The sequence below is a fragment of the Nyctibius grandis genome, chromosome 6 (assembly GCF_013368605.1).
Source record: "Nyctibius grandis isolate bNycGra1 chromosome 6, bNycGra1.pri, whole genome shotgun sequence".
NCBI classification, from domain to species: domain Eukaryota; kingdom Metazoa; phylum Chordata; class Aves; order Nyctibiiformes; family Nyctibiidae; genus Nyctibius; species Nyctibius grandis.
In genome coordinates this window covers 60,903,507-60,960,242 of record NC_090663.1, presented here as the reverse complement: position 1 = coordinate 60,960,242, position 56,736 = coordinate 60,903,507, and the positions used below count along the sequence as shown (strand labels likewise).

The 56,736-nt window shown below is 41.0% G+C and overlaps 1 protein-coding gene across 4 annotated transcripts; it reads right to left on the bottom strand.

Annotated features, from left to right (window-relative positions):
* Positions 1-355: 355 nt before the first annotated feature.
* Positions 356-55,813, bottom strand: NPNT (nephronectin). 4 transcript variants are annotated; one of them, XM_068403073.1, is made up of 13 exons: positions 55,664-55,813; positions 54,065-54,165; positions 37,308-37,400; positions 33,789-33,881; positions 28,647-28,766; positions 27,717-27,836; positions 22,745-22,879; positions 21,419-21,541; positions 19,132-19,617; positions 8,715-8,810; positions 8,220-8,318; positions 4,871-5,127; positions 356-2,265 (listed from the first exon to the last, which is right to left on the bottom strand). In XM_068403073.1, the coding sequence occupies exons 1-13, from the start codon at positions 55,732-55,734 to the stop codon at positions 2,170-2,172; spliced, it is 1,890 nt and encodes a 629-aa protein (XP_068259174.1). In that variant the 5' UTR covers positions 55,735-55,813; the 3' UTR covers positions 356-2,169. The 4 variants fall into 4 exon arrangements, with proteins under 4 accessions (XP_068259174.1, XP_068259176.1, XP_068259175.1 ...); XM_068403075.1 differs by having other exon boundaries at positions 19,132-19,458; XM_068403074.1 differs by lacking the exon at positions 33,789-33,881.
* Positions 55,814-56,736: the final 923 nt, after the last annotated feature.

Below are 56,736 nucleotides of genomic sequence, written 5' to 3'. Positions count from 1 at the left end.
AAAATGGACACTTTGTATTGCAGAAGCTCTTCAATTACTTGTGAAACTGTTCTTAAAGCCACGTTGAAAACTGTCATTCTTCCTTTTGAATAATACATACAATGCTCTTATAGTATAGTGAAATGTACTTTTAAATCTGGTAACAAGAGCTACTTCCATTTGGTTGAACTGTCATCTTTTGGTTCATTTCACTGCAATAAAAATGAGACTTTCGATCCAGAAATGAAAACAAGATTTCCAGTTAATAGCAAGTAACGGCCTCCTTTACTGATTACTTTAAAATAAGGACAAGGTATTTCAACTATTCACAAATATTTCTGACATATTACAAAGTAACGTAAGAGAAAAAGATCACGATCATATTTGAAGCAAAATAGTTTAAAAATGTTTACAAATGCATTGTTTTTTCCTTTTCAAAATATTCATTGATACAGTTTTGCAGGAGATTATCTGTTTGGCCAGATCAACTTCTGCCATACGCGCTGTGCTTTGTCCTAGGGCACGAATTAGAAAAATATTTTCCAAACAGTACTTTGTCGGAAACAGGGGTTTGGCATATGACCTCTAACGATCTTGCAATTTTGTCTCTGCAGATTTTGTGCAAGGCTTAACGTGAATTTTTTTAAATGATGGTTTTATAACATGATACGAAGCTGACTTTTATTATACATTGTATTTAAGTATTTAAAAGATCTGAGACCTGTTTCTTCTGTATATATAAATGTTTGAAACTTTAAGGCTGCGCCACTAGCAACATTTTATCAATCTTTTGTCATTTTCTTAAACATTACAATTACTTCGTCAAACTTAGACTCGCTAGCAGCAATGATGATGATGATGATGTTCCTCATTAAAAAAAATCCCAAACCAAACAGAAGAATTCCCTGGGAAACTGCACACCACATGCACGATACATAACTAAAAAATCAGTCCAAAGTTCTGATAAATATTTAGGTCCAGCTAGAGCTAACAGTTGTTCTAGTTCTAAAGAATAAAATTATTACTATATACAGAAGGGTTGGATGGGATATGGACATTTGACAGAGATCACTCAAGGCATTGCAGGGTCTGAATTGTTTGTACAGCATTAACGCAGCTGCCCTTTTTGCTTACGCACAGGCTTGTACCACTGTGGGAAGGGAACACTTGTGGTAGTGTCAACGGGCTCCATCGTAACAAGATGCAAGTCGTCTTCTCCAGGCTGCTCAGTCTTCAACTGCACCAGCAGTTTCTTGTGGGATTGAGAGCGCTTTAGGGCTTGCTCCTGAGCTAAATGCAAACTTGTACAGCGTTATCGGATGCCAGTTTACATCAGGGGAGGGTTTGGTCTTTTGCCTTCAGCATATTACAACATGAAAAACTGCACCAGCATTTTTCAATGAGCACCACTAACTGACTTTGGTAACGTATCTATTGGCACGACCAGCAATGTCAAAGAATATGCTGAACTCCTCTCTTGTAAGAGAGCAGCCACAGCTGCCAATTACCTTGCAACTAGAGTCTGTAAATATTAAAAACATAAATATGCTAATAACCATACACATATATACAAAATGCAGCAGTAGCAATATTACAGGGTGCAGTGCCTACTCTATGTAACTGCTTTTTGTTAATACAGATGCAACACCAAAATAAATGCTATTTAATATGAAGCAAACCCTTCTTCAAAGGTCAATGGCAGCAAGGCAAAGTTCAGGTCCAGGCTTCTGCTCATCTGAGGTGACTCTGAAGCTAGACCAATCCCACTGTCTATCAAATTTAATCAATGGAAGAGTAGCACTATGGGAAGATAATGAATATCAGTTAACACACAAACTTTCTGAGCTGGAGCTTTCTTTTGCCACAACTTGTAATTAATTCTCCCTTTTTCACAAGTGCTCTTTGTGTGAGCACTCACCAGGCTTAACAGGGGATAAAGTTATTACACACAAAATATTATTTAGGGGTAAGGATTAGTAGAAACAACCAGCATGGGATTGGAGTTCCTGAATCCTGGGAGGTGCTGTCCATGTTTTTAAGTGAAGTTTGCAGAGAGATTGCACTTAGCAGACCACTAAGAAGTTGTCACTCCCATTTTTTTCTTCTTTTTCACAAAGGTCTGTTTCAAAGCTTGGTAGGAACAGCATGAGAAGGGCTAGAGGAGATGAGTGTGCTAGTCCATTGTCTTTGCTAACGCTCTTCCGAGCAGCGTCCTCTCCTCACGATCACATCATCTAGTCCAATATCCCCAGTTCTTCCTTTCCCTTTCTCCCCTTTGAAAATAACCTGTGAAGAGAAACAGAACAATTTGAGGGCAAAAATAAAGTAAAAGGAAAGAGGCTTTGGTGGAGAGGGGTCTCAACAGCAAGAAAGCAAAAGCATAACAAAGCTCAGGCAATCATAACTGACTCACAAAAGCCTATTTATTCTGCTCAGAATTATGGCTGTTTTCTGATCCTCTCCCTTCTTCACTTTGGCAGGTTCTTTGTGAAGAAGGTGCAGTTCAGGACAGAGTTGCTCCAGTTGCACCATCTGCTGAGATGAGACGAACTTCCACATAAGAGAATCTCAGGTGCCTTCTACATATCATCTCTGCACTGTTTTCATTGTCCCTCGTGGCAAACACATAAAATCCTCTCTATTCTGAAAAATGTTGTCTAATAGAGGAGCTTTCCACTGCTAAAGCTCCTTGCAGCTGCCTTAGTTGTGGGAACTAGAAACACCCATCTTTTATTTAACAATAAATAAAAGTCCTGCCGACTCGTGGTAACCTACAGAAGCACTGGCTCCTCGCAAAATGGTGGCAGAACTTTGGGCATGGATTTAGGCAGATCATTAGCAGTCCAGATTTAGCCTGAGTAGGAGAAATTCAACAAATATAAAGCTTGACTAGAAGGACTGGAGCATAAATCAGAGAAGATACACAGACTGGGCAACTGACTTTAAGAAACACCTCCCATAAATCAGTATTGCTCACCTGTGCTACTGCTGTAGATTCGAAAGCCTGTACTGTTTAATATGGTCAGTGTTTTATTGACCACGGCTTAGAAACTATTCAACGCCTACAGCAACACGTTGTAGGAGTCTGCTGTTATCATTGAGCTGGAAAGAGTTCATACAGATTCATTCATAGATCAGAAATTCAGCTGTGTAGTTAAAAATAATTTGGATGCTTGCTGAAAGCATACTTTCAAATCAGGAGCAGGAATGGAGGTTACAGAAACTCTGTGTTGAATATACTGATTTTTTTTTTAGAAATAAAAGGATTTAGAAATTATTTTTCATTAAACTCTATGTTGAATAAATGAATTTTTTTTTAGAAATTAGTGATTTTGGGTGTGCTTTAGAAATAATTTACACAGAGCTAATTCATTAGAAAGTGTGATGAAGGATTCTGGTCTCCATTCATATTCTCCTCAGGTTTCCAGTAGGCCCCCCTAACATCACTGGTGTTTAGTTGCTTTTGGTTTTTAATTAGCTAGAAAATAACAATTCCAAATTTCTTCCTGATTTCTCTGTGGCAGAGGCCTTCCCTGCTTACCTCAAGTTTTCTCTCATTCCCTGATCCCTGGAACAAATGTCCCAGCAGTTCAGGCCAGCAGCCCAGGCTCCCCAGGCTGGCTGGAAAAGCTCCCGAACGCGACTGTTCCGTAAGGTGCCGTGAGGCAGCTCTGGTCTGCAGACCAGCAATCGGTTATGGTCAGCAAGCCATGCTGACAGCTGCTGCTGGGGTCATCAAGAGAGGCAGGGGATGGTGCAGAGGGGGACTGCTGGTCTTGTTTGCCATCTCTAAAACTCATTTGCTTTTCTGCCTGACAATATGTCAGTGATAAACACTTATTTACTGAACTGCTCTAAAAGGTGAGACAGACCTGAGGACTGCGAGAATTGTTAAACTTGGTGGAAAAGGATAAGAATGGGGCAAATATATTGTGCACCTGCTATAAAATTCCACATTCTCAGTCTGATATTAATTTAGAGCTAACAGAAGGTCAGGCGTCTTTGTTACTTTTGCTGAGGTAAAGTTTTCAGAAAATTAACTGCAGTAATTACAGCCTTAATATTAATTTTAGAACCACATACTGTGTGTTGTAACCTGTTCCCACCATGAACATTATGATGTGTGAGATTTTTTTAGACCACCTGATATAAGTCAGAGCAAAACAGGCCCTGAAGCACCCAAGCCCCTTCTTCAGATCTGAAATAGAAACTACCTGCAAAGCTAAGCAGAGGTTGAAGAAAAATGCTAAGCTTTTCATGTATCAGTTTATCACCCAATGATTCTAAGATTTCCAGGTATTAAAAGACTCTCCATGGCACTTCAGACAGCTGCTTTGGATTGCACTAAACCATTCTGTGTTACTGGCATAGTTAGGTCATCATTGACCTTCTTGTCCAGACCAGCTGCTGGTATGCTGAAGAGCATAAAACCATGTGAAATTGCACATGTAACCTCCCTGCATTATCAAAACTGACTTACTTTCACTATCTTTGCCCTGGTTTAGCCAGTTATTAACCCGCAGGGGATGATTCTTCCTGTTTCACGGCACTGTAGTATTTAAAGCATTGTTCATGAAGAATCTTGATACAGGCTTTTTGGAAATCCATGTACAGTACGCTGTACAGTGCTCTATGAGGTAGCTCAGTACAGGCTATTTTGTAGTTTCTTATGTGTCTATTGCTGCCAGTGAGGGGTTTTTGTCAAAAAACCTAATTTGACAAAATGCACAATCACTCTCTTATCCTTAATGTGATTCCATTGGCAGGATCACAGAAGTAAAACACAGGCTGAAACTGGACCCAGAAGACAAACACTCCAGTGCTACACCATCTAAGTGTCTTCAGCTTCTCGTGCGAAAAACCAGAAGGCAGCACACGCATCAGTACTTACACTCTTGATGCCTGGTCCTCGTAAACTTATGTGTGTCTGTCTCCAGCCATGGCCACCATTTCTTCCCCAAACAGCTGGTCCGTGAGCACCGTTTTTCCTTACAAAGACTTGGAGGGCACCAGAATGCAGTCCGGGCACCTTATGCTTAAACGACAGGCACAAGTCACCAGCGTGAGCCACGTGACCCAACGGCAGGATAAGATGTGCTGCTCTTCCTTCTTTGCCTTTGGGGTCAGAGATGGTAAGATACTGTCCCCCTGCAAGAGGAAAAGCAGTTAGCTGTTGTTTTTGGTTTTTTTTTAATTCTACTATGTTGCAGGACCAAATGCACAAGAGTCATTAAAAATCAAAAAAATAAAAAAGGGCTCCACAAGGTTCAGTGAGTCTTAAATAAGGCAGATAGTTGCTGGAACGTGAACCAGAACTGATGCATCTGCCTCCTGCAGGGTAAGACTTACAGTGCTGGTCTCCTGTTTACATTAGTACCAGGTTAGGTCTTGCCCATCTACTTTCTTTCTTACAAAGCAAATAATACCTCCTTTGAAAATGAAAATTTCATGTATTCCTTCACTTCTGACATCCCCTTGATGACTGGATGATTTTAAACCCACAGTGACCCTTTCACATAGGTGCTCAAAACTACAATAAGTGAGACTTCACATCTTGGAGAAAACCTCTATTTTCTTTGTACTTTTATTAAAACTTTTGCAAGGTGACTGATAACTTTAAAATTTGAAAGGAGCAAAGGGAGAAGGGTTCACTTTTAAAAAAAATAAAAATTAAAACAAAAATCTTACTCTGAACCTAAGAACCTTTTTTTTTAAATGAGATCAGATTTTTTAAATTTTTTTTTATCAAAAACTCCAAGTTTAATGAACTTAAGGTAAAGGTGGCATTTAGGCTCCTTAGTTGAAACCGATGATGTAGAAATATTGGGGATTTGTAATACTGTTGACATACACAGCCTTTACTTAATTATAGAATAGAAAAATATTTTTCATTTCAATTGTCGCCCTGCTACTACTCAACCAGAGCTTTATGTTCGGAAAGCTTCTTTGTGAAAGCCATAATGACTTCCCTCAAAAGCTGTCAGATTTAATGACAATGAACCAGAGCTTTTCACACCCTTAAAAGCAAAGCCAACCTTGTCTCCAATTCACTACTTCTACATAGGTCTTTAAGTTCTTTGGTCTCAATGAGATTTAACAAAGCAAAGTATTATGCTGCTGTCTGGGGCCCCAGACTGGCATTTGGGCATGAAGCGGGATCCATTTGTCCAAGGATCTGTTAAAGTTTTTTGGAGGTTTTTTTGGTTTTTTTTTTTTGTTTTTTTTTTTTTTATGCATTGTTTTTGCATCAAGGTCACTAACTGCTAAAATAAGCATAATAGAGCTTAAATAACTGCACCTGTTTGTTGTAGATACAATTACATCACTATAAAAGTACTGACTTGACTCATTAACTGCATCTGTTTCAGATAGTTAAAGTAACCGAATCCAATCAATAGGAAACAGATTTAGGTAAGCACAAAGCCAACGTATCTGTAGGCAAGCCCCTGCAGGAAAAGGTCACCTCAAATCAGCAATTTCTGCATGCAAGATAAGCTTATAAGGCTTCAGCATAGCACCTTTCATAATGCAGCTTCTGATAAACCAATAAATAGCAAACTTTGAAAGGTGAAAGCAAACACTCGGGAACAAGCTGTGAAAATAAATCCTTGCAGCAAGGTATTCCAGACAGGAGGGAGTGGGTGGGTGACTTCAAGGGACTAGTTTTAACAGGTTATGTCAACAGCAGCAGAACATACACAGGAAACAAAAAGCTGAGATTGTCCCTGACTGGGAAGCAACGCAGGAGAAAAAAAAAAGTCTAAAAAAGCCAGTTAAAAATCATAGTTCTGGAACTTAATAGGTATAAACAACAATTTTTGAGTACAGATAATGAATATGCTTTGAGTGACTGACTTTCTCAGAAACAAAGCGTTTTTACACCATTGTTTCCAAGAGATGTTTGAATGAGGTGTGATCTTTTTTTAACATGCCAGTCTGCAAGCAGGAGACAGCTACTTGTTTTTGCATCTGCAGGAGGAAGGAGCTCTGCCCTCTGAGTCATTCACGAGACTTTATGTGTTGTAAGGAGCTTATGAAATGCTAGAGCGTGCCTGTGGGTGGGGAGGGGGCCTACGCAGTAAGTGAAGACAGCACTTCCACTCAGCCAGCTCAACAGCCCGAAAAGGGTGCCAGGTCACCTGCTGCGGTGGCAAATGACGGTCTCATCAATGGCAGTGTAAGCACAGACATCTACGATGAGGTGGTGCATAAGGAAAATGGCTCTCCGTGCCCTTACTCTCCCTCAACTTAACCTATAATATTTTGCCGCCTGAGAGCACGTTTCCTTCCCAAGTCTGCCATCCCCTCACATAACACAAGCATTGTGCGCTTCAAAGGCTGCTCTGCTGGGTAGGAAGTAATCCCATCATTACGGGGAGCCAGAGATGTGTGTCTAATCCCCAGCGCTGTGGGGCAAGCGCCGCTGGGGGAAGGGTACGCAGGCAAGGCCAGCCAGCCTCTCACTGCCACACGGTAAATTCAGCGGGGGACAAAATACAACTACCCTCCAGCATGGCACGTGTGCAGTGCTGCGGGGACTGCACCCGGGGGGGGGTGCGAGTGGAAGGGGTCACTGCTTTGGCTGACCACCAGTGCCCACGCCAGTCTGCTCCTAGCCTGCAAGTGGCTAGTACACACTCCCCTGTAATACTCATTGCAAGGTCACTTTTTACCATCCCAAACATACCCAGTTTCAGAAGTCTCTGCATATGAGCACCTCACTTGTCTTCCTTCCAGCTACTTAAGAGTTTTCCTATCTAGAATTCCATAAAATCAAACTGAAAGGTTGAACTAGAACATTATATTTGGCAGCAGAACAAAGACTGTTATTTCCAGCACCTTCTATAATTTTGCTAGTAATATAGAAATAATTATGTTTGCGTGGTGGTTTGAAAAATAAGCTTTGTTTCAGCATAAATAAAAGTTGTTCTCTAGTCTGCATTTTTGTTCTCATTCTTTTAAGACAGATAATCTTTTACTGAATACATTTACTACTCCTTCAGAGATATTCCTATTGTAAAGATAGCAGCTGTGATAAAAGTGCAAATTCTCGATTGCTCTTTCATGTTGGGAATCCTCAGTTTTGATTTTTATACACAGAAGAGGTGTGGGTGTGAAATATATCCTGGAACTAAAGGGAACAGAAGCTGTGTAAATTCATCATAACGTGAGAACTGTCATCAGCCTCAAGCCTGGGTGGTTCTTCAGCTCCAGGATGCGATCGTACACGGGTATCTTACCTGACGCATCTCTCACTGGTTCCCAGTGCAGGTCATCATCTTTGTCCTTGATCCATCCGCACAGTCCGCTGTCAAAATTACAGCTGTGTACCAACACACCTAGGCAGAGCGTCAAAAAAAAACCCTCAAAAAACCCTATGTTATATGGATTGTTTTGATGGGGCAACTACAGCCATTTCCCTTGTGGCTGACACTAGCAAGTAAATATGAAAATTAAATGCAGCAGAAGGAGCACTAGAAAAATAATCTATAAAAATACTATAACAATAAAAAGGATGTTAGTGTTATTAACAACTCGCACTATGTTTGTGCGAAATCTGTTACCAAATAAAACTATACAGGTTCACTGAGCTGGTGAGTTTTTTTTTCTTTTTACAAAGCATAGTTTAAACAAGGGGCATAAGATGTAGGAGTCCTGTAAAAATGCATAAAAATAACTAAGAAATCTAAAAAAATCCTAAACCCTAGGCCCTGAACAGGAGACATGATCTTTACCTGGGTCATCGTTTGCTTCAAATTCATCGGCAGTAATCCCTCTTTCAATTTCAAGTATTTCAAACAGATTATTGCTCACTCCAGGCTGGCGTGGAACTGTGAGGAAAAAAAAAAGTAGTTTTTCAGAAATTAATGAGATAAAGGTAGTTAGTGACCTACTTCCTTATCTGTAATAAAAAACAGCAGAGCAGCTCTGGGCATTGTGCTTTTCTTGGAGAACTCAAAATATTTAATTATATTTGACATGAAGATTCATAAACTTTATGCCTATGTGATTTATGATGTAACATTTATCTAAGCACTGTAAAAGGTGATTCCAGATCTGCTAAAGGCTCTTCAAATGAAAGCTCCTTTTCAACCAGGAAAAGAAAGAAAAGCTTTAACCTTGAAGCACACTGTTCCCCTCCAAATGCACTTTTAAAGCTAGTAGTTTCTCAATAAAATAAAGCCACATTAAAGCCCTTGCTCAAACTTTCCGATCCACTCACCTGCCACAGACATTTATAGGAGAACCTCAACAGGAGGCAGTGGTACTTGGAAGAGGCCCCACACCCACCTAACCTTCAAAACCCAGCTGAAGGTACATCCCTCTAGCTGCAAAGGATTAGAGCTCCCTAAACAATTCCCAGGATTGTACTGAGAGCTGGGAAGGAGGAGCTCGAGTGGAAGCTGGAATTCAACTGTAATTATACATTTTGCTTTCCAACACAGCTGCTGTTCTCAGCTGCAAGAAGAAGGAACACTCTCGGTCATTAACAGGCCCAGAGGTTATCAGACATTCAGCAGCCAGGACACCCTGAAATTTAAGAGGTCTTGGTGGGAACGATGGCTGGCAAAGCCACCTGGCTACAAAGACTTCTGCTTCCTTCTGAAGACGCTGTGCCAGTCTGTGTAAGTCTCCAGAAACAACACACTGATGTCATGCCTGATGGACAGCTGTCAACTAGAGATAAACAGATTGCACTGGATAGAGCTGTCCTGGAAATTCCTCTTTTAGAGGCAGGTCTAGCACATAATAACAGCAGTAACGTGTTTCAGACATGTCCTTAGATGTTATAGACACCTCTGACACGTACGGTATTTGTAAGGGCCTTATCTATTAAAAACTTGACATGTTTTCCATTTGCAGTGCTAAAATAAATATCTTTAATGTCTCTATAGGCTTCTTAGGCAAGTGTGAACAAGAAGAATTGAGATGATTTACAATTCTAAACTGAAATAAACGACTGCTGTTTGCAGGAAATCAAATCAAAGGTAAGAAGGAACTTCTTTTGCACCAGGACAACATGTAAATAGCACTGCTGCAAGAGCTCCTCTACAGCCAGAAGACAGAGTGAAACAAAAAATAAAATGTAGTAGCTTCCTGCTTTTTGGAATTAGGACAAAATAAGCAACCTGATAACAAGTCAACCAAATACTAATGTATTTTAAAAGTAATACTACGGGCTACAGATCTTGGATGGAAATTTTGTATAATAAAAATAAATAAATAAAAAGCTTGACTTCTATAGGAAACTTAACTCCTTAATATGATAGTAATTTTTGAATCATTACATCATCTACTTTTTTTCTTTTTTTTTTTTTTTTTTAATCCTTTGTAGAGTTTGGATTATGTCTGTTTGCAGTCTAGGATATTTATCAGCCTCAAGGACTTTAGGCTGGCTGGGGTAGTAAAGGCCTGATCATTTTTAAGGATACATTGTTTGTAATAATATTTTTGCTGCTTTGTTTAATCACAGAATCACAGAATCACAGAATGTTAGGGATTGGAAGGGACCTCGAAAGATCATCTAGTCCAATCCCCCTGCCGGAGCAGGATTGCCTAGACCATATCACACAGGAACGCGTCCAGGCAGGTTTTGAACGTCTCCAGAGAAGGAGACTCCACAACCTCTCTGGGCAGCCTGTTCCAGTGTTTGATCACCCTCACCGTAAAGAAGTTTTTCCTCATATTTATGTGGAACCTCCTGTGTTCCAGCTTGCACCCATTGCCCCTTGTCCTGTCAAGGGATGTCACTGAGAAGAGCCTGGCTCCATCCTCTTGACACTTGCCCTTTACATATTTATAAACATTAATCTGTTTTTTTTCCTTACGTGATTAGAATTTTGAGATTTAACAGGAAAGAAACCTTACAAATGTGCACAGTCCACACCACCTAGGCCAATAATCACCCTGCAGTACACTTATGCACAAATACTACATTCAATTATATAAAGGAAAAAAAAAAAGTTTACCTCAGGCAGCAAAAAAATCAAAAACAGGAATGCTCTAAAGCCATTGCTCACCCTTAATCCCTCCCAGCAGTATAGTGCTGTCTTTCCTAAGAGCTCTATCTAATATACAGGCAGGACAGTTGAACAAGTACATCATACAGCCATAGGTCACACCTGCACAGAGGTTCTCCCACCGGTAGAAGCTGTTCTGACGTGTAACAGCACACACACTCTTACACTGCTCGAGCTGTGTCACAGCCGTGGACAGCCAGGAGCAGTAGCTTATGGAGGAGATGCGTGGGGGAACTGTCTCTGTGTGCCTCGAGCATTGGCTGTGGTACACACAGCAGCTATCGGCACTGTTTAAATTCAGCTGCAGTGGGTTTGCTCAGGGATGTTAAAAACTGGTCATCCAATTTCTTGGGCTTACTGTGGCCAGCCACCTGGGGCAGCAAATTTTGCAGTAGTATTTAGTTACAAAGCCTGCTAAACTAACAGCATCCTGTAAGTCACTTACTGTCACTTCTCGTAGGACATGCACTGACTGCAATTTCGCCTTAGATAAGGCCTCACAGTGGAGTTTCACCTTGCCTTACAACCACGCTGCAGGCTGCTGCTCCCTGTGGAATGCAGCAGTCCCCATGCATGAGACACATCTATGCTGCACCCCCAGGGACTATCACCTTGCCTTTCCTCTTCTCAGGCTGCACTAAGGAAAAAAGATACTGTTTGTTTCTTACAATATGGAGTCGGCAATTCACTTCAAAACTGCTGAGCACAGCATACATATATACGTACTGTAGCTGCCAGTCTGGGATGGACACACAGCCTTTTCTTGAAGTGTATTTACATCTGCCACATCCACATGGCACAGGGATGGAAAGAGGCCAGCCCACGGGAGCAGATGGAAAAGCAAGCTGCCCTCTCCCTGCTCTGCAGGAGGACTCCAGCCTGCAAGGAACCTCACAGTGCCATCGCCCTCAGGTCCCCACACACCCACCAGTGATGGGATGCCCGCATCCTCTCCTCTTCTAGGTTAACACTGAACTTAACACTCTGCACCTCCATATCTTCCTGTTCTTCCCCTGCACCTTCAGTTTTCCTTAGGGACCAAAGGCTCAGACCACAGACAGGTAATTACAGGGCTCTAAATGAACACTGTGGCAGACAGCATTGAGGAAACCCACTGCCGGGCTCTAAGATTTGTAGGATACTCAGGGGTCACAATCTCAAGGTATGCGCTTGCCCTGTGGATCCCCTCCCCAGTCCCCCATAGCTCTCATTTATGGAAAATACTGCAGGAAATACTAGGAATTTATTTTCCAGACTACTTCAGTTTACTTACTGTAATACCATTGCTAATGCACTGCTCTTTTATACAAATCTGAGTCACATCTGTGCACAAATACACGTATTCTCTAAATTAAAGTTGATATATTTGCCTATAATTAAAGCTCTAAAAAAAAAATATTTCTTCAAAACTTTTCTCTAAAGTCCTCTCCAAACACTGTTGCTATGAATTTCTAGAAGAACGTGTTGCAGAGCTTTAAAACACTCACTTCAGTGCTCAGACCTAATTGGAGGAATTTGCACTTGATACGAAACAAGAGTTACCATAAGAGATGCAGGACTCTAAATATGATCCATGTGTACACTTCTTTTTGCTACGACAACGAATATGTTGAGTGGCGATCGTGGGAGAAAGTATTTGGCACAATTATTTTCTGCAAGCTTTCCAAGCCCTTTCTGTGTACTTTATATAGCGTATCAGTGTGCTTTTCACTTAACTTCAATGGTTTGATAAAGCTTGTTAAATATAAACTTGGCTTCTTTTTCTTGGAGAATTTTATAAGCTCTGAGTGAGCCAATACACCAACACTACCATATTCTCAAAGTTCCTGAGCTAAGTTCTTCACAGATGCCTGAATGCGGGGGGGGGAACATTTAATAACTGCGTATGACTGATTTTTTTTCAGCTTTTTAATCCTTTGAGAAAACATTAGGACTTTTTTTCATTTACTTGCTAATCGCTGAGTTTAGGAGCACAAGAGGTGGTACACAGGTTATTTGTTATTATGCAATAATCGCTGTTTTGGTGTTACAAAACCAAAACAAAACATGGAGTGCAGCTTCGTGTTATTAGTAATTGTTATTACTATTAATAATGCAGTGTTCTGCCTTACAACAAACACTGCGTTCTTATGCAGTTCCATTCCACACAATAATCATGACCATTTGTTAAAAACAACAACAAAGAGGACAAAGATTTTTTGACTGAATAGTTATGATTGAAAGTTGTTAAATTCCACTTCCAAAAAAATGCCACAAGTGATGAGATCTCCCACAGAACTAGTAGAAAATAGCTAGAAGGTAGTCCAGAGGTCAGTCAGACTTAGTAAACAAGAATATGTCCTGTTTTCCTCTAGGGAAGACTTTGATATATGCTGGGCTAAAAAGAGGGGGCAACAGAGAGGCACACTTCACCCTTTTATCTCCATACCCACAGTGTCCAGGATACGTTGCCTAAAACTCCGCAGACTCAAATTATGCAGTGAGAATTATTTCAGGAAGGGCTTTCATGGACTGTCCCACCCTCTACAGTACCATTTGCATAAGATGGGAGAGATGGTGCTAGCGTGTGACCACTCTGAAGTCCAATCTTGCATTTCTCAGCCAGTTACAAGGCTCATTAACTTTGACCTAAATCAAACATCTTATTATATATCTTCCTAGAAGATTTTCTGAAAAGTACCCTGCCTGCTTTTCCATGAGCAGCTATTCAGGAGGTGCAGAGCGCCAGCTGAGTTTCAGGGAAATACAGCTACAATACGTAATCTACAGCAACTTGCCTATCAGATCTGGGGATAAAACTAGCTGGAAGACTGATGGAGGGTGTGATTTGTAAGACTCCTAGATCTTAGGATTTAGCTCCAGAATACAAACAGGAACAAAGTGCCTATCTTAAATGCTTAAATATTAAGACAAATACATTTTAATAGGTGAGAGAACAGTGAAGACAAATGAAATGCTATTGTAAAATGATGTTACTCTAATGATATCAAGGAATAAAACCCCCCACATTCTTTGGTTTTAGCTTTTCCCTTTTTTCAGCAGCTTCAAGGATCATATAATCGCATTTACTGCACTAAGGACTTCGCAGTCATTGAAAGGGGGAGCAGAAAGAATCAAGTTTTAATCCAATCTTTCATTTTTTTTTTAATAGCTGTTATGAGAAAAGTCTCCTAATTCCAATCTTTTCAGCTCCACTAAGGGCTAAGAAGGAAAATGGCTGAAGTATCTTTTAATACAGATAAGGGGTTTTGTTCTTGCTCTGCTGATATCTAGTATTGTGCTTTGTCTTTAAGCCTATGCTTTTAATGCTTATCACCCAGATCCAGATGGAAGCAGAAATTCACAGTCTTATTGAGAAGAACTTTCTATTTGTTAGAGACTTTATCCATCTGAGTAACCAGAAAAGATTCCTCTGTACTTCACTGTAGTTTGTATCAGTCCTGAAATAGTTAAATATTAAGCCATTGCTGCATTCCTCCCTCATTGCCATTCCCCCATATCCATATCAGGAGAAGATTATCCTTGGTGCCAGATTCCACTGTCTGCATCTGACTAAGTGGTTCAAAGGCCAAGTGTAGGAATTCCATTTTCAAAAATACTCATTTTTTTGCTCTCTGAAAAAGCAGCTCCCCAAAGTCACTGCAGACATTTTCAGAAAAGGGGTAAAGCATCTAAAGAAACACAACAACCCAATACCTTTCAAAAATTGCAAAGGCATTTAAATAACATTATCAGCATTATTATCATTTGGGCTCTTTGTCACCACTGAACAGATCAATTTCACTGGTCCCCAGCTGATTTCAAGGTGAGCAGCACATTCAAGAGTGCTCTGAAGGGAAAGCTCAGGACAAGTTTACTCAGCGTGTGGGATGGCAGGTCAAGTAACAACAAATGGAGAAAATAGAGAATAACGAGTCACCAAAGGTAAGCTCAGGAAAAGGTTAAATAATGCAAAAATTAAAATTTGAGAGATGCTTGCAGAAAACAAGTACACTAGCCCAGGCATGTTTCCTCTCCTGATGTGGACCAATCCTCGACCACCAGTATGTTGGCAGGATTTGGGCTGGTGCACTAGGACATCTATCAGCGTACAGCGCACCACCTTCCCCTTTGCCACGGATTGCCTAACAGAAGTACTGCCTATTCAGGAGGCTCAGCAAAGCAGCATTTACTGTCATGTTGCTTTGTCAAGGTCTGGCTAAGGGTTCAGAGCCTGAGGGGGAAGAAAAGGAAGGAAAAAGTCCATGCATCACAAGAGAACCTAGTTTAAAACCAGAACTATAAATACTGAGGTCTTCAGCAGATGCCAAGGGCTGGAATCAGGAATTGCCAGTGTTTGCTGGCTACAGTGCCCATCCTTGTGCAATAAAACACTACCTTTTTGGGACTCTGGGATACAACAGTCCTTGGCAACACATGAGGAAGCAGCCATCTAAGAAGACACCACAACTCTTCTGAAGACTTTACAAAACTGAAGTTAAGTCCTACTTCATGATCTGAGCAGATCTAACATCAATTTCCTCCTCTGTTTCCCAAGACGACGAGTGGTATAAGATAACTGAATTGCTGCCTGCATTCTCCCATGGGAGACAAAGGCAGCAAGAGTGAGGCTTTCCTTTCTCTTTTCAGGCAGGCATATGGGGACCACAGTGCAAATACATTTTTGAGAACTAGCTTCTTTGCTGCCTCAACTGGAGAAGCAGATGAAGTGGGGAAGTGAACCTAAAGAGGCTCAGTATAAGCCAAAAGAAATTAGCTCATATCCACAACCCACAAACACTGCAAAGACGTCTGAGGTAGGTGAGATTAAAACAGCAACAGTTTTAAAGAAGCTAAAGGAAGGAGCTGAAAAAGTCCCTTCCCTAAGGAAACACAGAGGCAAATGAAAAAATACACAAAAGTTTTTGGAGGTGGGGAGGGTTTGGCACATCCATGTGACAGATAAGCAGCACGCCAGAGGTTAGCTAAATGTTACTAGTTATTTCAGTTTAAAATTCTGTATTGTCTTAACATCGTGGTTGTTAACACTGTGTTTGGCTGTGAGGAATGCTCTTCCAGAGGCCCTGGCTTATGCTGGGTGGAAGCACTGCCATCCTGAGCCTGTGGTGCCTCACACAGAGCTGCTGCAGCCACACAGAGTCACGCACTGCTCTCCCACCAGCCTGGAGCAGGGACAGGGGTGGCCAGCAGGAACCTGAAGCTTAACCCACCCAGACAATGCCATCTGTGAGCTACCATGAGAGGCATTTGAGCTAATGCACTTTACCTCACATTTGCCACTGGCCAAGAGCATGCACACAGCCAGGGCTGCAGCCCAGCTAATGCCCAGGAACTCAGCACCTGGCAGTAACGCTCCCATGTTGCTGAACCCCTGGTGTGACGACATTTGGGGATGTATGAATATCTCTGTATTATCCTTAGAAGTGCAGTGCTCAGAGCAGGTGAGGACAGGCTGAGTCATGCCCTGCGCATCCCATTGTAGTAATGTACATGGCTATAACTTTTCTACCTGCTTTTCTAGATATCCCACAGGAGGCAACGTAACTTCTCCCCTACTCCACAAACTCCTACAGTAACAGGATTCAATAGGTGAAGTAACACCTTACTTTACAAGCAATGCTTTCCTTGACAAGGTAGCACATTCTTCTGGAACAGAACCGTTTTGCACCTGACTGTAGGTTTCAAATCCTAAACAAATGCTTTTGTGCACTCACTAAATAAATGCCTCTGGACAGAGAGAAGGTGGGAGGGGACAACAGTGACTGCTACCTAGGTAATACTTTCAAAGTGGCCAGAAAAGAGAGGAAAAAAAGAGCGGAAAGGAGAGCAGAAAGAAGAGAGAGATAAAAGAGAGAAGAGAAAAGACACTAGCTTCATTAAGGATCACACTACTAGCACCATGCAAATTCACACAGAATCACACAGAATCAACCAGGTTGGAAGAGATCTCAGAGATCATCGAGTCCAACCGTTGCCCTGACACCACCCTGACACCACCACTAAGTGCCATGTCCAGTCTTTTCTCAAACACATCCAGAGATGGTGACTCCACCACCTCCCTGGGCAGCCCATTCCAGTGTCTAATGACCCCTTCTGAAAAGAAATTCTTCCTAATGTCCAACCTGAACCTCCCCTGGTGAAGCTTGAGGCTGTGTCCTCTTGTCCTATCGCTAGTTGCCCAGGAGAAGAGGCCGACTCCCACTTCACTACAACCTCCCTTCAGGTAGTTTTAGACTGCAATAAGGTCACCTCTGAGCCTCCTTTAGAGCACAGGTGGAGCATGATGCCTTCAGTCACACAGTTATGTCACACACATATGTATATCAAGTATATCTTTAGCAGGAGATAGAAGAAATAATATGGGATTAAAGACACATATCTATTGACTTGATCTGAGAAGCCATCTGTCCCTGTATTACCTACTGAGGTCAGTAACAGTTGCTGGTGCTTGACCTGTTGGAATCCTGCTGTATTGCGCACTGAAGCCTTTGAAGCTATGCATGTATACCACAAACCTCAAAGGGTGGCAGCTGACCTAAACAAATAGTTGATAAACACTTTGCAAAGATAATTTTTTCCTGTGGTTGTTATATGTACCATAATGTAAGCTTACAGTCAGAAAACAAAACGCTTTTACTTTCCTACTCTCCAACCCCCTATATCTGAAGCATACGTATTGAAAGCATTAGCATCAAAATCTAGCCTCCAGGGAGAATACAGAAAGACTAATTGTAAACAATAAAATTTATACAGATGATTCTTATGACTTCATGAAAATAGCTGAAAACTATCCCTCTGCTTTGAATTCCAGAGAACACTTGCAACACGAGACACCTGGAAAGCGGAATGTTAAGGGTCTAGAATAATTTCCACAGAACTCTGTATTTTTAACTAGTGGTTCCCATTATATTAACTTCTGGGAGTCTTTACTATATTTCTTCTTAGAATTTTACATTAAAATGTTTTTATATTTTTAACTGAATACAGATTGTTTAAAAAATAACCTTGAAAAAGCCAAAAGCACACTCTGAGTAGTACCAGGATTTATCTTCCCAAATTCTAAGTCAGCTTTTGTCTCCACTTTAAATTTATCAAACCGTCTCCAAGAGATAAAATGTCAACAGGGAAAACAAACAGTTTTTTACAAGGAACTGAACATTTCACTGTGTAACAACCTAAGAGAACATGGCCCAAAATGTTACCACACAGATGCCAAAGCAACAGAAAAAAACTCCCACATTGCTTGTACACCTGCTCTGAGATAGAAAACTTTTCCTCCTGCTACATTGCTTCAGCAGCTTTATTGTACATCAAGCTGAAGGAGGAGGGCTGATCCAGCACACCCTCCCCATCTCTAAAATTAGTGGCAGAACTAAAGATGAAGTCGGGTGTTGAGTATTTGTTGGCAGATATGTGTAACTCTGCATGTGCCAGTAATGTCTCCGGCGGTATGCACTAAAGCTGGCATAGAAATGGTGCTGTCGATTTCAGAGAAGCTCTTAAAATGACATGTGTTCATGCTATGGGAATCTTTACTATCTTCAGCTTCTCATGTATCCATTTGCATAGATGCAGTCCATAAAATTAGCCTCTATGTTATTTTAATGCAATTTTCCCATTGCTTAGTCATAAACATCCAAGACTATTTGAATTCATACAATATAGGTGACATAACAGTCTTTAGGTCATCAGACACAGTCCCATTTCTTACCGTTCTTAAAGCTACGGAAATATGCTAAGAGTGACTCTCAACTCCCTGAATTTGAATCCACTGACCATTTATGAGTTATGTTGCATTTCAATACTTTTCAATAAAATGTCTTTCATTTCTCCAAAACTTTTGTCTGAAAGCATAATTAGGTTAAGCACTTATACAGGATGATATACTCACAAATAATTTCAGGAAGAAAAAAATTGAAATTTTTGGTTGAATCAATTCAGAACTTCCTCCCGACGTTTTTGTTAGGTAATAAAATCAATTATTTGTGCAGCTTTACCATACGACCATTTTCAGTTTCATGTCATCATTTGCATTGATAACGTGTTCCAAAAACCCAAACAGTACAGTGCATACTTTCACCTCACTGCATCTACAATTCTGATAAATGAAAGGATATGCAAAATTACTTACTGAACACATCTCCTCGGGGTTTCTGAGGATCTGGCTGGATCCTGTTGTCATGTGTAATTCCTTGGGAAGATGTAGTTTCAACTGGAACACGTGAAGGCTCTTCAGTTGTTATCAGAGGAGTTCTTTGTGGTGGTACTGTAGGTCTTAACGTTGTAGGCTGAGGTGGTGTTGGAGGTGGAGGCCTTGTCACTGGCTTCGTTACTGGCCTTGTTGTCACCGGCACATACCTAGTGGTTGGCTTTGGTGTCAGTCGAGTTGTTGGCCTGGGTGTAGGACGAGTTGTTGGCCCGGGTGTAGGTCGAGTCGTTGGCCTGGTCACCGGCCTTTCTGTAACAATAGTAGGTACATATGGTGGTCTGAGGGGTTGCCTTCTGCCTCCAGCATCAGGAATCCTATTGGTTATACCACTGCCTCCCTTAGGGAGCGTGCTGTTGCCCTTGAATATATGATATGGACCAGGTGGTTCAATCATAACACTAGGAATAACTGCAAAGAGAATCAAAATGGGACTAAAATGGACATCTGAGTCTCTCGCTCCAGAAACTAAACAATGTATTTCATTATGACACAGAGAGTCTTTGCTGAAATAATTTATCTTCTTCTGAATGTTTCCACTAAGTAGAAACATACTTTAGCATCAGCGCTGCTGAATTATCACATCCCTTTAATAGTACTTCTCATTACAGCAGTTTAGAGATGATTTAGAATGACTGGAGGCCAAGAGACTCCCATCCCCACCTCCTCCGAAGCATCAACTCTCTTTCAGAGTTGGCAAAACTTACCCAAAAGCACTGTTAGTAAAAAAGTATGGACAGGAAAATGCGTGTTAAGCAGCTCTCTAAACTGGGCAAGTTCATACGCAGGAGCAGAGGCAAGTTTATTAAGACTCCAATGTTACAACGATTTTGGTCATGGATGAGCAGATGATAACTTTCTTAAGCCAAAGGTATCCTTCAGACCTCTCCACTTCTTCTAAACTTTTCTCCTTGTCAATAAGCATTAATCATTTTACAGAGATTGAACCTAAGCCAATAGCCTTCATTTAGATCTTTACCTTTGCTAAACACCAGGAAACTAAGCAAATAACATTTTTTCAGCCTCCACAAAAAGGAGAAGGTGAACTGGGCATCACCTACACCACAGTGACAGTGCCTACAGGACCATCTTCCCCAACACTTCATAAAGAAAGGACAACAAATTTTAACTTGGTTTCACAAGGGGAGTTTCTGCAGACATGAAACGCAAGAACATCTGTTTTGTTATTTATAATCTACTATTTGTTAATAAGCCTTTTATATCTCAGTGGGGATCTTAAAAGCCCCAATAAGAACTCTAATCACATATTTTGTCTGCAAGTGTTTCAAGTATAACACATAGTTAAAATGCAGAACTACTGTTTGTTAAATGATGAATCGTTTGATGATAGCAGGTAAAAAGGTTTTCTCTCTGGCCACCTGTTTATTACTAGTCTTTTGAATACCCTGCGGTTTTTACATTATGGTGTATTAAAATATAAAATGTGCCTTAGGACTATGTCCCATTAACATATGTGAAGTGTGTCCACATACACTTGCAACACTCAGATTGTGAAAGATCACCTTAGCCAGATCACATTACCATGACAGCTACAGCCAAAAGAATCAAGTCCGCAATGGTACTGCTCGTTAAGGAGATCAGTGCATCACCAAAGACCAGAACCCACATATGAACACAGCACCCTCAAAAAGATTCAGAAGAAGTCACAGAGCTGCACAGTCCTGAGGGATGTCAAATGCGGGGGAGCTCCAATGGTCTATTCTATACCAAGGGGGATGGCTGCTTCTCCCAAGCGAAACGCGAGGAAGGGAATTCTCCAACAGGGAATTCTTCCAGAGAAATCCTCCCTCTTGGCTCTGCTCACATCTGGGGAACAGTGGGGAGTGGATGGGGTGAGCTGCTGAAATGGGCCAGTTGCAGAGTGTACATAATAACAACAGGGTATGAGTAATATGTACTGTTTGACCAGACCTACCCTGCTTACTCAGTTGTTCTCATCCTGAAGCAATCTCTAGAATCAAGCTGTGAATAGGGAGAGGTGAATTTCTTTCTAATTATGAAAATGTCTCAGGGAAAGGTATTTTTACCGAGGCATGCTAAGACTCAGAAAACTCTGACTACATTCCCTGGCCCCTTATTAAGTATTAAAAATAGTTAGGAGAAACTGAGCCTGACAGTGCTGTATCTCAAAATTTACAACATGGGACACATTAACTTTCAGAATTCCCTTTTTAAAAGGAGCATTACATACGTATGCAGTTTGTTCCATTGTCTCTGTACCCTTCTTTACACTTGCATTTGTAGGATCCTGGTGTATTGTAACATCGTGAAAAACTACCACACTGATGGTGGCCAAGGGAACATTCATCTATATCTGCAACAGAAAGTTACATAAAAAAATCACTGACATCAAAGAAACTTGACTTTCCGCTTATCCCTGCAAAAACACAAACAGTAGTATGGTCATTAGGAAAATATTTTTAGTTTTGAAAAATTTAATAAAACTGAATTGCCAGTGGGAAAAGGAAGACAGACAGTCACAAATCAATGTGGTGATACAAACGTTAGGGTAAAAGGGACTGTTGTGTAACTCTGGTATTGCTCAGGTTATACCTTAGCATCACCTTCAGTGATGTGCTGTGGGTAGATTGCAGTTGAGATCATGAAGATCACAATTTTAATAGCCACTTCTTAAAGGTGACACAGTAAGAAAAGAAAAACTGAGTGTAGGAATATGCATGTTCTTAATCACACATGTATTAAACTTTTTTCATAAAATGCTTCCTCTATTATACATCTGTACAGATGTTTCTACATCAAGTAGAAACTGCTTGAAACATCTTGTATGGCATTTCCATGTTTGTTGTTAGTGATGCAAGCAAAAATCTCCAAAGTCCAGTGCTCTGCATAGATATTTCTCTCAAAAAAAAAAAATTAAACAAACATAAAGCAATGCCCCATTATCTCCACATGATCCTTTTTTCAGTGAAAGGATCATAGCCAGTTGAGGCCCTGGCAAACTAAGACGGTGGGACCTGGGAGCATCTTTGTTGAAGGGCATACACCAGCTGCATTCCAGTCTCATGTCCAGACAAAGACAGGTTATTTCACAACCCCTGCCTTTTCCCCACCTGTCTTCAGGGGAAGGAAAGTTGGGCAGCATGGGTTGGAACAAGCTGGGGGTGCTCTAGCCACATTTTCTTATCTTGGATCTTGGGGCATGCTACGGAGCACACCTGCATTACAGCTCAGATATAGCCTAGGCTCATATGCTGCTCCAAACCTACAACTGCCTGTGCACAGTGAAACCTGGGGGGACAAAGGCTTTGGAAAGGCTCTGCTCTCCTACTAGCTTTCACAGGAGAACCAGTTACAAGAGTGGGGGCCAAATATATGCTTTCTTTTTCACAGTCTATTTCTATAATCCACCCTTTCCTAAAATACAGAGGCAGTGCAACCTAAAACAACCTGCTTCAACATTTCAGCCGCAATAAGTAAACATTACTCTTTAAACCATTGATTTCCATTCAGAGTACACAGCTCTATTACATGCACATAAGAAATAAGTTGTTATTACCATGACATTGGTATTTGCCTCCGATGTACATTAGATCAAAGCCTGTATGACACCTGCAAATGTAGCTTCCGAAAGTATTGACGCAGTGCCTAAATCGCGGACAGATAACTCTCCCAGTAGCACATTCATCAATATCTGTGGAAACAAAGGAACTGCATTATTCTTAACAGCAGTTAAAATACAATCTATACTATCTAAATCAAACTGGTTTCACAAAATGAAAAACTAAAGAAGAACAGCCGAAGTATTTTTGATAAAGTCCTTTTGGCTACAAGCTGGTCAGCCAGCAGTAATACCTGAGCACTTCTTCTGGCTGTGCCATCTCAGTTCAGCTCTTGGTCACAAGCCCAGATTTTTATGCCTCCTGTGGCAGAAACTTTTACAAATACTGTGAAGGACAACAGATGCACTGGCGTAATGAGCATTGCTACTGACTTTGGAACGCTTGCTCTATGCTCTTGCCATCCCGGTACCCTTCCCAGGAGAGGAGATGTTCTCTAATTCCCCACAGAACACACAACAGCTTCTTCAAGGCCTAAAACCACTCATCCTTAAAACTGTAATGGTATTTGTCTGAAGAAAAGCTATTTCATGCTATTTGTACAACTTCCTTTTGTCCCACTAAGCCCTGCCTGGTTATGAAGACAGCACCTGGATTTACAGGCAAGGAATAGTAATAAAAACTACCCCAGTAATTCTTTTTCTCAAACATGCCTGAAATATTGTTCCTGTAGCACATGCATATCAAAGTACATCACCCTGCAGTACAAAGTGGTTTGTCCTCTCGGTGAAGAAATTTCTCCTGATATCCAGCAACATCCAGGCAAGGACAGGGGAGTGGGAACACACGGGTGATGCTCAGTAAGTGTCTGATGTCCCTCATCTCCCAGAAGCTGCCGTTCTTCACGCTGACTAACAAGCCAGGCAGAGGCTCAGGGAGCAGCCGATGCTCACCCAGTGCTGCTTTCACTGTCTGGGAAACTCTCAGATGAGGTCAGGCTGATACACAAAAGCTGCTTGTGCTACCACTCACTTTGTAGCCCTTGGACACCAAGCTGAAGCCTGTTGAGTACTTGAACCCTAATTCTTCGCTGAGATAGAGACCTGCCATGCATGGCTGCCTCTGACGCACTCCACTCACGATATTTTGTTGGTTATCTACAGCGCACGGTTCAAGCCTTTGCTCTGCAGCTCTATCAGGCTCTTGATCTACGGGAAAGCAAGATTTTTCTCTCCACACAATTCTTTTCCCAAAAGGAGCACTTCAGCTGCAGGTGTCAAGAGTGCAAAACAAAGCCAAGTGATTGATGCCCTGCTGCTCGTGAAAGAGGCCTGAACAAGGCAGAGAGAAGCCTGAGCCTCTTGCACAGCACAGAAAAAACGTTACCACAAAACTGCTGGTTAGTTAGGGCAGCTACCTGACACAGGGGAGATGTAGCTCCAAATTCTCCAGGCTGTGTTTCTCACAGTCAAAAGAAGTGACCTAAAGCCACGAATTACTGGCTGGATGGGCTCTCCCAATAGCTCGTGCTGGCACCGTCCCACTCTGCATGAAGAATTTCTGCAGACAGCAAGGATTCAGCCCCTCAGCTCCCACACTCCTGGCCCATCAGACTGCTCCAAAATAACAGCTCTCCTTTACTCTCAGATGGGAGCACTTCCACAATGCCACGGTAAAGGCCCAAATGAGAAAGAGAACAAGGCCAATACTGGGCACCTCTCCACATGCCTGAATCCCCCTATAAATCTGCCTCTTGGTTGGAATCTACCATTAATGTTTTAGGCTTTGAGTACACTATTAACAGTTTTACTAATTCTACTGTGTTCCTTACAGTCATTTAATTTACAAGCCACAGTTTTCTACTCTTTATTAAAATATTATTTCAAGACTGCGAATTTCAGACGCTTGATTACTATGAGTTAGGGTTTGGTTTTGGTTTTTTAATCTTTAAACCACAACTTCAAAAAGGAATTCAGTAAGAAAAAGATTAGCCACTGAATATATGTCATCATGGCCTGGATTATGATTTTTAAAACCTAATGTAGCTTGTCCTGCCTTTCCCTCTGCACACATTCATGTTTTTGCAAATTCCCATAAGGCAAGAAGTAGGTTAGATGATGAGAGCACTGTAGTGGTATTGTTTAATTTTCTAGGCAGTTATACATGCGAAAGACACAGGACTAAACTGCTCATCAATACACTGTTGAAAACTGACACAAAAATAATGGAAAAAAGTAACAGCCTACTGCTTGCATTTAATATGAGGTGGGTGGATGCTCATTACTGGTGGGCAAACCACTTTTCAGTCATAAGCTAGAAGACGGTATGCAAGTGCTTACGATTAGTTCCCTGCAGCTCTCAAATAGTACCGTGACTGTGGCTTCTTTCAAGCCCATGGACCCATGCCAACTCACACCTGGGCCCAAATGGTGTAAGGCTGTTTCCCTTTGCCTGCTGCAACGTGCCACGGCTAATGCCTCCTTCCTTTGAAAACCACGGCACAAAGGGGTGATTTGTGTTCTGATCACAGCCTGGTCTACCATGGAGGTGCATGCCCAGACTTGGCGCCAGGGAGCTGCTCCAAAGGCACATAATACAGACAGCACCTAATGCCTGTGATGGTCAGTGTTCAACAGCACAGCAGAATTACAGTCTTGCTTCTCTCCTGCTGTAAGTATGACCATATTATCAACTCAAGCACTAAACAACTATGAGATTGATTTAAAAATAGTGTGATTTTTAAGTTTACAATGCCATATTTTGAAGTTTCTATACACAACCAAACAACTAGAAAGAACTTATTTTACGGTGAAAATAATTATTTTCAGTCCTCAAATAATTTCATACCTTCTGAAGCTGAAATGTGTATACTGCTAATTTCATTAAATGAAAATCCCAATCCAAAAAGCTGGCAAACAATTGATTCATTGAGTCAAGAGTCATTAATCAATTAATTAGTCAATTAATCCGTATTTTCACTGAATACTTTGCTGAATTCTTTTTCAATTCATTGTTATTTAGTTTATGTGATTTAGCTTCGTAGCCAAACTGTTTGGTGGCTCTTTACTGATTGTGTGTAAGGAACACTTTAACAAAAGAACAATCAGCATGGGTTAAACTAAGAATAGAATAATGCCTAGAGGAATTTCCACCTGTGCTAAAAATAAGCATTACACTCCCAGCTGTCTTTCAAACTCTCCTCAAACAAGGATTTAATGAGATTCAGCCAATGCACACCTGATTTTTTTCACCATCATCTACACTTCTATTTGTACTGCAGCAATCAATACCCAGACCCTCGCTGAAGCTGACAACCTCCCCAAACAGTGACGGGGCTGTGCACATGTGAGGAAAAGGCACAGTCTCAGCCCCAAATAGCTTCAATTCTTGGAGGTATTTACTGGTTTTAGTACAACTCAAACTTGATAGAGAGACAACACAAAATCACTTCTTACCAAAAAGGGGAGTAGGTCATGTTATGACCCATGAAGGACAGACATCTCTCGCTGTACTTCCTCTGTATTGTACCAGACTGCTCTGAAATTTTTGTGGAAAATTTTAAAACCAGGTTATGAGATCTATCTGAATGATGCACACTCAACTGAAATGTGGGTACACAGTTCTTCACCTTTCCAGGGAAAAAAGTGTTGTTTTGAAAACTACACTGAAGAACTGAAAGAGCTTCATATAACTGGTTTGAGTGCTAGTCTTCGGCATTAAAAGTACACTTTGTTTATTTCAAAGTATGAAGTTTGCCTGAATATAAAAATGCACAGTAGGAGAACCTTGCAAGTATTTTTCTAGCAAATTTCTGTACTTGGTATAACTCCCTTGAATTTATGCTTAAAATCACTGAGCCCACTATGGCATAGCATAAGTCTCTTCCAAAGATCTCTGTCTGCCATAATATCCACAGTGTGATTAATCACAATTCAATCCCTTCAGCATGTAACAATGGTGGGTTTTTTTCTCCTGTTCTACCCATTCTTTTGCATACATATACATGCCAATCATGCACTTCAGAAAGCCTCTGACTTAGAGCTGAGCTTGCTCCTCACATCAGAAGATCTAGAACCTGTCCCTTGCTCTACCAACAAATTCTCGGTCAACATGGGTCAGCCACTTGGAGAACCACTTCCCCTGTGGACAGCCATGACACCCAAATGGAAAATTAGGGCATCCACATTCTCTTACATTCTTTCAGTGCAAGTGTAGTTACTGGTTATGGAACTGTAGCATTTCATAGGATATAAATAATAAAATCACTGGAGCATCATATCCACACAGGATGTATAGTTAATGACTAATGCAACCACACGTTACACTGTTCCTCAGACCATAGTAGTATGGCACAGTACAGTCTGATTAACCATAAGCACTTTTTCCATGCTCACGAATGTGGGAACAAAACATTTTACTTTTATACAGTCTGAATTCCTGAGTTTATTTCAACTTGGAGTTTTCACAGTATGGAAGAAAGACAGTAGCTTCAATCCCATTAATATTGGGAGCGTGCACAGACCTTCACCTTGGCCCAGTATAATCTCAATGACTGGCACAAAATACCCCTCTGCTCCGTGAGCCTAAGCACCACCTTGTTGGGTATGAGGGAGAGCTGACCTCCCTATTCCTTTTTTTATGCAGGCAGGGATTTTGCAGTCTCTGTTAGCAATAGTTTAAAATGACCCAATAACAGGAGTGGTAAGGGCAAAGGGCTTGGATGCCAAGCAGCCCGTGTGAGTTTTAAGTAGTCAATGAACCTTGCAGGACTGGAAGAAAACACTGGCGATCTCTGACACAGACCACTTGAGAGCACCTGAGCAACGTGCCTATCCCAATTCTCATTGTAATGTCTGTAAACTGCACGTATGATGCATTCTAAATACATCTGATAAACTCTCTTGAACTGTATTCAATGTAAGGAAAAAACATTTTGGGGAAAAAAAATTAAATCTACATTTGATCACCTACCTATGCAAGTCCTGCCATCAGGCCCTAGCTGCAGTCCTGGAGAAGGACAGCGGCAGCGTACTTCCCCTTTCAGTACATCACAGCCATACTGGCAGTTTGCCATAGAGCAAGAAAGGGCATCTAGAGAAAAATAATTGAACATATTTAGAGAAGGACTCCGATCAGTACCAGAAAATGACTAAAAACTTTGGAGAATTAAAACGTTGTATAATTATGATAGAAGTGGAAAAATGCATGTTGAATTTGACAGGCATCCATTCAGGCTTTAAACAGCAAACGCAGTAAATTTTTTCTTCCCATAAATTGCATCTCTAAGAAAAAAAAAAAAGAAAACCACCACAACTGTAACAAGTTGTGTCATGGAATGCAGCCCCCATGAGGAATATAAAGCCCAGTATATACTATAACACTCCTGCACGGTACTGCCATTTTAAAATAGAAGCATCTTTAATTAAAGGTAATTCCTCTCCCCTTCTCTCTGTACAGACACTCCAAATAACCACTTTTATGGGAGCAAGTAGGAACCTGATTTCCAGAGAGATGACAGTACAATTTTATACCAGTCAAACAACCAACATCTGCAGCTTTAATGATTTTACATTCATAAGGACATAATACAGCAGAATTGCAGGTGTCTTGCTGCAATGAAAACTGCAAGCACTTGTCCTTGAAGGCCAATTAACAGTGATTTACAGCACTGAAGAATGCTTCTGGGGAAACTTGTAATAAAACTAATAAAATCAAAATATTTGCTCTTGTTTTGTTCAGCCTAATTTCATTAGACAAAAGCAGCTCATCTTGCACAACTGCCTAATTTCCAGTAAGATTAATCTTTTACTTTGGGATTCATCTTCATTTCATAAAAGTTTCCCAGGGAAACCCAAGTAGGGATCTTGAGGAGCTTGAAAAAAGGAACAAGCCTTGCCGTACTCGAGCACGCTCCATCTGGCATAAGCATGTAGCCATTCAGACAGTAGCACTTGTAGCTGCCGTAGGTATTCATACACCGGTGTTTGCACGGCCGTGGCTTTAGTCCACACTCATTTAGATCTGAAATGAAGGGTACAAGGGAAGGAGGTGGGAAAAGAAAACATACAAAATACGTGTGAACAAACTACTAGTTCAAGTTCCTGGAGAAAGAAGGAAAAATATGGCAATTAGCTTTTGATATGCACTCCAGCTGATAGCAAGTGTCCAGAACATCCTGCACAAAGCACTGTTCACCCCTCCTGCCAAGTGGTTTATTTTCTTCTGTTTCACAGCTACCCTTTCAGAAATGACAGTATTAGCATTAGATTAAGTGCCAACAGAAGTTTCATTAGGCAATGCACAAGCTCAGGCTGCCCACAACTTGCCACTATTCACATTGATGCCGTGTCCAGGACCAGCCAGAACTCTGGAGGAGGAGGAAGGAGAAAGCAAATGTCACTGCTGCAATCACTATCAGTGATTCTGATAGCAATTCAGTGATTCACTAACATGCTTCAAAATTAGTCGCAGAGGAAGGTAGGAAAGCTCAATGCTAACCTACTTTAAACAATCACACAGAAAAAAATGTACTCCTTGCCATCTAGAAAATACTGGAAAAAAGGTATCTGACATCACTGATATTTGACAAGGACTATCCATGAAGACTACTATTTCAGATTTACAATTTAATATAGAATTCATGACTTAAACTGAAAATATTCAGCCTACAATTTTCATATTAGTAGACAAGGCTTCTAACAAGAAGTAAAGATTGAGTGAGCATTTCCTTCAGAATTCTCTTCCAAGAATACGTGTTGGTTTTATCTGGGTAAACCAGAATAATTTGTTACTTAGTTATTTGTGTACTGATGAATAAAGATGACAATAAAGGTGAAAATAATAAATCTATTCACAAATCCAGCCAGGAAGTATTTAAACAACTGAGTTACCAACCCTTATCTCCAATATTGCACAATGCTGTCTGGAGGTCTGTTACAGTAAGAGAGTCACTGTTATTTTCAGGAACTTTTCAAAAACCATCTCCACTATTAAGCACATTCTCATCAAAAGTCACTCCCCAGTTCACCTAGCAGAAAGGTAAGCCTTGGGGCTCCTACCACGTGGTAGACACATGAACACAGTAGCCACTTTATAAAATGCCAGCTGAGGAGATGACGCATGCTTTCTATGGACTAGATGTGAAGGCTTAGAGTTAAGATGTTAAAACAGAAAGACGTATACAGCTCTGGTTAGAATGAAGTCAGTAATTCTTAGCAGCGTTTACATGTATCATTAAATCTGTTGTCTTCTGACCTACTTTGTTTTCATCTTCATGGGGTCGAGGAATAGTGAGCACCATGCAGACAGATATTTGCCCTTCCCCCAACCTTTCCCCTAACTGACGATATGACCTTTTGTACTTCATTTTCCAAGGCCTCAGGAAGAGCAGCAGGTTTAGGGATAAGGATACTTCCTGTTCCCCTCTGCTGTGAGAGGGTAGGGGGGTAAGGGACATAATTTTCCCTTTCTTCCTGCAGAAGGGTGAACAAGATGTTTCTAGGAAGCCTGAAGGGAAATATTTGCTCCTAGAGTGGTGAGGAAGACCAGGTGAGTGTAGGCAGCACTTCAGTAAGGAAAAGTTGCCAAAATAAGGGCTGGACATGTGCCTGACAAACAAGGAGTGATGACCATATCCATAGTCTTCCTGCAGATCATGCGTTGCAGAAAGACCATCCCTTTTCAGCTCTCACTCTTTGGGAGTTTGAAAACATTTCTGGAGTTGCTAGGAGAATATACTTCATCCAGCAGGCACCAATACCACAATCACAAAAGTGTACGTGCTGGGTTTGAGGGAAACAGCTGTAGAAGAGCTGTACATTTTCTACTGTGAAACAGGATCTTCAGCTAAGAGTTGTGACTATTGATAGACTACGTGCATTGGTCAGATGGAAAAGCGTCAGATTATTATGCCAGAGGGGAAGGGCAAGTTTCATTGTGAAAATCTTTGTGTAAAAAAAAAAAATACACAAAAATGCTCAACAATAAACAGGTGAAAGTTCACATTTTGGTAGGCAAACTTCTCTGGGCAGCAGAAAAAGCTGCTTTTTTCTTTCTTCTGTAAAACTTTCTTCTGTAAACAATTAGGCAGCTCCTGACAGACGTTATAGCTGCATTAACATATTTATTCCACATGCAACACGTCTGTTAAAAAAGTCATTGTTAAATTCAAAAACTCTGTTAGAGCTGGACTTCATAAAAGTATCCCCACCGAGCCCACATGACTGGCTATTCTGAGATTCACGGACAACGATCATTCTGAAGTAAGAGAAAGAAAAGTTCTCTAAGTCTAAATTATCTGTATTCTTCCCCTTTTGTACAAAAAGCATCACTTTACAAAATAAATGCATAACAGAGCTAAGTATAAAATACTTAGCTAGAAGTAGGGACAGGATGAGAAAGGTATGAGGAAAGGTAATGCTGAAATTAAGCTTACAGGGCAGGATTTTAACAGCGCCTGTGTTAACTTCTACTGCTTACATCCCACTGCACTTCAGTTCCTAAGTTCAGATACTCCTGAAGTCTTTACCCTTAAGAACTGTCTCACATTTATTTCCAGAGCTACAACTACAGATCCAAAGTTGAAAATTATAAGAATTTATGACTGTTCTCCATTTACCATCTTGCATAAAGTACAGATTACATTACGAGCCTTAAATAATTGGATCTTTCTACAGGACTCTGAATCCTACACCACCATTTAGTACAAAGTATTCTTAGTACAGAAATGAAAGCTCTGGTACTGACAAATAGACAGCTATTAGTAACATACTCCGAGAATAACCTGATCTTAAAAAGTAGGTGCAATCAACTGTATTAGGATATCACATCACACGCTTTTCATTTGTGGAATTTTGACTAAATTATTTCTATTTTCTTTGCTTCATTCTATTTCTGCCTCTGAAGAAATGCTGTCAACATCAGCTTTTGATTCACATCTTAAAAACATGCTGAAAGTAAAATGCCTGTGCCTTGAAAAAGTTCAAATTTTTTAACCTTGGCTGATGTAACAGAAAGCTAAGGTCACAAGGCAGCAGAAACAGGCTGTTAGCACAGCTCCACTTAATCCTAAACCTCCTGTGTCACAGGTTGTCACTTTTGCCTTTGAAATTAGCTATTGACAGATTTTTTAACCTTATGGAGTCAGAATGAATGCTACTGTTCAGGAAAACAAGTACTGGCAGTGCTATGGCTGCTTAAGAGAGAAGCTAGCCTGCAAATAGGTCAGATGTGTTCGAGCATACTGCTCAGCCCATGTTATTTTCCCCAAAATGCAACTTTTCCTCTTTTCACCAGTGCAGACGGGCACATACTCGGAAACTGCCCTACAAGCACCACTCAGTTTCCTAGGAGGTACATTGTACGATTACTGGCAGGTCCTGCTGGTTCTACATAAAGGCCTGTATGAATATGCTGACAGCTCTCTTGATCCACCTCCACGCACCCATAATCTGTAGCAGCGTGCTTCCCTAAGAAGAGTCCGGATGTACTGCACGTGGACTGGGGGAGACTGAAACATTCCTGCTATTTATATACTCATCTGTTTGTGTGTTTCTTGTTCCTTAAGTAAGGTCTATTTTGTCAAGAACAGGTTCAGGCTAATGTTAGCAGTCAAAAAATCAGCCATAGCAACATACCTCTTGAACAAATGCTGGTTACTGATCAATTGTGTATTTCAAGCAACATCTATAAAGGCATCTCAGTATAAATGTCTATGCATCAAAAGAGAAAATAAGAAAACAGCAGAAGTTTCCTCTAAAAAATTGAAAGCTAAAATGCATAAACTCAAAGGGTAATAAAAATAACATTTTACATCATTTTTCTTTTTAATAAAATATCATCATTTCTTTTACTCACTTATAATCTCACACTTGAATTTAAAACATAAAGCCCAACACTATTAAAAAGTTTAACAAATCCCTTTACTTTATTTCCAGGAATGTCTACTCACTGTCCTGCACTTGAGAATTTCACTGCTCAGGCACTTAAATTCCCAAGTTGCCTACAATTGTACAGTCAATGCAAAATCAGCATTCTTAATTTCAAAATAACATAAGACAGTCCTGTACATGAAAGCAGACTAGCAGTTTTGGGCACTATGGAAAGCAGGTCTGTAACACGAGCACAGGCTAATGAGCACAGGTATTTTATTTTTAAAGAAATGAAATAAAAACGTGAATGCAAGGAAAGGATAAGAGCGCTGTGCTGGCAAATCTGGATGTGACTTCTTTGCCTACTGTGCGGCACCACACATGATCTTGGATAATGACCGACTCCAGTACAGGCTTAACAATGGGGCACTTATTCTTAGGCAGATGCAATACACTCTGCTGCTTTCTTTAATTAGCTGCTGCAGAAGACTCCAGCACTCAGACCTTTTCTGCCTTTTTCTACCTATTAGCTAACTCGGATCAGGCAACATAGAGGCCAAATATTCAACACCAAATTTACTCAGACTTTGAAAACAGAAAACCAGGGACCAGAAACCAAGGAAAAAATTAAACTGTTATGACAATACTATAAATAGCAGATCAGCTTTCATTTCCAGCAATTATCATCACACTACCATTTCAAACTTATGAGAGGAGATTTGTATCACCCTGAGTTTTGTTCACATCACTCAGTCTGATTAATCAACTGCCAAATCCAGAAGTTAACAACTTCCATTTTCTTTAACTTCCAGCTTTATGTAAATCACAGTTTTGTCTTTATCTAACCTGATAAACAATTTCCATCCCTCTCACTTTACAAAGGAACTCGGAAACAAATAAAAAGTGCAGGCCCTGAAAGAAGAGCAGAGGAAAGAAACAAAAGCAAGTTACAACCGTGAGTATGGTGGAGAGCCAAGCCTTTTGGGAATACAGTCACGCAGCATCAAGGAAATACGATCAGTTATTGCTCTGCATGCTGATGACACTGCAGGTTCAGCTTTTGCATCACAGCCATCGGTCTATTAGCCTCCAACCCCTTCGCAAGAAATTGTATTACTGTTTCAAGCTGTGCAGGTAGAAGGAGCACGCCACCTGAAATACGGGACCATCTCACCCCTTGACGCTATATTTCTTGCATGATGATCCAGGGGGCGGAATAGAAGTGCTTCACTGCTCTGACCATGTGGACTTGGGTATAGCTGCTCATCTTGACAGGATGGGAAGAAGGCATAATAAAAATGAAATTACCAGATCTTTGTAATACGCATTACTTCATAATTTAAATAAATTAAAAAAAAATATATATATAAATATATATCTCAAGTGCTGACAAGAATTGCATTAACAAAGAGAACGTAGCAAACTTTGCATCATGTTCCTGGAACAAACAGAGTAAGAGGATAGTAAGTTACAGAAAACTGGCCTTACATTCTTTGCATAAAGACAACCTTTCCCAGCCACAGAAAGTTAACCTGCATATGCTTTAGATTGCTAGCAAAAAACCACAAGTTTTCAACTATCTGTATTTGTCTGTGAACATAGATCTTATTGAAGAGCAGGTACCAATTTTCTGATGAACACATTTTGAAAGAAGTATTAGTTCCGTTATTATCACTATAAATTAGAGAGCTGGCATAGGGTGTTTTCTTTCAAGTTGCTCAGCTTTTTTCTTAACTGGTTACAGCTGTAAACCTCAGATCAAAAAGCTAGAAGGGAAACACTAAAGCCGCTCAGGAGATTTGAATGCTGTGGGGAGAGCACATGGTTAGCTCTTGTGCAAAGTCACTGCAATTTAATTGCTGATGATAGCAACATAATAAAACAAGTATCAGCTAATCCTAAATTCTGAGTGACCTAAAGCGAGGTCTAGATTGCCACAGCAGCTGCTGTGCCACCGGAAAAGGACAAGCATCCATGCATCATCTCACAGTCTGGCTTCAACACTTCTGCTGTGAGGCTGGGTTCTTCTCTCGCGTTGGTCCCTGGAATACGGCTTGATCCACAAGGCCCATGAACAGATGAGATGTAAAGCCTGTTTATCAGTGCTTGTATTCAAAGAATGCCTTTCACCAAGAATCTGAGCATACTTTACAGCCCAGCACCATTCACACATCCACACATCCCAGAAATACTCTCATCTCTTCAGGGGAACTCCACCATTTCTTCTGCCAACACCATTACTTTCTGTTATTGCTAAGTATTACTCTAGAACAGAAATAAGAAAGACAGCCCATGGACTGAACAGGACAGGTGCTATATTAAGGTATAATAACATAGGTCACACTTATCCTGTGCGATTTTAATTTCCTCCCAGCAAAAGCAGACTCTTCATCCACTATGCACTTTCAGTTCTCATCCTAACATGGAATCAGCACATGGCAAGAACGCAACCCCGGATCCCAGGAACAGCTCAAGGGTCTCACCATAGGATAGAATAGATAAAGACTGTAGTCACCTGAACTGGAGTACATTTGGGACACCACAGTCAGCAGGCATCTCAGAAACCTTGTGCACATCTGCCACGGCAACTTTGCCACCAATACCATGCAAGAATATTTCATCAATACTGCCTAAAAGGCTTCCTTTAATCATTCATCACCACTTTTTTTTCCTTCCCTAGCATTTAGTGGAAAGTGAATAGTTTAGGTTCAAGACTGCAGCCTCCAGCAATTTGCACAGCATTCTTTTGCTATTGTTAAAGTAATTAGTACATAAAAAAACTGCTACGTACCATACAACAACTGTTAGTTCACTGCACTGTTTTCTAAAGAAGTTCCAGACTGACCAAAATGGGTGTAGAATAATAAAATCATAACAACCCATCCTTTAAAATGTCAGCCCAAAGTAAAGGGAAAAGGAGACAGGATAATTTGAGAGATGACAGAATAAATGAAACTTAAAACAAAACTGAAAAATCCAACATTCATATCCACATCAGTTCGGGAAGGATTAGTAAACCTGAAAATAGATACGTACCTATTTTTAAAGAAAATAATTCACTCTAAAATCAACATGTCAAAAGAAGGTTAGCAAACATCAGGGTACATTTTTGAACAACAACATCGTTCTAAATGTCACACTTCTCTACCATACTTCCTCAGCACTCTCAGAAAACGTATGAACTTTTTCTGTAGTCTGAGACAACTGGAAAAGAGAACAGTTTTATCAAGATATCTTTGTATGTGAATATGTCTTAGGCATCAAAATCTAATAAATCATGTATTACAGTTCTGTTTTATACTCTATGATCTTTATACCATTACATGTTTTGGAGATCATTTTTGGCAAAAAAAACACAACAAAACTATATTGATAATTCAGTAAGAGAACATGTCATGTTTCCAGCTCTTAAGTATGCACTACAGTTTATTGCTACCTAGCTAGTGCAGGATTAGAAACACAAGAACAAGAATGCATTAATGATTTTTTTTAATTAAACAAATATTATTTCACTATCCAATCCTGAAAATTGTGACTTTATGAAATACCAATCATAGAATGGTTTGGGTTGGAAGGGACCTTAAAGATCATCTAGTTCCAACCCCCCTGCCACAGGCAGGGACACCTTTCCACTAGACCAAGTTGCTCAGAGCCCCATCCAACCTGGCCTTGAACACTTCCAGGGAGGGGGCAGCCACAGCTTCTCTGGGCAACCTGTTCCAGTGTCTCACCACCCTCACAGTAAACAATTTCTTCCTAAAATCTAATCTAAATCTCCCCTCTTTCTTTAAACCATCACCCCTTGTCCTATCACTACATGCCCTTGTAAAAAGTCCCTCTCCACCTTTCCTATAGGCCCCCTTCAGGTACTGGAAGGCTGCTATGAGGTTTCCCCAGAGCCTTCTCTTCTCCAGGCTGAAGAGCCCCAACTCTCTCAGCCTCTCTTCACAGGAGAGGTGCTCCAGCCCTCTGATCATCTTCGTGGCCCTCCTCTGGACTCGTTCCAACAGCTCCACATCCTTCTTATGCTAGGGGCCCAGAGCTGAACGCAGTCCTCCAGGTGGGGTCTCATGAGAGCAGAGTAGAGGGGGAGAATCACCTCCCTCGACCTGCTGGCCATGCTGCATTTGATGCAGCCCAGGATATGGTTGGCCTTCTGGGCTGCAAGCGCACATTGCTGGCTCATGTTGAGCTTCTCATCAACCATCACCCCCAAGTCCTTCTCCTCAAGGCTGCTCTCAATCCATTCTCCACCCAGACTGTATTTGTGCTTGGGATTGCCCCGACCCACATGCAGGACCTTGCACTTGGCCTTGTTGAACTTCACGTGGTTCGCACGGGCCCAATTCTCAAGCCTGTCAAGGTCCCTCTGGATGGTATCCCTTCCCTCCTCACCACAGGATTTAAATAACTGATTCAGATTCAGGAGAGCATGTAAATACATACTTTACATTAATCTCATCGATTTCATCTGAATGAAAGCAATTTTTTCCCTGTGTTATCCCACTGCAGATTGTCATTCTCTTGACAAATGTCAGTCCTAATATCAGAATAGCCACAGTAACAGACCTGGTATATGAGTTCGTTGCCCCATAAACGCAGGTGACACATACAGCACTTGGCGGGGAGAGGGATCAACAACACTTTTGTGATTTCAAGAAGAAATTCTCTTTCTTGGACTTCACTTTCTTACCTTGGTTGCAGGTTTTTCCAGTGTATCCCGGGTGGCACTTACACTTGTTTGGCCCAATACATTCACCATGTTTGCATCCTGGCTGGCATATAGCTGCAAATAGAGGAATACTCATTATTCTTCCACTCCAGTCACAGCTGAGAGTGCTTCACTTTGAGACAAATGGCAATCACCTAACAAATAGTACCGTATATATTCCTCCCTTCAGCATCATTACATGCTTCAAATACCACAGTTCAAACATCAGGTGCACTTTCAAAAATAACCACCACCCCAACACATGTGGGAAGAGTGAGATACTCGTTAGTAGTCTATTTTTGTACAACACTACATTGTGCTGTTTCTAGGATATTAAAACCCTTTAATACTGAATCAGCAAGCAGGCACTGTGCCTTCACTTGCTCTCTCTATGTATGTACGTACTATGATCCATGACATGAAATTTGGTAAACCCGGAATACGCCCCCGCTATATAGAAAATGCGTACACCAGTATCATAGGCAACATACAAACAAGGCACTTGTCAGTCAAGTCAATGTCAGTCACTGACATGCAGTAGCACAGATCCCAGCATTCATCATTTTCCTCTGTGACTGTAGAGCAACACTACCCCCTTATTAAGCAATGTTTTGCCTAAATCTCTCCCTTTCGGGTGTTTGGATTCTGGCATGGGAATTACTTTTATTTTTTTTCTTTTGGAGGAAAAAAGGATTGGGTAAAAGCAAAAGCAACACTGATTGTAATGTGCTGCTTTATCGCTGCAAACATCCAAGTCACTTCCACTGAGAACATTTCAAGCATTTATTACCCGACCTGCTGTACAGATATAGTCTCAGAATGTGAAGTTATGGTCTATTCTGTTTCCAGAGGCAAATTTGCCAGATAATTTCTAATTCCCCAAATGGAGCATAAATACAGAACTCCAAGAAATAATGGTTAGGAAGCTGTTTTTTGGTACCTCTTTCAGTATAACACAAATCAAATTCATAAACTTTTAAAACTTCAATAATAAAACACGCATTGCTTTTGAAGAAATATAAGAATTCATGTATTTCTGCTGATGTAGGATTAGCTAACAGGAACATTTTCAGAGTGCAACGAATCCTGCACAACTCTGGAAACCATTTTACAGCTGAAAATTTCAAACACCATTTCCAAATCTTTTTTATTAGAAATGTCTTTCTATTACTAAACATGCTGTTTCAACCTACTGGAAGAGTAAAGTATGTACTATGCTCTAAAATGTTGGTTATTATTATATAACAAAATGCAGATGCAAAATTCTGGTGAGCTTACTTTTTAAGCAAGATGGACACAAATTAGACCAAAATCAGAGGGTGGCATAACTTGAATGCCCTGTAGTCAGGATTTATTATTTACCCTGGCTTTAAGTTCATTTTCTAAACTAACAGTATTGTTTGGAATTTGGAAAGTAGCTAACTAGATCCAGCTGCAATATTAATTAATCTGACAACAGGCTGTATCATAAAACTGGATGTATTAAGGATGTAATTTAACAGAAATCTGTCAGAAGGCACTCAAAAACATAGCTTGAATTCTAGCCAAGCTGTTCAACGGCTTTGAATTAAACAAAATTAAAACAGAAACAAGAGATTAGTTTTGGTTGTGGAAGAACTATGTAAATACATCTCTGATGTTCTAAAATCTTTTCCACAAGATTCAAAGCACCCAGAATCAGCAGTTCCCACAAACGCATCCACAGAAGCAACTGTTGGTGTAGAAGGAGTTTGCTCCAGTTTTAGGACTGCATTTGCCCTTTATTATCAGGGCATTTTTTTTGTTTAAACATTAGAGATATATATATGGCCAGTGATAACGCCTGAGAACTTAAAACCTTGTTTTAAATCTACAGCACTGCTCTTGATAGATCTTCCTAACACGATGGTGCAGTCTCTTTCCAAAAACTGTCTTAAGGAATATCTTAAAAGGCAACAGGGAAGGATGTTTCTAGTTAATGCAAGATTTTTTTTTTTTCCAGAAAGCACTGTCCAGAAACAAAGAAATGGGATTCAGATTCAGAAACACCTCTCAATTAAAGCATTAGGGAAAGGGGCTGCTTAGACTACTAAAAGGTCTGTTTCAAAAAGTACGCCCTTGAGTAATGGACAGATTTGACTGAAGAGCAACAGATACATAATGAAAAACTTCTAGAACGTTGTACTTGGAAACAATTGCTGCTTTTTTAATCATTATGGTCATAAATAGAAAAAAAAGATCTTTGTGTAAGAGCTCATTTACACACTGAGACTCTTATCTTCCTGACATCATAGACCCAAATCTAATTAGAGGTGATGGCGGCAAAATGAACACTAAGAAGGCCAGCTTCATGACTTTGAAGTCACTGGTGAAAAAGGAAAAGATGTGATCTAAACTACAGCAGAGAAACAGATGTTTTTGAAAGCTTCCATGAAATTTCAACTGCACTTTAGAGAAAATCCATATTGTGGCATGGGATACAGTTAGGCAATAATTATTCTTTAAAAAACACAAAGCACCATGGGATCAGCATGAAGTGTTACAGTTCAGTAGCTGAACCCATGGCAACTTTAGTTTATCTGACTTTTTTAAGAGTCTTGGTCCCTCCCTCAATTGCACAGATTGTAAATCAGCAGCAGCTCAGATAGAGAAAAAAAGATCTCACACTTGAAGATGAAAAGCCTTATAAAATTCAGTAATGAAATAAATGAGATTTTAATTTCATTTATAAATGAAAATGTTCCTCTAATTCAGAAGGTCAAATATGTTTGTATTAGGAACCAGATGTTTTGCTTAATTATCTCAGTTAACCAAGTAGGTAGATATCGTACTAGAACAAAAATTATGTATTAGCATTTGTTTAAAACAAATAATATACAACGGTCTACAGATATGAAATGTGTAACATAGGCCATGTTATTAAATCAAGCAATGGGATCTATGGGATCTTCAAGAGGTCATCTAGTCCAATATATAGTCAACAAACTTAGCTCCATACTATGCAGTATTTAATGTCTCATATGACATACAGGTGGGTAACTCCTGATCTAGTTTACCTCCTAGTCTCAAGGTATAATTAAGAAATGCTCTTAAATCACATGACAGATATCGCTCTTTTCTTTTTAAAAGTCTCAGTTAAAGGAGATCTCAGCCCCTCAGCATTCTACAGCTCAAGAATCTCTACTACCACAAGGAAAGTTTCCTAATGATTAGCAGACCACTATCCATAAAGTCAAAGTCATCATAAAATGCTTTTTTTTGCACATTAAACAGGTATTTGGAAACCTATGCTGCCAAACACTGTACGTGAAGAAATCCTGTTTATTAGAGTACATTCTGTGCACATTGGCTGCTTAAGTATTTATGCGTCTTATTTATACACAGCTGCGGAAATTCACTACAGTGTTACAATCGAAGAATTTCTATGCACTTAGCCAACACCACAGATAAACCCCACAGCATTGCCTATCAGGAATCAAGCCACCCTCACCAAGCAATTTGTATATCCTCCCATTAACTTGAATGGGGCTTTGCACAGTCCTCAGTACTTAAGAAGCAGGTGGTGTTCAGCCAAGTCTGCAGACCTAGCTGGGGTTCCACTGGTGACATCTCCATGCCCTTCCCACCGACCTCTGCCAGAGTCCCCAGGCCCAGAGAGGTGGGCTGGCTCAGGCTCTGCCATCCCCGGCCTGCAAATACTCCCTTCTCCAAAGGAGGAGATGCCCCTGCATGGCAGCAGATACACTTACTGACTCCCGAAGGGTTCTGTTTGAACATGGGCAACGAGATCCAGGTATACAAATACACTTGAGCCTGACTTTCAGCATTTCTTTGAATGGCAGGCAATTATTTCAGCTGTTCGGTATGAGTCCAGGCCATACACTATGTATGCTGATGAAACTGGGTTTTTTCTTTGAATTTTCCACTCTACTTATTTTCTTGCAAAATTCCAGATAGAACAGAGTATTTCAGTTGCTCTGCTAACACACAAACACATAAAGTTTATCCATTTTTTTAACACAATTAGACTTATAAGTAGTGGGGAAAAAGTCTCCCAACTAATATTCTTTGCATCTTGACAATTAAAAACCAACCACAACAAACAATCATTTCCCTCCGATCAACTCACATTTACAATGACTGAAATAAGCCACGTCCATGGTCTTCAGTCTGCTACGTAACACTCAGTTCCCTACTAGGCAAGAGTTACACCAGGCTGAGAAAGTCGCTCTCTTACACGCTTGGGGCAATGAACTCCAGAAGATAAGAGGCTGAAAATGTTGCCAAAAAGAATCAAAAGCTTTCTACTCTTTATAATAGTAATTGTTCTAAACAAAAGTTAAAAGTACACTTGTATAGACAAGTGCCACTAAAAACAAGATTGTTAATTTATCGTTGAATCAACATCAACAAAGACCTACCATTTCTCTACGGATTCGTCTCTGAAAGCATTTAAACTGGCACTCCCATCGGATAACAATGCAGACTGAGACAGAAAGAAATCCTAAGCATGGCTATTTTCATCTTTACTCAACTGCTGCTTATAGGCCATAGAATAAACTACAACTACAACTAAACTTTCCATTTCATTTTGTTGCCCAACTCATTCAAGAGATATCAGCAAATAAACTCTGGTCTCATGATTATTCATTTCAGTTTGATGATTTAAAATTCTTTTTTTTTTTGAGCCAGATGTGAAGACTTGCTCTGTCTCCGTTCCCACTGACTTCAATGGAGTCAAGGAGGTATCCTAAAGCCTTTTATTTGGCCATAAATCTAACGGAGTACCTATTTTAAAGGTTGGCAAGAACTATCTTTTCCTCCAAAATAAGATGATAAATACCACATTTTAAGTCTCAACCTTCAGGCCAAATTAAACTTCCTGTAAAAACACAAGGAACTGAAACATGAATGACTGGTTCGGGTTTAGGGTTGGGGTTTTTTTTTCAAGTGTGGAAGAGAGGAAGAAAGAATTTCTGGTGAAATGCACATGCTGTTAGCATGTGTTATGCTTGCGTAAAAGGCAGAAGCCACCAATCTTCCCAGCCACTACTAGCTGCTGGTGGTGTCTGAGCATGACTCAATCATTCTGAATTAGTATTTTTTAATTGTTGCATAAATACAATAAATGAAAAACACATTCAATCAATTCATTATGGGTCTATAATGTTGGGGTTTTAAAATTTCATCTGTGTTTTCTTCCTGCACACAGTTCCCTCAGAACTGCTTAGGAAGGTCCGCTCAACTTTTGCCAGTTCCTCTGCACTAAGCTGCCCACTTTTTGGGGGCATGGGTGACTACCACATGCTGTCCCCTCTATTCCTTCTCATCTAGAATTTTAACATTAATGATTTATTTCTTGATTACCAAACACTGTTTGGTGGAGTCCTAACCAGATGGTTGCAGCGCCTGTTTCCTACCTGCCTAACTCCTCCTCTTCATTTGTGGCCAACGATGGAAAACCCTGAGCTTTCTTAGTGGAGTATCTCTACCAATTTAACTCTTCTTTGATTTTCCAACATTCCTGAAGTCTTTCATCAAAACAGCCTTGAGTATAATTCTGTGTATAATTCTTACATTCTTTTTCTCTGCTTTGTCTCTTAATTTCTGTTCCTTAATAGTTATTCCCTGCATTTTCTTTCTTGCATGATGCCTACAAGGTTTCATTGACAGAAGTTGCCCTCAAAGTCTTTTATTGCTCTTTCTGCATCCCTCCACTCAAATCTGCTTCAAAATGCTAGACTGCAGATGTCCAAACTGTCCTTGAACTTCTGTTTTCACCTCTTTGAAGTCAAAAATATACTAAGAATACCTGCACCTGAAACAAACTATGCCGACCACCTGCCTGAACGGCCTTGCTTCTGCCCTCTCTTCCCAAGTAACATATAGCCCCGTATTTATTCTGACTCTAAATCCCAGCTCCTGAAAATTCAGTTTGCCCAAACACAGAAAGTAATTTGTGTGTCAGCCCAGAGATGATTACATACTCTTCAGCTTCACAAACCTTCATTGGCCCCTCTTACACTGCTGAACGCAGAACTGACTTCCAATCTTAAGATGGCTAATTGCATTCCCCCTGTGCCAACTTTATAACAAGACTTGCACGTTGGTGAAACAAGCTTTCCCCTCTGTTTCCTCCTTCACCTGAAACCAGCTCCCTTTTTCCTGTGGTGCTAACAGACCACAACCTCAAGGTCTATTCTTCTCTTCCTCAGAGCCAGCTTCAGCTCACGTCTGTCTCTTTCTATTTACTTTTTGCAATTCTTTGCAAATTATGCAACTGCATAAACACACACTCAGGAAAATAAGTCTGCCTTATTCACAGTAATTTTGATCCCAAAGGTATGAGGTAATTTGTAAAATAAATCACTGCAGCTCTTTCAGAGTTACATATTTCTTTTTTGTTCAACTACATACAACTGCAGGAGAATGCATAAAGCTTAACCTACCACACAGTTACCAGTAGGTGGTAAAAACATGTCATACTCGTAACTCACATTTCAGAATTACTTCTGAAAAAATAACTTTGCTTCCCAAACAAGTTTACTAGCACTCACAACATAGATTTCTGCAGAGCTTAACAAGCCTGACTAGGGCAACTGATTATTAATTTTCAGATAATTTCATATGCAAAACATTCCTTACTCTATTTTTTGAAAGATAATAAATGTCCTCGACCAACTTCTGTGACTAGAGACTGATAATATAATCAGATAAAATGGTAGTATCTAATGCGTGAATATTTTGTCACAAATTACTTGCACTTATTTGTAACATTCATGGTAACAAATGCTGTAAAAAGGCATGCTTAAGCTTCCATCTAAAACATACAGTTCCATTAAGTAAGTGGCTCCTGATTTTTCATGCACAACTACTACATTTGCCTGGGTAAATCAGTTACTCATTTTGCACATATGATTCTGGTAACAGCACATTAACGTGACAAACTGCAACCAGTGTGGGCTGCTCATTGCAGTGAATGCTTTGCTTGCCTACGACTGCTGCCAAATGTGTTTCTAAACTGCATACACAAATCCAGGCCCTGCTTCATTAATGCCTTGCTATTCAGAACAGCACTTAAAAGCGTGCGTAACTTAAGCACGGGTAACACCGAAATCAACAGGATTTAATGAAGCCAGTGAAAGTTAACCTAATGCTTAGGCACTTAAATACTCTTTTTAAAAATCAGTGAAAATTTGATCTTATACAATGCAAAATTAGAAAGGTAAGAAATATTTCATGTTTTGCCAATCTTTTCATGTTTGCATTTCAAGTGCCTCATGATAATTGCTTAAAGAACGCTGCTTTATCATCTCAAACGCCTGTTTGTTACCTGACTCTTTCTGTGTGTCTACCGAATGTGTGGTGACAGAAAACAAACCGGGCCCTATTGCTATTTTGTTTATTAGAACGTGACACCCATTGGCTGCAGCGGAGATACTTCTGTATCACAGTGACAAAGCTGACTTCCAGGGACAGAGGAAGAGCTTAAGGCTTTGCTCCCCTTTCTAAAGACTACTCCTCCTGCCACAGGGATAAGTAAACAAGACATATCAGTTCCTAAGCAGCAGCAGAGTACAGCCCTGGGTACCGTTGTAAACTAGTGTTGATTTCATTTTCTCTTAACATGCCAGGTTGTACGCTGCTGTAGAGCAGGGGCTGTAAAGCTTCCCTGTTGTGGGAACGACAGCTTGTAGCGGAGGTGCAAAGCAGGCAGCGGAGGGCAATAAGTGCTTCAGCCATCCCAAACTAACCTCCCACTGCACAGGATTCAACACTCCGGAAGCAAAATCAGGCCTCCTAAGTCCGACAGCTTGTAAATATGATGCTGGGAGTATAAACAATTTGCAGGAAGGAAAAAATATAGCCAGGGGCTTGAGGGTAAAATAAAGAAAAAGAGGGAAAAGTACAATAGTCTAGAAAATACGTATCTAATCGGATAGGTGACTGGGACAAAACAGCCCTGTTAATTTCCTTCCCCCCGCCCCATCTTCCCCAAATCAAATGTTTAAAAAAGGAAAGAAATAAAAGAGCATCTACATCTTCTTGTCACATATTACAGTTTTCATGTAAACTTATGACTTAGAGGCTATAACTCCACGTCATAACCTTGCCAAAATTATTTCAAGAAATATGTTCATCTAACCTTTGGGCTGGCACCTTAGGCTGGCTATTCTCTGCCTTAAGACGTAGAAAGCTGCAAAACAAATATCCAAAAAAAGAAATTCCAGCTTTTTTTTTTCTGTAAGGAGGATGGACTTGGCTGGGGTTTTTATCAACTTGTTACATTCCTGGAGACTTACACACATTCAACATTCAGAGCTTTTCTGAAATAAAAAAAATTCTGATACACATTTAAAAATGGAAATACCTTACATCAGTATTTCATTATGAGATTTAACAAACATTCTCATACATAAGAATAATTAAATATAATGACGTGATGCTATTCTTATTCAATCAATGAAGGAGCTACACTTTGTCATGTTTCATATAGTACATAGTTGTAAAAATTCTCGTGTTTCATGGTTTAGGTTCGATGTTTCCATCAACAGAACATAAATGCTTTTCTTAAAGAGACAGTATCCTTTCCTTTAAATATAGGTATATATTTTCAATGCTGCGCCTCCACAGAGCAAACATAAAGGGTTAGCATCTGGATGCTAATTTCAGAGTAATTAAAATTACACCCATTTTTAAGTATCTGAACATCTGCAACCAATAAACATGCTGGCATATAAATTTACTGGTCATTTTTATAATGTTTCATTTTTGAATGTCATCTAAATTAAAACTAATGCTTAGAGACCTTTTCAGCTCTTACTACCATATGAAACTAGATATGCTACAAAAGTTAAAGAAGATGGAAACACAGATTTATGTTTCAGGCTTATTTTAAATCAATTTATTTGCCAATAAAATTAGTGTTAGCAGCACAGCTTGTTAGGCTACATAGCTTTATTATAAAAGACTGGGACTTCACTGCAACAGCAGCTCTTTGTATTTTAAGCAGTATGTGATCAACACTTGAGGGTTTGCTATGATTGCAACTTACATTGGTTTAAATCAGTTTTAACCAGAAAGTCCCTTAGTGTTTGTTACAGTGGAGGGAGGCTCACCAAGTTGTTGCTGGGCTTTGAGAGAAGCTCCAAATACAAATATACTTTAGTTGTAAATGGTCAAATCGTCTTACTGTTGAGATTTTCTTGGGAAAAACTGGACTGCAAAACTATTATTCTATGTATGAAGTGCAGAAGGGATGCAGTGGGGAAGTGGAAAAGGATACTGTATCTTTAACATAGTAACGTCATAACCACTTTAAAAGCATAAAGCTTCTAAACTGAAAAAAAAAACCCGTAACTGAATAAAAATAGCAAAACCTCATTTTTTCTTGCATGGCAGTTATTAAAGCAGTTTTGCAATTCTGTATAAAATGTCTTTTCATTGAAAAGTACCTAAGGATGCACAAAAATACTGGTCATTTTACAAGAAGCAGACATGCTGCATATCAATATTAATTAACATGGCCAACACAATGCATTAATACAGACTGTATTCTTGCAACCACAAATTCAGTAACCAAACTCTTATTGACTTTAATGAGGTTTCTGCTAGTGGGTCAGCCTCCTGGAAGCCAGTATTTTCATGGCTCATTATTGACAAAATCATGGTTTTATTTTTGTGCATCTTGGACTATACAGAATTGCCATGTCCACTGGAAGCATTGTTATGTGCAAGAAACAGAAGTCCTAAGCAGCTCATGGCCTCTTCTCCCATTGATGTATGAGATGATTTACACAGGTAAACTCCCATCAACATCATTGCTGGTTATACAAAAACTCCTTCAAGGCATCAATGAGAGCACAACCACCTCTTCCCCCCCTCCCACCACCTTGCATCTCTGTAAATAGATTGCACAGCACAGATACACAGTCTTTAAGATCATTAGGACAGGAGCAGCAGCATAGACAGTGTAAGTTTCCCCACAACTGTTTTAAGAAGGCAGCAGCATGCACAGCTTCCAGCAAAGCATTTGGTTATGCCTGCACCTATCAGCTTGTACAAGCTCCCCCTTCTCTCTTGCAGGTCGTCTTAAGAACCTCCTGAAATAATACGCTTTCTACTAGGTTTGACTAAATCCAAATGCTAACCTGACATCCTTCAATTAACATTTTTTAATGGTGCAATGCTAAGGAGAGGTGTAAACTGTGTCTTGACTTACACTTTTACTAATAGACTACTGTACTGTGTAGCTTCTTGATTGCTCTGTCCCTAAGCTTTTAAAGCTAATTGCCATGGTTTTAGTGTAAGGTGGTGGGAAACTACTTTGCTGACCTATTCTGGTTTTGCTCCCTAGGTATAACCAGATAATCAGATGCAGCTACAACAGATGGATGCTCTGAAAGAGCACACTCATCTTCACAACCTGTTCTCAAGACAGACTTTATAGACTTTGTTATCTTTTAAGGAGAATTCAACATTGAAATGAGTGAAGTAATCAAATAACATCACTACTTGTAAAATCCACAATTAGTGGGATTTTATTCCTGTGAAGCATCTTCTCTTGGTCGAACTTTCTGCCCACCAGGCAAAACCTCAGAGTACCTCTATTGACTCCAACAGTCATGCAGACTCATGCCAACAGAGGATCTGACAGTAGATCTGCATCCATTTATAGAAGCTGCAGGTCCAACCTTCTATTCTGCACACATGCAAACACAGCAAAAGGAACCATTTTTGCCATCACCTCTAGCAAAGGAGTTGTCCAAACTGTAATACTGAATGAGAAATCAAGTGTTCTTTTATTGTTTTTCTTAAAAAAAAAATCTTCCTGAACCTTTTAAATCTATGTTAAAGTCTCTTTCTGCAGCTCCTGACTGTTAAACTTCAGCTGAACTTTTCAAGCAAAAGGCAGCCTACATCTTTAGTGTACCTTGACTACATATAACTAGCATACAAATCAATTACAAACAGACACGCAGCCAAGTACAAAGCAGGTGTAATTTGTTCATGAAAGGCACACACATGTGGAAACCATTTTTATAGCTTTTGAAAGAACTGCAGAGGTATTTGTAAGCCAGCTAAAAGCAAGGCAGGTAGACCATTAGTTCTAAGAATAACTTCCAAGGAACCAAGATGGATTACTGGCAAAAATGTCCACAAAGAACTAACACGTTTCAAATAACCCCTAGCATGGCCTGTTGGAAACTGAAGGGAAGAACTTCCACTTTCATACTGAGGAATAAAAAGCATCACGCTACTTCTCACATAAGTCTCTGCATGAAATGAGTGCATCTCTTATCCCCTATTTTAGTTTTTTGATAGGCTAACCAGGTTCCAGAGCTCAGTATGTGAGTATATATTCACAGCTGATTTCTGTACACCAGATTATCAGCAAGGGTCAGTCAGCAGCGGTTCCAAGGACTTTGCTACTGCTTGGCCTACCTCTGACCTAGCAGAGACACCTGGACAACAAGGCCCAGATTATCCTTTCCTTGAGAAACACTCAGGAAGACAGCCATCCCTGCAGAATACTGTCACAGGCATCTTATTAGGGGGATGAGATGACAGGCTTCAGCAGGTCTCCTAGACTGCAGTAGCTAGAATACAGGAATGGACACGACTGTTTTCTATTCTGCAGTTGACATTTCTCATCCAGCTCAAAGAACTGAGCTCCAGCGTTACCACTGCTGGAAATTCTCTTCCTCCAGGTACTCTGAACCATGAAAATTAATGCTGAGTAACACATTAAAAAAAAAAAAAAAAAGTTGAATCAACTTCCTAAGGCAAATTTTTTCTGCTGGCACACAGAAAATTGCATTTGTGCAAGACATGTGCAATGATAAATGCCCGACTTGGTTTTTCCCTGTATACTTTAAAACCCATTTAGTGGGTTCTGGGTCAGGACAACACACTCAGTACCACAGATGCAAAAGGAGTTTATTAATAAAAAATGTACTGTTGATACCTGCTCTCACCAAAAACGCTCTGTCACAGGAAGTCAAAACCCTCTACTCTGAGAGAAGAAATTTCTTTCTAGTCGCACTTTTTCTCTGGGTTATAGTTTTGCTGTGTGCACAACAATAACACGTAAAAATGTACGACAACACTTCTACTTTTACACGTCTCATCAGGTACTTTATCAACATTGCATTTATCACAGAAGTAGGCTTTTGTGTGATTACTCCCACTTACAGCTATTACTCCCACTACTACTTCTTAACGTGCAAGTAAGTCCCACAGGCTGTGCAACAATATGGGATTTTTGAACTAATTTCAACTGGGATATTTAACACCTAACTTTAAAGCACTGATGCTGGGAGTCCATCAGTGTAAAGGATCAGCTCCTCCGATGATGAGGTTACTTCACATGACCTAAGAGTTGTTGCTTAAACAACATTGCTGCTGCTTCCAAATTAGCCTTTCTACACACCAGGTTTAACTAATAAACCCGGTTTATATACTAGATCAAAACATCAGAAAGGCTACGTAGTTACGTTAGTGATGGAACATATCCACCATTCTAAATCTAGATTAGGCCACTAAATAAGTGTGGATGGATTTTCAATTTACAAGGACTTGGAAATGCCAATGAATTTATGAGAGTTATGTTTGTTCAGCCCCTTTGAAAACAGGGCTATATTTGTATCAGTCTCAAAATGATCTAGTTGACTAAACATAGATCTCACTTTGGTGTTCACAACCTGCAAGGAAGAAAAAAATAAAAAATCCAACCTTTTTCAAAGCTTTTGATTATTTCAGTTGGAGGGACACCTTCTAAGTGCATTTGCTGGAATCAGAAAGAGCATTTGGGTTACAACTGACACTGACAGCCGTTGGAAGCAAGTTTACAGACAGATCAGACTGACATGCACTTCCTTACACGTACAAGTCTTGATTGGTATAATTTATTAACGGCAGACAGACGATGTTGTAAAGGAAGAGGGTAAATTAAAGGAGGGGCCTGATTTCAACTTCTTCCTACACGTTTATAAGAGTGAAAAAGACAGCTGAGTTAGGCTGACTGGCGTTACTAAGCAGCAGTAAGCACGATTACGCTCTATGTGCACTTTGTCACTCAAAGGGACATGAAAGGAATTATTCCACAATTCACAAAAGCAAGTTTACTAACACAGTTCAGTTACCATTTGCAACTGTATGGATGGATTATGGACGGAAGATCAGGAGCACTGAGTTATCAAGGCTTAATGAGTTACTTGTCATCCGTGTCACACTCCTACCCTGTTAGAGCTGACATATACAGGCTTAAATCTCTACCACAATTAAACCATTACCTTAAATCACACGGTTTGAACTAACACATTTTTTTCTCAACAGCCATGGGCAGAAGGCATGCCCACACGTTTGGTGGAGCAGCTCAGCTGGACAGCAGAAAATGTATCCAGGTATGTTAGCGATCACTTGCCCACGGTTCATCATGGTTCAGAGGTCTCCGTAAACTGGGACAACCCTGTCACATATCGAAGCCTCTGTTCTTGCTACACTCTGGCTCCAGCATGGCTCTCACCTTATAGCTGATGTCAGAAAGATAAATTCAGAGGTGATCAGTGCTTACACAGTAAACTATGCATGAGTAAGCAGGTGAGAGTCCAAAGGTGCTGTAGCACTTTCAGGTATGCCAAGGATGGCTCAAACTAGTTTGAGAAAAGCAGTTCAAGCTCACTAATGAAGAGCTCAGCATTATTGCCTGAATATTTGCAGCTTCTTTTCTGGACTCATTTGTAAATTGGGCCTCACTACTAATTTTTAAGCCTGACTCCATACTTGTTTTCATTGTGCAAATAGAATTTAATCTATAAACAGCAAAGTAAACGTACACCTAGTAGAGAAAACCTGATGTGTATTTATGCCACTTGTTTCAGGGAGAGGACTAAGAGGTTTGCCTTTCTCCATAGAGAAAGCAGGAAAAATAATTGTGTACTTGGCTTTTTGGAAATTTTTCAGTGATATCCCTTTGTACAGTAAAACACTCAAGTTTTCCTCTGAGGCCAGGAATGCTGCCTTCTGTGCCAGGTTAATCCTTCATACCAAATGCTACATTCCCAAGGTAGAGAGTTGACTACAGATTTTCTATTTGGCTACAAGCACTAGAAAGATTCACTTTCATTTAGTGTAATCTCCCACTCTGATATGACTGGAATTTTCACCAACCACAACTGGGGCAGATTTCCTTGCTTTATTTTGCTAAGAGTTTGCCTCCCATTTAAAAACTAGAAGGAGCTGCTAAGTTTTTAATAAGGTGTGCTGGTTTTGGCTGGGATAGAGTTAATTTTCTTCATAGTAGTTTGCATGGGGCTCTGTTTTGGATTTGTGCTGAAAACAGTGTTGATAACACAGGGATGTTTTCGTTATCGCTGAGCAGTGCTTACACAGAGTCAAGGCCTTTTCTGCTCCTCACACCACCCCACCAGCAAGTAGGCTGGGGGTGCGCAAGAAGTGGGGAGGGGACACAGCTGGGACAGCTGACCCCAACTGACCAAAGGGATATTCCATACCATGTGGCATCATGCTCAGCATATAAAGCCGGGGGAAGAAGGAGGAAGGGGAGGATGTTCGGAGTGATGGCATTTGTCTTCCCAAGTAACTATTACACGTGATGGAGCCCTGCTGTCCTGGAGATGGCTGAACACCCACCTGCCCATCGGAAGTAGTGAAGGAATTTATTGTTTTGCTTTGCTTGTGTGCATGGCTTTTGCTTTACCTATTAAACTGTCTCTCTCTCTACTCTTCCGATTCTCTCCCCCATCCCACAGCGGGGAGAAGTGAGCGAGCCGCTGCGTGGGGCTTAGTTGCTGGCTGGGGTTAAACCCAAACATAAGGTCTTCACTCAAATGTCTGAGACTATTCTGAACCAGCGACTCAAAAATTAACAGCACGCTGTATGTGAAAAAAATGGGAAAAAGTGCATTTAGACACCTAAGTGATAATTGTATTCTTTTGAAAGTCTGGTCTCAACTACTGGAGTTAGACTAAATTGGCTAAATGCAGTGGAAGGAGGTGAGAATTCACGCAGCTTTAGCCTTAAATAAAGAACATTTATGGTTTCCAAAAAAGCTGGCACTACAAATGACCTAACTGACAAAATTCAAAGAGAAAAATAAATAATACTTTCTGTCTGTTATTACTTTTGCCTAGTTTTCAACTTTTAGTCATGAATCTTTTGATAGTATCACTTTATGCTGTTCTTGTCTCCCAAGATCATAAAAGTGCAATCCCAAATCAGACTTGGTAATAGCAAGCAATTGACTTCCACCTAAACATGAGCTGGAATTTATGGTCACAACACAGGAGACAAGTTATCTAAGAAAAGGGCCACAGTGAGACCCTTTTAGTGTTTTGGGGTTTTTCGGTGTTGTTTTTGGTTTGTTTTGGTTTGTTTTTTTTTTAAACAATGCCGATTATTGATACTTGCCAGTTAACCCTTCGTAGCCTCAAACATTTAAATGCTCAATGATTTTCAAATAAAACTGCATTATGAAAGGCGGACATAGATTCTATCGTCTCTGGAGTAGCCTCTACTAACCTACTTCAGATTCTCCTTCCTTCTCTATGAACATTCATCCCAAGGAAAGGATTACTTTCCTAAAAATCAAAATGATTCATGGTATCGCCTGAGAGACATCAATCTGAGAACTTTGCATCAAAAAACAGGATCAGGGATGTTATTTTCCAGAAGTATTTTACATAGCTTTTTTGCCAGTCGTCTTATATACCTATTAAACATTGTGGGCTTTTAACACACTTGGTAAGGAAGAAGCCAGTCTTGCTGTTTACAGATTTGAACAAAACCTTTGCTGAGGGTCTACAGTTGGATTACCAATGCTATTTCTATCTTTTGCCTAATATTTGCTACCTACAGTCACTGACCTGCAGACTAAGCAACTTACAGTATTTAATACCTGTTTTACTTTAAAAATGGCTTTGCAGAAAACTATCTAGTTTGCAGACATTTGCATCTAAATAAAAAAATTGAGGACCAGTATTTATAGGTTCACTCCTGCAAAAACTTAGGGGATATCACTCATGTATGCACTGTTAAACACGTGAGTGAGCGTTCTCAGTATCAAAGGCTGTAATTTTAGCAAGCTGAGGTCTCTATGACACTCCTAACAATTCTAACTTCTACACAGTGCTAGCTGCCACCACAGAATACCTTTGAAGATGTAGTTAACGGTGAAGACTTATCTACTTGGTTATCCTGCAATTGTATCAAAGATTCTAGATAGATGTGAGAATCTCAGAGATGTTTCTCTTCACGTGTGACCCACTAAAAGGATGCTGTCAGGCAGATTTATTCTCTTAGTTTGGGGTTACTGAAAGAATGTTTGAACTTAATACTAATTGGAGCATTTCCATCAGCTTTCCAAGTGAAATGTCAATAATTTGGGTTTCCTTCTCGGACGCAAATATTCTCGCCCTGCAGTGCTTGTAACATGACACAGTAGTGTTATGTCAGGCTACTAGACCAGAGTATGAAATGAAGCGGAAACCAAACACAAATTCCCAAATTCTCATTGCCCTAACTAAAGTTTACCTTCCTTGATTGCAATCATTTTTAGTACTGTTAATAACAGACAGAATTTTAACATGACAACATCCTTCTATGTAAGTCAGACTCACACGTGCAAAAGCCTAAGCCCTGCATTGTAAGAACATGTGTGAACATGTGAAAGATGTGACTAGGTGTGTACAAGCCTTTTCTACCAGTGACTAGAAGCCCCAGCAGCAACGATACTCACGTTGGCATTGTCCCCAAGACAATCGGGCCCAGCCCCAGCAGCAGTCAATTCTACTTCCAAACCGACACAGTCCTGGGGAGGAGACTATTTGCCTGGGCCACCTGAACAAGACAATTCAAAAAAGTCTGGTGAAACATTTTGAAAGTAGTTAAAATTATTCTAGATTAAGAAAAACAAAAGAAAAAGACCAAGCAAAAACCTCTTCCGCACAGAGATATATATATATATTTTTTTTTTAAAACAGTAACTGCTCTAAGCTGAGTCTATGATATTTCTATCATTAATACTGTGTTTAGTTCAGAAAATGTAAATGACTATAGGCAAAAAGGGGAAAAGATAATTAGGGTAACTTTGTAAGGCCTTAAAAAAACTGACATGCTTTGCAATATGCTCACTGCTGCCACTCCCAGGCTGGTATTGAATAATTCCAGAAGTCTGAAACACAGAATTTATAGCATGGAATAAACCACCATCATAAAGTTTCAGCATTAGTTTATTTCCCAATATCTGGCCAAATTTTCTCACTGAAACATTAAATGAAAAAAATCAAAACAAAAGCTTCCCGAACTGTTCGACAGAAATTAAATCTAAAAGGAGAGCTGTACTCTTCCCTTGTTCCAAGGAAAAGATACCACAGGCTCAAGCAGTTACAAGGTATTGACATAAATCATTACTGTTTTTAACGACAACCTGAAATAACGTGAACACTGCATTTCAACGAATCCAAAGAAGAAATCCTTGGAGAGGGGACACCATGCCGGCTGATTTATACACACACACAACTGTTGTGTTGAGCAGTCTGCGCCTTGCAGCGTCCACGACGCCTTCTCCAACCTGCCCCACAGCCGCTCGCTACACCTGACACGGCTCAGCACGGCCCATGAGGCACACGCTCTCCAGGCATTCGTTTTCACCTTGCTTCATGTTAAAACTTGAGTCGCAATCTTCACCGTCTTCAGTTTCAAGTGCCTCGAGGCGTCAATAAACTAATTTTAATTTTACAGCACGCAAAGTGCTTTGTTTTTAATTCTTGCAGGACACAACCCTGCCACAGCAATAAACTTTTTATACCTCAGCCCATATTTAGGTTGCCGGGCTTTGCACGGGCCAAGGGCGGGGGGCACGGGGCCGAGCGAGTCCGTCCCGGGGAACCCCGGAACCGGGTGGCGGCGGCCCCGCGTCTCTACCTGCGGCCACCCGCGGGGCGCGGGGACGGGGCGGCCCCCCTCGGCCAGCCGGCCGTGCCTGCCCGGCCCCTCTCGGCCAGCCGGCCGTGCCCGTGGGAACCTCTTCTCGGCTGCGGGGGCAGAAGCGCCGAAACGAGTCCCGCCGAGGGCTCCGGCCGCCCCCGCCTCGCCGGGAGGCGGCCCCGGGGGCCAGTAACGAGCCCCCCGCCGCCATTTCGGGCCCCGGTGGTCTGGTGGCACTTCGGCGCCCGGGGGCCGCTACCGCCGCAGGCGCCGAAGCCCCCCGCCCGCCCCGGGGAGAGCCCGGGCTCCCCTCGCTCTCCCTGCGGGGGCTCCGACCCCCCCGAGGTAACCCCAGCCTCCCTGCCCGGCCGGCCCTCGACCACCGCCCCCCGCGGGAGCCGGCGCCTACCTTCTGTCAAACTCCCCGGCCGCCCGCAGGGAGAGGCAGGACGCCAGGAGCAGCCGCAGGGAGAGCTCCATAGCCGGCGGGGCTCTCCCGCCGCGCCGGCTGCCCGCCGAGGCTGCCCGCCGAGGCTGCCCGGGGCGGGCAGGGGTGGCGGAGGCCCTCCCCACCGCCGCGCTGCAAGGCGAACTGCGGGGCAGGGGTAAGGCTGCCGCGGGCTGCGCTGCGACAGCTCCAGAGCGGCGGCGAACCCCCCCGCCTCTGCCCGCCCGCCTCACTGCCGGGCGGAGGAGGCGCCGCACGGGAAGCGGCAGCACCGCCCGCCCCCGGCAGAGGCGCCCGCGGTCGGGCCGCCCGCCCGCCTCTCCGCGAAGGGGCCCGGCCCCGCGGTGCCTGACAGCCCTACCGCTACACGTGGCGTGGGAGCGAGTACCCAGCTCCTTCTGACAGGGGCCGAGCGAGCTGTAGGCGGCAAAAACCGCCGTCTGAAGACACCAAGAAGGGTGGGCTTTGGCTTTGTAAGCTTTTCTAGCTTGAACCTGAGGAAGTAGGACAGCCCCCACTCCTCTCTCCGAGCAAAGTCCACATCTAAAGCCAAGAGCAGTGGGCCTTCTTTTGCCAACCAAACTTCTCCCAGAATAAAGCTGTTTGAAAGAATTACAAGGTGTATGTGTTTTTTTTTCTGGCTCAAACACTCCCATTAATAGCTCTCAGATGTTGGCATGTGTGACATAAGGGGTTCCAGCCCTTGTCCAGAAGAAAAAAGTGACAAGTTTAAACACTACCCACGCAGCGTGTAACAACATCCTAGCACCACTACCAACAGCGAGAACTGCATCTGTACTCTACATTAACATGCTAAAATACAGCAGTTATTTTTGTTTTGTTTCTGTGAACTACAGCTCTCCGGACTTACTGAGGGACACTTTTAATAACAGCCTGTCACCAATTTAGGGTCAGAGCTGCTCTGAGATCCCTCTGATTACAGACAGATGGGGCCAACAACTTGGACTAGGTTGCAGCATTGGTTTTGATTGGTGCCTAGATCAAGGCTAAATCTCATCAGCTGTTCTTACAAG

Bases quoted from the DNA above. Each gene is read 5' to 3' on its own strand.
- NPNT (XM_068403073.1), bottom strand. From the start codon at position 55,734: ATGGAGCTCTCCCTGCGGCTGCTCCTGGCGTCCTGCCTCTCCCTGCGG. The intron at 21,542-22,744 runs GTAATAACAACT...TTTCTGTTGCAG, and splicing joins AGGCAAATACCAATGTCATG to ATATAGATGAATGTTCCCTT. The intron at 19,618-21,418 runs GTATGTAATGCT...TTCTCTTTGCAG, and splicing joins CAATGGAACAAACTGCATAC to TTATTCCTAGTGTTATGATT.